The sequence below is a fragment of the Mauremys mutica genome, chromosome 13, assembly GCF_020497125.1.
Source record: "Mauremys mutica isolate MM-2020 ecotype Southern chromosome 13, ASM2049712v1, whole genome shotgun sequence".
NCBI classification, from domain to species: Eukaryota; Metazoa; Chordata; order Testudines; family Geoemydidae; genus Mauremys; species Mauremys mutica.
Genome location: NC_059084.1, coordinates 41,120,403 through 41,190,378, shown reverse-complemented (window position 1 = coordinate 41,190,378; position 69,976 = coordinate 41,120,403). Strand labels below are relative to the sequence as shown.

Below are 69,976 nucleotides of genomic sequence, written 5' to 3'. Positions count from 1 at the left end.
CCATCTCCAGGCCTTCTATCAACCAAGATTGGCTGCCTTCCTCCAAAGGTCTGTGGCTCTAGAGAAGCCCAGCAGCCACATAATCCTGAAAACAGCGTTCTATTCCTTTCCACAGAAAATGTTAAAAATGGTGGTTTCCATTTGGAATGAAACCCAATTTCAAAAGATTGAAATCTTTCATGAAAGAGAATCACTTTTCTCCCTCAACTCAACTCATACCTAGAGCTGGCCAATGTATTTATTCTGAATCACAGTCATTACGAGTGGGCTTGAATGAAGAGGAAATAAAGGATTATGCATCAGACTCTACCCCTTTGGCCAATAATACCTTAGTCGCCAATGCGTGCCCCTAATTTCAAAAAACAAATTCTCTTACCCTTTCTCTCAGGCTGGGATTTTCAAAGGAACCTAAACAATGTATGCTTCTTAATTTCAATGAGATTTGGGCACCTCATTCCTTTGTGCATTTGAAAATTCCAGTCTCACTGCTGATTTCAATGCAACCATTCAAGCAGTGAGGTACTAACTCAACATATATAAGAATGTTGACCTGTGCAATCAAGATTACTTGAGATAAAAATCCCATTAAATTGGGATCATGATTTTCTTGAGTCTAATGCTGGAAAGTCATAAATGTTTCACACGGAATGTATTCACACTCCATTTCTCAGGTCCTGATTTTATAATCAGATTCATGTGGATTAACCTGTAGCCCATGTGTGAGAACTGAAATCAATGTTTTCTCCCTTTCCCCTATGTTTTAGCTGACTTCTCTGTTTAGAGTAAAAGTTCTTTGGAACAGAGACTTTCTTTTATTCTATGTTTATCCAGTACCTAGCCGTAGCAGGCCCATGCTTGGTTGGCCCCTAGGAGCAGCATAATAAACATGGTAACTACTACTAACAAGAATGTTACTCTGCATGGGCATAAAGGAATATCTGCATGAATCTTGTTTCAGAAGCAGGTTATAGCTTCAGTTAGATGCTTTGATTGATGGAAATCATCATGAAACAAATGACCAGTCAATAATGGTTGTCACAGTTCAGGGCCAGCAGCACCTCTGACCTCTCTCAGCGTCTCCCTGAGTGCAACCTGTTCTGGTGACAGGTCTCTTGCCTTCACCTCTCTGGGGTGGAATCCTACAGTTCTCCCACTATCAGACAAGGGTACAGCCCGTTGGGTACCAACTGTGTTTGCTCCAAAGGCCTAGCTGGATTTGGCTGCCTGCAAGGCTTCCCTTTGGGATCTGGGACTAGTGGTGAATCCAGTGACCACAAAACAGCCGTTTCAAAACAAAGTATCATTTAATCTCAACAGCAGGAATCAAAGCATAACAATTAAACAACAGAAGGCCTACATGTACCTGTCTTACTTAAAGTTTATCCAAACACCCATGCTTCTAGGATTGGAGTTCAGTCTACTTTCCCCTTCTTCCTCTGTCTGTCTCTGCCAAGCTCCGAGGCTCTGGTTTTCATTGACTGCAAAGTTGTTTGATTCAGTTTTTCCGCTTGAATCTCTCCCCCCACCCCCATATCGAGCTGGAGGTTCGGACTCAGTCACAGGTAAACATCAAAGGAATTGACACCTAAATTGTCCTGATAAGTATTGGTGAATGGTGCAATCTGAAAATTATACCTTTCTTCCTGCCTACCTGCAGTCCACTTGTGTGAGAGTTAACCTCTTTGTAACAATATAGCAACCAACACCAATACAAGCAAACAAATAGACCAGTGGTCCCCAACGTGGTGCCCGTGGGCACCATGGTGCCCGCCAGGGCATTTATGTGCGCCCGCCTAGTGCCAGCAAGGGAGAGAAGCCGCGGCCCTGCACCTGCCGGGGACAGAGAACTCAGGCTGCGGGCACAGTGTTCTCTGTTCCCAGCAGGTGCGGGGCCTGCCTAATGCCCCGCAGAGGAAAGAAGCTGCGGCCCCGTGTCTGCCAGAGACAGAGAGTTCCGGGGCTGCGGGTGCCGGTTCTTGGTCCCCAGCAGGCACGAGACCTGCCTAGTGCCCAGCAGGGGAGAGAATCCTGGCCCCCGCGCTTGCTGGGGACAGAGTACTCCGGGGCTGCGGGCACCGGTGTTCTCTGTCCTCGCAGCTTCTCTCCGGCTTCTCTCTGGATTCATATATTATGTAATATTAAATATGATTTTTTTTGTATTATTTAATGTACAAATACAAAATAAGCCTTGAAAAATTGTTGGCGCCCACCACACTCTTCCGAAAACATGAATGTGCTACTCGTCACAAAAAGGTTGGGGACCACTGAAATAGACGAATGAAGAATATTCATAAAATAATATAGACATCTCCCTTACATAGGGTGACCAGATATCCCAATTCTATAGGGACAGTCCCAATTTTGGGGTCTTTTTCTTGTATAAGTTGCTATTATTCCCACCCCCATCCCAATTTTTCACATTTGCTGTCTGGTCACCCTACCCTCACAACGATAATAACTTTATTTACCATTAAAAACTTTGACAAATATCAACAATGGAAAATCTTACCTTTATATATAAAAGAAATTTTAAAATAAATACCAAGATTTTATTGAATTGATAGTAAGAGATTAACAATTACAGCAATCAAACACAGAGAGCTTGCCCATTTGTTTAATTTAATGATTAATGATTAACTAGACAGCTAGATAATCATTATGTCTTAGGAAATTTTCTTTTTCATGCTTTTTCTCCTCATTTTTGTATTGATAATAAAAAACCCAACAAATATTATAATTTTCATCCTTTTAAATAATTTTACAGTAATTATCCAAAACACGGCAGCCTATAATAGGCATACTGCAATACTTTTGGCTACTGCTATTAACAAAGTATTTAACCCTAATTCCTAGTACTGTATCTTCAGCTTCCCAGGCCTCCTTTTCACCTTTGCCATGTTATTGATGTTTATATGTATCATGACCACAGCAGTCTCTGGAATCTCTCTAGTCTTTTGACTAGAGCTGGGTGAAAGTTTTCCAGAATAACAGGTTTCCATCAAAAAAAGGATGATTCAAGTAAATGAAAAAAGAGAATGTACCAATTTTGTATATAGAGGCCTCAATTACCAATCACTTCCCTGTTGTGCTGGGTGTTTCACACACATGTAGTAAAGAGACAGCACCTGCGCCAGAGAACTTATGGGCAGGATGAAACAGGTGGACAAGAAAAGTTCAGTAACAATGGGTAAAGACAGGAAGAGGTCTGCATCTCCCTCACCCTTTTCCTTTGCAACCCCCTCCCAGATACACCAAGTCTTTCACCAGCTAACACACACTAGCTTTATGGGAAAACATAAAATATTCCCAGCCTGTCAATCTCTCCTATTCCTTTCTTCCAGCTCCTGGATGGAGCCAGGTCTACACGGCCACACCACACAATCCTCGTCAGATCCCTACCCAATTAATTCCACTTCTTTCCAGACCCCCTTTATTCCCTTCTCTCACTAGCACCTTTGAACCTTCTCCGTGGCTGCCAGGCTGAGATTTTCAAAGTTGCCTGATAGTTTGGGCACCCCATTCCCATTACACTTCAGTGGAAATGGTACCCAAAGCCATGAACTGCCTTCCCTGAACCAGTTCTGCACAAACATCTCTCTCCTCCTTCATTTCAGTCTTCGGACCATCACCTCATTCTAGAATGCCTCCAATAATATTTCCAGTCCTGAAAGAAAGAAAGAAAGAAAGAAAGAAAGAAAGAAAGAAAGATGCCTGTGCTACTAGCCAAGCAATGCTCATTGCCCAGTTGTGTGTGTTCTGTCCCACTCCATCCAACCATTGCCTATTGTTATCTCCCCTAGCATTTTGTCTTGCCATGATCAGCTGAGTCAATAGGCTCTTAGGAACAAAGATCATGATCCCACCTAGCTCTCAATACACACTTAAAGAACAACGTGAGACAATATCATTATTAGTTCTCTAATAAAATCAAGAAAGTTTCTCACCTGCCTTGAGAACAAAGGGCCATTTCTTCTGTGGCTCAGCAGGCAGCTATAAGTGTGAGCCAAAGAACATGTCTAGGGATACAAGTCCCTATGGATGAGCTCACTGATCTCCACAAACAACTGCAGCCTCCCCAGAGCATTGTCCACCTTGAACACCAGTGTGAATAGCAAGGATTCATGAAGTTTAACATAACCAGCTAATGTTTCAGCACTCGAGTGAGTAACTCTTCCTCTAGCAGTTAGTCCCAGAGTTCTCCTGCCCTCCTCAGCAATGATCACGCATTGCCCAAAAGAATAAGAGTTGCAGGATTGGGTCCTTAACGGAATGTCTATATCGTAGGTGGGAGCTAACTTGGTTCCAGCTAGGGCACTAAAACTGGCAGTGTGGACATTGCAGAGATGCAGAGTGTGAGCTGTGTTTGAGAGCCAGATCTGCTGCCTGAGACGTAATGTCTACACTGCTAGTTTTCGCTCACCTGTGGCTAGTGCAAATCTGTGTGCTCAGGCTGGGGGACTCACATCCACCTGCAGTGTAGACCTAGCCCTAAGGGTCTTCTTCAATCCACTGAGTCATCCATTGAGTTTTGCTTGCAAAAGTGGCCTCCTCCTGAAGCCCTTACTCACACAGCTAGTAGTTACTCATGCACGTGCTCATAGCAAAGCCAGCATGGTCACTAGAGTGAGTCACGGTTACTCATGTAAAGGTGGCAGGATCAGGCCCAAAGAGTGAAGAATTGGGCCCAGGTTAATTACATAGAATGAATTTGGAGCTGAACCCTGGTTGTGAAGCCAGTAAGAGCTGTCAAGTATCAGAGGGGTAGCCATGTTAGTCTGGATCTGTAAAAGCAGCAAAGAGTCTTGTGGCACCTAATAGACTAACAGACGTTTTGGAGCATGAGCTTTCGTGGGTGAATACCCACTTCGTCGGATGCATGAGTAAGAGCTATGTGTGCTCAGCACCTCTCAGGAATGGGCGAACAAAGCTTGTGTTGAGTCTATGCATAAACTACTCCCTGAATTAATGTAATCTGGAGCTCTGCACTGGGCCAATTTGCCACCCACAAAAGGCCACATTAAATAGTTTGAAAACTGTGTGATTCATGCATGACTTTTGTATCCAAGTGGTCAAGTTCCCATGGGCTGTGAGTGCCAGCACTTGGGAAACAGTGCATTCTCAGTCTTTTAAAATCTTCCAGTCCAGAATGGTTGCCTTTCAAACATAAGTTATTGGGATCAGTACAGGGGTAACCAGGTGAAATTATCCGTCCTTTGCTATTCAAGAGGTCAGGCTAGCTGATCTAATGGGTCTTTCTGGCCATCAAATCTATTAATCTATTAAAAAAACAGGAACAACTAAAATCTTTGGCGATTATTTCCAGAAGTGGTTTACAGCTTTGGGCCTAAATTCCAGCATTGCTGACCACCTCCAGATCATACTAAAGCCAATGGGAGCTGAAGCTTCTCAGAAGTTCCAAAAATAATTCAAGCCCGATGGCCAAAATTGTGCAGCCTGTCCACTAAGCAGGGTGCCTCCACTTTTTGGTGCCCAGTTTGTGAGAATGGAGACCTGGGTTTTCCAATTTGCTGAGCTCTCTAAGCTTGCATGGATTTCTGTTGGGGTTGTAGGTGCGCAGCAATTTTGGAGAGAAAGCACAGATTGGTTGATGTTAAATTGAGGCACCCAAAGTTAGTGGCTATTTTGCAAAATTTGGCTTGCAAAGACCCATCACCTGCAGGGTCCAACTTTTGGTAGACCTTTAGCACAATGTTCTTGTGTTGTTACTTAAGACCCTAGTACTTTCTTCATCCTTACTTTTTTCATGTGAGTTGTACCATTGGAGCCAATCATAGAACCATAGGGTTAGAAGGGACCACAACCCCTTCCAAGATGCAGGATTTGTTGTGTCTAAACCATCCAAGACAGATGGCTATCCAGCCTCCTTTTGAAAACATCCAGTGAAAGAGCTTTCACAACTTCCCAAGGCAGTCTGTTCTTTTGTCCTATGAATAGTGATCTGCAAAATCCATAGATTAATAGATTTCAAAGGCAGGAGGGACCACTGTGATCATCTGGTCTGAACTCCCACATAACACATTGCAGAGAATCCACCAAGTGTTTCCTGCATCTAGCAAATTATGGTTGAATTTGAATGCATCATTCAGAAAGGCATCTGTTCTTTGGATAGGCTGGGATTTTCAAAAGATCCTGAGGGACTGGGTTGCTTAACTAATTTAGATTCCAAGACTCCAAGATACAAAGAATGCAGCACTTCTCTTGTTGAGTCCTTGCTCAGGAAAAGGTCCCACAATAGTTCTATTGCATATGGTTCTGTAACCAGGACTGAATTAAGGCAGGATCCAGGGAGCAGCCCTTAGGCTGGAAGGTTGCCCCTGGACCCACAGAGCTACGGAGGTTGCCTACTTCCAGAGAGTATTGGAATCTGCTGTGGGGCAACATTGGCAGACCACTGAGCCAATGGTATCATAATACTTTGCTGAGTTGGTGGCCCTATGGCTGGATTGAATCCAGGCCTTACTCCACCTCACACTGTTGGTGTCACTAGGCATAACCCTAGGTAACTCGGGGGGATGGAAGACCATGAGTGTCGATGAAGCCCTCCTGCTCTAGGCCTAAGTGAACCAAAGCTCCTCCATGTTGAACTTTAACCGACCTAAAATGCCAGCAGCTGAAAAACAAAATGTGTAACAGCCAGCTATCAGTTGCAACATGGCTCAAACCGGTCTAAAGCGGTAGTGATAAGGGGGGCCTACATGCCTCTAGCTGAAGGACAAGATAACTTGAAAAAGGAAAAATTACTAACAAGCTACAATGGCAGCAGCCAAGATTGCTTAGCGTAACTGCTACAGAGGAAAGAAGGGAGGAAGGGGGGGGGGAAAGGGGAAAATTAAGCTGAAGTAAACAACTTGGGTATAAAAAGGAAAAATTGCTTGTATCAGCGCGCTTGATTTGAGACATGCTGGTCTCCTACTGCCTTTTCGGAGATCTCGAATAAACTATATCTGCTTCTCCACCCTGGTGTGTTCATTGGCGCGACGCACACCGGGCAACGAACCCCGCTGTTGCCCCATCGGGTCCTCTGTGCCGGCAACAACACCATCAGTGAATTTACTTTCTGAGGCTTGTTCTTTACTGCCCCAATTCAGCAAGGTATCTAAACATGTGCCTAGTTTTTAAGGATGTTTGTTGTCCCATGGAACTCTGGGAAGTCTCTTGTGCTTAAAGTTAAGCATGTTCTCAAGTACTTTGTGGAATTGGGGTATAAACTGTTTAGACGCTGAGGGAACTTTTATCCTGAACACTTAGGCACCTACAGGATGAGGCAGCAGCCAAGCAGGGGTTTTGTGGATCACGGTGGAGCCTAAAACTGGGCCTTAAGTGCTGAAAGCTGGAGTTTAGGTGCCTAAATACCTTTGTGGCTCTGTGCCCCAGGCCTCACTTACTACTGCGTTGTCACTCAGTGAGCACTGTGGTGGGTTCCTTAGATTGTCAGCCATGGGCGGTGGGTATAATAGGCCAGAGGAGGCTCTGCCACCCTCAGGGCTGCCACAGCCACACCTACCGGACCCTAGTTCCTGGGTTTGGTGGCAAAGTTTTTGTTTTATTATGCCCCATGCAGGTTCTGGCGTGGCTGAGGTGGCACATACCATGTCCTCATCTGCCCCAAAACCTGCATAGGGAATATCAAAAGCATCTTCTAACAGATCCTTTGGCTTTTCCCCTGGGAGGGTTGGGTCCCGGGAGGGGAGGAATGGCACGGCTTCTGACAGTCCAGGGCTCCTGGGGGGAGGGGGGTGCTCAGGGCTTCGCCCAGCCCGGGGCTCCTCCAGCCAAGTTGGGGGGTACTCAGGGCTTCGGCCAGCCTAGTGCCCCTGCGGCTGGGGGAGGGGAAGTGCTTGTGGCTCCGGCCATAGGGGGGCAAGGGGTCTCAGGGCTCAGGCCATGGGCAGAAGGGGCGGTGCCAGGGACTAGCCTCCCCAAAGGGGGGCTCCCCCCACCACCCATGTTGTCAGCACTTTGTGGCGTAACTGTCCTTTTGTTCTGCCTTTTGCAGTGCCTAGTCCATGACAGGGCCTCTGTGCACTATGGCAACAATAATACTGTTGCCTCTTTCCGACCAAGCAGCTAGTCATAGTTCGGGACCCTGGCGGAGTTCCCAGCTGGAAGCAGAAGCCAGTAGAGGATGGTGTTCGCTCAGATGCAGTCTTGTTTATTTACAAGGGATGTACCAAGTCCTGCTTCTCCAAACACACAAAGAGCTAGGAACAAAAGGAGCAATTCCTAAGCTCATGGCCCCAAGCCTCTCTATCCAACAGATCCATAAGATCTCTTCAGATTTTGTCAGAATTAAAAAAATGCTTATAATGCACAACATTGTAATGATTCCCTTTGGAAGAGATTTTCACAAGATCACTCAGGGGAGGTTCCTGTCTCTTATAAAAAGGATAGGAAAAGGGTAACACCATTTCTGGTGCTGCTTTTCCAGAATGACAAAGGTTCTGGCCAGTGGGCTGGTCTCCTTCCAACCAAACTCTGGACCACTTGAAAAAAGACTTGATGAACTGAAGAAAGAGATGAATTGACACGATCCCATCAGCTGCTGTCTGCTTCATGACCCAAACAAGGATGATAATCCTACATTCCTGGTACAGGAGAAAGGTAATATTTATGGTATATGAAACTACGATCATTTCCTTTGCCCTTCAGGCTTCTACAGTGCACTGCAAATGCCTAGTGAGACAGAGGGCAAAATGTTCAAAAGTGCCTAAGTCCCTTCATCAGGGGGTTCCTAAGTGAATAAGGTGCTTTTGAAAATGGGAGTTAGGAGCTTTAAAACATTTTAACCAGAAATTCTATAGGTGACGGGATGGATCATGTGATGATTGCCTTTCTGTTCATCCCCTCCGAAGCACCTGGCATTGGCCACTGTCGGCAGACAGGATACTGGGCTAGATGAACCTTTGGTCTGACCCAGTATGGCGGTTCTTATGTTCTTATCTGTATATGCTTGTTACGGCCCCAAAAGGCCCGAGGTACTCTGCAAGAACGAGACCGACTCCACGCTGAGAGTAATTGGTTTTAATGAAGGTAACGTGACACATCTGCAACGGGGACCCCAAGCGTTGCTGTCACTGAGACGGGGACCCAGTGCCCTGTAGCTCGGCCTGGGGTGAAGTCCGAAAACAAACACAAAGCATGCTCATTTTATACAAACAGCAGCAAACCAGCTCATACATAATGCAATAGAAACTCTCCACCCTCCGGGGCTGCCCCCCTGGCCAACAGCCAGGGGCTTGCCACGCAGCAGTCCCAGCCGGTCACAGCAGGTTAAAACTAGCATGCCGTGTCATACAGTAACCGGAGGCTGAGAAAGCGGAACTGCCTAAGCTAAGCCGTAACAGAATCTTCCGTGGTTCCCTAGCCTCCTACAATGCTAAAAAAAAAATTGGATAAGGCCAAGATTTTCAGACTTGACTCATGATTTTGTAAGTCTCCATTTTTCAGTGCCCAACAGGAGACATTTTAAATGGCCTTGAAAGTGCTGTGTGCCCACCCTCTGAAAATCACTTGTCACTTGCTAGGTGGTGTAAATTATTCAGTGAAGAACAGAAACATTTGCTGAAGAATTTTTGTGATCAAAGAGCATCCAACCAGCTCTGTTTGTAACTGTGTGTAGCAGGGTGGTCACTCACTCCTGCCCTGAAGTCCAACCCCCCTGCTCAAAGCAGGACCAATTCCCAATTACGTCATCCCAGCCAGGGCTTTGTCAAGCCTGACCTTAAAAACCTCTAAGGAAGGAGATTCCACTACCTCCCTAGGTAACCCATTCCAGTTCTTCACCACCCTACTAGTGAAAAAGTTTTTCCTAATGTCCAACCTAAACCTCCCCCTCTGCAACTTGAGACCATTACTCCTTGTTCTGTCATCTTCTACCACTGAGAACAGTATAGATCCATCCTCTTTGGAACCCCCTTTCAGGTAGTTGAAAGCAGCTATCAAATCCCCCCTCATTCTTCTCTTCTGCAGACTAAACAATCCCAGTTCCCTCAGCCTCTCCTCATAAGTCATGTGCTCCAGCCCCCTAATCATTTTTGTTGCCCACCGCTGGACTCTCTCCAATTTATCCACATCCTTCTTGTAGTGTGGGGCCCAAAACTGGACACAGTACTCCAAATGAGGCCTCACCAGTGCTGAGTAGAGGGGAATGATCACATCCCTCGATCTGATGGAAATGCCCCTACTTATACAACCCAAAATGCCATTAGCCTTCTTGGCAACAAGGGCACACTGTTGACTCATATTCAGCTTTTCGTCCACCATAACCCCTAGGTCCTTTTCGGCAGAACTGCTGCCCAGCCATTCGGTCCCTAGTCTGTAGCAGTGCATGGGATTCTTCCGTCCTAAGTGCAGGACTCTGCACTTGTCCTTGTTGAACCTCATCATATTTCTTTTGGCCCAATCCTCTAATTTGTCTAGGTCCCTCTGTATCCTATCCCTACCCTCCAGTGTATCAACCACTCCTCCCAGTTTAGTGTCATCTGCAAACTTGCTAAGGGTGCAGTCCACACCATCCTCCAGATCGTTAATGAAGATATTGAACAAAACCGGCCCCAGCACCGACCCTTGGGGCCCTCCACTTGATACCGGCTGCCAACTAGACATGGAACCATTGATCACTACCCGTTGAGCCTGACCATTTAGCCAGTTTTCTATCCACCTTACCGTCCATTCATCCAGCCCAGACTTCTTTAACTTGCTGGCACGAATACTGTGGGTGACTGTATCAAAAGCTTTGCTAAAGTCCAGAAATAGCACATCCACTGTTTTCCCCTCATCCACAGAGCCGGTTATCTCATCATAGAAGGCAATTAGGTTAGTCGGGCATGACTTGCCCTTGGTGAATCCATGCTGACTGTTCCTGATCACTTCCCCCTCCTTTAAGTGGTTCAGGATTGATTCCTTGAGGACCTGTTCCATGATTTTTCCAGGGACTGAGATGCCACCACCTCCCTAGGTAACCCATTCCAGTGCTTCACCACCCTCCTAGTGAAAAAATTTTTCCTAATAGCCAACCTAAACCTAAACCTCCCCCACTGAGAACAGTCTAGATCCATCCTCTTTGGAACCCCCTTTCAGATAGTTGAAAGCAGCTATCAAATCCCCCCTCATTCTTCTCTTCTGCAGACTAAACAATCCCAGTTCCCTCAGCCTTTCCTCATAAGTCATGTGCTCCAGCACAATCATTTTTGTTGCCCTCCACTGGACTCTTTCCAATTTTTCCACATCCTTTTTGTAGTGTGGGGCCCGAACCTGGACACAGTACTCCAGATGAGGCCTCACCAATGTCGAATAGAGGGGAATGATCACGTGTCTCAGTCTGCTGGCAATGCCCCTACTTATACAGCCCAAAATGCCCCTACTTATACAGCCTTCTTGGCAACAAGGGCACACTGTTGACTCATATCCAGCTTCTCGTCCACTGTAACCCCTAGGTCCTTTTCTGTAGAACTGCTTCCTAGCCATTCGGTCCCTAGTTTGTAATAGTCAATGGGATTCTTCCGTCCTAAGTGCAGGACGCTGCACTTGTCCTTGTATACACAGAGTCCTTGTTATCTGTGTATATATATATCTTCTTACTGTATTTTCCACTGCATGCATCCGATGAAGTGGGTTTTAGCCCACGAAAGCTTATGCCCAAATAAATTTGTTAGTCTCTAAGGTGCCACAAGTACTCCTCATTCTTTTTGCTGATACAGACTAACATGGCTAACACTCTAAAATATGTTGCCCCAGTGCACGCTCCATTAGAGTCCGATCGGGATAGTGACTGAAAGTGACGTCACCCAATAATCTCTCTAAAGGATTCCGACCGGGAACAATGGGTGGAGGTTGCCCCGCTTCCATAACAAGGGTTTGGGAGCTAGTGGAGAAGGGTGGGGGCTGGCTGGGATTGAAGCATTGAGACTGGGGACACTTGGCAGGTATTGGGGAGTTGGGGGGGTAAGGAGGGGCAGGGCTGTGGGGGTCCCTGCTGCAGTGCAGCAAGCTGGAGCCTGCATCCCCCGCAGTGCATTGGGGCTGGTGCAGAGCAGCCCATGGGGCGTGGCGGGTAGACAGCATCTCCCATGGGGGGTGGGGCCCTTCCCAGCAAGGTCGGCACCTCCCGGAGCAGCGCAGACCCCTCCCCAGCCTCACGACAGCTTCCGCTTTCAGTCTCACACTGCTGGCCCCTCGCCCTAGAAATAAGATGGCCAGGCCGGCCTGGCAGCAGCTGATGGGAAATGGAGGCAGGGAATACACTACATCTCCCATGGTGCCCCATGTCTAGGATTGCCAACCATCTATTCACACAAAACTGAACACCCTTGCCACACCCCCTGCCTGCACCTTCCATTAGCCTGGTCAATTCGTAACTCTGGGGTTCATAACTCTGAGGTTCTAATGTATCCCCATATTGACTGGGTACATGTCAGGACAGGATGCTGAGATAAAGTTTCTAGACACCATGAATATCTGCTTCTTGGAGTAGCTAGTCCTGGAGCCGACAAGTGGAGAGGCCACCCTTGATTTAGTCTAAAGTGAAGCAAAAGATGTGGTCCAGATGGTGAATATAGCTGAAATACACAGTATTAGTGACCATGATATAATTAAATGTAAAATCCTTGGCGGAGGGAGAAAGGGGGAACGACACCAAAGAAACCCTCCACAGTAGCATTTAATTTCCGAAAGGGAAACTACACAAAAATGAGAAAGTAGTTAAATGGAAATTAAAAGGTACAGTCACAAAAATGAAATCCCTACAAGCTGCATGGAAACTTTTTAAAAGCATCATAACAGAGTTTCAAATTAAATGTATACCCCAAATTAAAAAAAAACCATAGTAAGAGGACTACTAAAGTACCACCCTGGAACTACACAAAAGAATAAATGGACACAAATCAGACATCAAGAATTACAACATTCAAAAACCAGTCGGCGAACACTTCAACCTCCCTGGTCACTCAATTACAGACCTAAATAAAAAAACTTCAAAAACAGACTCCAACGAGAAACTACAGAACTGGAATTAATTTGCAAACCGGACACCATCAAATAAGGCCTGAATAAAGACTGGGAGTGGATGGGTCATTACACAAAGTAAAAACTATTTTCCCATGCTATTTTTCCTCCTACTGTTACTCGCACCTTTTTGTCAGCTGTTTGAAATGGGCCATCCTGATTACCATTTTAAAAGTGATTTTTTCCTCCAGCTGCTAATAGCCCACTTTAATTGATTTGTCTCATTAGAGTTGGTAAGGCAACCCCAATCTTATCATGTTCTCTGTGTGTGTGTGTATATATATATATATATATATATATATATATATATCTCTTCCTACTATATTTTCCACTCAATGCATCTGATGAATTGGGTTTTAGCCCACGTAAACTTATGCCCAAATAAATGTTAGTCCCTAAGGTGCCACAAGTACTTCTCTTTCTTTTTTAAAAATAAATTAAAGAGGTGGTTAGAGGCATTAAGGCATCTTTTAAAAATTGGAAGTTAAATCCTACTGAGGAAAATAGAAAGAAACAAACTCTGGCAGGTCAAGTATAATAATTAGGCAGGTCGAAAAAGAATTTGAAGAGCAACTAGCCAAAGTCTCAAAAATCAACAGCAAAAAAATGTTTAAGTACATCTGAAGCAGGAAGCCTGCCAAACAATCAGTGGAGTCACTGGACAATCAAAATGGTAAAGGAGCACTCCAGGAAGACCAGGCCATTGCAGAAAAGCTAAATGAATTCTTTGCATCTGGCTTCGCTGCTGAGGATGAGAGGGAGGTTGAAAATCCAGACTCCTAGGTTTTATTCCCAATTTTGGGAGGAGAATGAATCAGGACACCTGGTTTCTATTCTCAGCTGGGCCAGTGACTCAGACAAGTAACTTGGGCCCAGATCTCACAGATATTTAGGCACTTAATTCCCAGTGAGAGTTATACACCTCAATACCTTTGAGGAGCTGCAACTTCACCTATTTCAGAGCCTGTTTCTCCACCTATAAAATGGCAACAATAATGCCTACCTTTGGGCTACGCACGGAAAGGAAAATTCTGCTGTGAAATACACCAGTTTAAACCTGGAGCAACTCCACTGAAGTTAACGGGGTTATGTCAGTGTAACTGAGAGAATAGTCTGGTAGGAAGCATGGTACACAAGGGATTTTATTATTTTCCTTTGCAGATTTTGCCAAGATTTTCCACATTTATGTTACCCACAAATGTTATTGAAGTCCTGCATTGCAGATGCCTCCCCCCAACCATTGTTTACTCTGAATCTGGATATATATTAGGATTGTCAAAGGCTTGTGAGGGTATTAGGTGCCTATGGAAGTTAGGGTGCCTAGGTACTTTTGAAATCCCACTAGGTACTTTTCAGCATCTTTAGGTGCCTAAACGACCTGGCTGTCTACTGCCAGTATCTTTCCGTATTTTCCAGTCCTGGGACTTCAGAATGAGGAAAATCCAAAGTGATATATAAAGTGAAATATGTTTATTGATATTACACTATTTGTAAGGGGTTTGGAGATCAAAATGACCCCAACATTTCAGGGCTAAATTTTTTTAAAACTAGGAGCCTAAATTCAGATTCCTAAACTCTGATTTGGCCTCCTCAATAAGTGACTTTCAGAAATGTTGAGCAGGGTTGCTCAGTACTTTTGAATATCAGCCCAATTTACAGCCCACATACGGATTTCTGGACAGTGCCTCTGAAAACTCCAGCCTAGCTTTTCAAATGTTGGCTCAAGATTGTATTCCCTAATACAGACCGAAAAATCTTTGAGATTTCACAGAAAACCACGGGTTTCTGTCACGCACATTTTCCTAAAACCAGCTCTGTAAAGGTCTTTCGACACAGTTTGAAGTCACGGATTAATGTTTCTGCCTCTGGTTCACTTCATTCCGAGAAATAACACTGATTAGTTCCTGTTCTCAGCCAATTGCAAAGCTGCTCTCTTCCCTGTCCCACCTACCACTTCCTCTTCTCTGTCTCTTTCACCCTCACGGTACTTCCTGTATCTGTACTCCCAGACCTAGGCTAACGTGGTGGGTAAGTTGCACGATCTCTAATGCGGTTTGAATCGTTTGCCGGCCACCCACGTGTTCAGACTGTACGTGGCGGAGAGCGGTGTTCCCGGGATGGACTCGGGCCGTGGGGCTGTTGAATTCGGAACGCGGGGGTCACCCCGTTAGGTGGGGCCGAAGGTTAGTGGGAAAATGGTCTGTTAAAACGGTGAGATTGTGCTGTGTTATCTTCAGCGACCCCCCTGAAATTCCCATTGAATTCCCAGTATCAGGGCGAAACAGCGGGCCTGCTTTGTCCCTGGGTTTTAGTAAATGACCGTGTGGCTGGCCGCGGTGTTCCTCCCCAGGCCCGCAGGAAGCGACACGTGCTGTGGGAAGCGTTTGTTACCTCTCCCTACTCATCCCTTCTCCCCCGCCTGGCCGCCCGCCCCGATGTGCTTTGGGGGCTTGTTTCAGGGCAGGCGGGGAGTGCGCTGCGGAGCTCGGGCGCGAACCCAGGCGCTGCATTCCGCCCTTTACTCCAGTGAATTCTCCTCGCAGCTCCGGAGGGGAGAGCGGAGCCCTGGGGCCGGCTCCTCCCGCTGTAACCAAACCCTAATCAACAGCAGGAGTTTTGTGTACCGGTGTATGTCCCTTTAAGAGGAAAAAGCACGTGTGGGGGTCGGGGAGGGAGGCGGTGAAGGCCGAACAAAGGACGCCCTTGCCGCGGGGGGAGCGGGGTTAGGCAGGTGCCTCCCACTTCCGCCACGTGTTCTAGGACGAGCAGCCTCCCTCGGGGTGTGGGACGAGCTGGGAGCGGGTTTGACTCGGGGTTCAGAAGCGCTGCTAGCAATGGGGAGATGGCTCGTGCGGTGTGGGGCGGATGTGTTTGGGGGAAGCATGGGAGTGGAAGGTCCCTCCAGACCTCCATTTTGCTCCTGTCTCTCATGTAATCTTTAAAAACTTCTTTTCTGACAGAGCTGCGGTGGTGTTGGATGTGGTCTGGTTGCCAGGTTTTGCTCTGTGTATCCTAAAGCACTGTCTGTATCCCTTCATTTTAGGCTGAAAATGGAATTGATTTGCTGGGAGGAAACAATTGCCTTGGACCAATGCCATGTTCCAAATACGCGGAGCAATGAGCTGGTATGAGATTGACTTCTTACAGAGGAAGGGGAATCCCATGCCCAGGGAACTAAACTCTATATAACAGCAAAACTGTTGAAATCTAGGAGCAACTGTAGTGGGTTAGAAGAGGGGGACTGGGAGTCGGGACCCCTGAGTTTTATTCCCAACTCTGGGGGAGTGTGAACCAGTGGTTAGAGCAAGGGAGTCCAACCTAGTTGTAGAGAAGGGGGACTGGGAGTCAGGACTCCTCGGTTTTATTTGCCTATCTCTCTTTAAGGACTTAACCAAGACCTGTAATTTCAAACCTGGAGTGAGGACGCCAGAGTATTCATGTTAGGTGGTCTGGCAGGCAGGACCATGATCTATCTCCCTTCCCCCAGGTAATGCAGGCTGATGTTTTTCGGCTCTGACTTTATCAAAGTGTCTGTTGCCACTTGTGTTGACCGATCCAGCATTCAGCTACGATCATGGAGCGTAGTAGGAGTGACTTGTGGCTTTTGGGCCTTGCTAACCTACTAGCTTGTCTATGTGTTGAGGCCTTCAGGCTGGTGTTGCCTTACCAGATTTTAAATCCTCATTGTCCAGGATTGGTTCATCTCTTCCTCCTTCCTCTGCAGAGAAATTAACGCTATTGGTCTGAAGCTGTTCAGGTCTCTTGCTTGGGGCCTTAACAAAATTTGAGATCCTGCAGCTCACGAAAGCTCATGCTAAAATAAATTTGTTAGTCTTTCAGGTGCCACAAGTACTCCTGTTCTTTTTGTCTGCTCACTGTGGACTTAAAAGGGCCATACCCACGTGGTGCTCAGCAATATTCAGAGCCAGGGGCCCAGCTCTTCCAACATTTGGGGCCGGGGCGCGCCCCCCCCCACCCCAGGCCCCACGTGTGGCCCCGCCAGAGAGTCCCGTGGTCCCTATTTGCTGCCCCCGCTTGCCTTTCCGGGGCCCCAGAGCACAGCATCTCTGTCTTCCTCTCCTCCATGCTGCTTCCCTGCAGCAACTGCTGCCACAGGGTCCTAGTGTCCCCCTTTCCCCACTGCCAGGGCACACTGACTCTGAGCCTGCCCTTCCCCCTCAGACCCTTCCCTTTTCCAGCAGGACCCTCCACCAGCACAGGCTCTCCCCCCCCCCCCCCCCCCCGCCTCCAGTCACTGCTCCTGCCCCATGCTGGACAAGGAGGCAGTCCCATCCCTCACCTCCAGTGAGGCTACAGTCGGGGCAACAACAGAGGAGGAGGCGCATGCAGCACCCCCCCGACACCCTCCACGGGGGAGGCGAGGGAGAGTGACAGTGATGGGGGTGAGTGTGCTGCTGAGGGGCTCCTCCCCCAGAGCTCGCTGCTTCTAGCAGGGAAAGGGTTGGGAGGAGTCCTCCTCTCTGGCCCCTGTCCTGGAGCAGCCTGCCTGCACCTCAAACTCATTCCCAGCCCTGCCTCACCCCAGAGCCCGCACCCTCTACCCTAGCCCTGAGCCCCTCCAGCACCCCAAACATCTTATCCTGTCTCAGCCAGAGCCCTCATCCCCCCTGCACCCTGACCCTCTGCCCGAGCCCCTCCAGCACCCCAAGCACCTTATCCCCAGTCCCAGCCAGAGTTCTCACCCCCCACACACACTCCTACTCTCACCCTAAGCCCCTCCCACACTCCAAACCTTTAGCCCTGCACCCCATCCCTCTGCACCCCTCCCATCCCCAAACTCCCTCCCAGAGCCTGCACCCCAATCCCCTGCCCCAGCCTAAGGCCTGCACCCCAGACCACCTCCCTCACCCAAACTCCCTCCCAAAGCCTTGGGCAGGTGGGGGAGTGGAGTTTGGGCAGGGACGGGTTCTGGGCACCGCCAAAATTTCTACAAACATGCCACCCCTGTTTGTAAGCAAAGTAGGGAGCTTAGCCAATTGTCTGCTAAAACAAGGCAATTGTTTTTCTCTGAGGTCCCCACAATATGCCATTAAAAACTCCAGGGTCCAACAGGGGTGTGTGTGGATGTGGGGGTGTCTGGACTTCAGGGGAGCATGAGGGGCATCTGCCCGGCAGAGCTTGGGGCTTTAGCTCTGCGGGGCTTGAGGCTCTGCCTTTTCTGTCCTAGGCCCCTTTCAAGGCTGATTCCCCACTCTGGCACTTTGAGTGCAGAAGGTGGGGAGCCCACAAGGATTCTAAAAACTAATACGTGTCACTCCAGGCTGGTATTAAAGTCCCAAGGTTTCAGTTTCTCTCCGACCTTGGATTGGTAGATTCTACCACCTCCCAAATACAGAACCCCTTTGAGGCCCAGGAAGGTGCACTTGGGGATTCCTTCCTGTGGGTACCCTCAAGCGCTTTAACCCTCCTCCCCACTTTCGGGGAAGAGCTGAGAAAGAAGGAAAAAAAATAGGGAAATCAGTTCTTGCCACCAGGTAGTTAAACAACATGTGCACAAACCTCTTAAGACACACACATCCAATTCTACTCCTTAAAGGTATTTTTCTTTTTTTAATTAATATTTACATCTGGGAATTTAGGCTTTCGCTAGATTTTATAAAAACAATTACAAGGATTAAGCATCAAGAATAGCTTTCTTGAGGTACAGTTTAAAGGTTACAAGTAAAACAAAAGCACCTGGGGTTAGCACAGAGGAGTCCACAAGCCATAAAGAAATAAAAAAAAGAGAAACCTAAATACATCTTCCTAAACATTTCCTAATCTACTTACGTACCCGGGGTACCAAATGAATAGTTTCTAGGTATGATACTGAGGATTTTTCATACCTGGCCCCAGGCTTCTTACACTACAGCTCTGCCCTGTCCCCTCTCTCCGGGAGAACAACCACAGACAGACAAAAAGGGAATCTTTGTTTCAATATTAAAAAGTTCTAGCCTTCTCCTTGGCTCTTTTGGCCAGGTGCCCACTCACTTCCTTTCCCCTATGCATAGCAGTGAGACTTTAACTCTGTACAGCAGAGGTGGGCAAACTACAGCCTGAGCTCCTGCCCCTGGAGGCTCTCCCCCCCCCCCCGGCCACTCCCCTACTGTGGCCCCTTCCTCTACTGTTTCCCCTCCCCTGCAGCCTCAGCTTGCCCCAGTGCAGTGCTCTGGCTGTAGGGCTCTGAGCTCCTGGGGAAGCGCAGCTGCAGAGCCCGGCCTGACCAGGTGCTCTGTTCTGCACGGTGGCGTGGCTGGCTCCAGCCAGGTGGTGCGGCTGCCTGTCCTGCTGCTCTGGGTGGCACCGCTATAGCACTGCCAGCCACTGGTGCTCCAGGCAGCATGGTAATGGGCAGCGGTGGGTTGGATAGAGGGCAGGGGAGTTTGGGGTGGTCGTCAGGGGGCGAGGGTGTGGATAGGGCTTGGGGCGGTCAGAGTGCAGGGAACAGGGGGGTTGAATGGGGGTGGGGGTCCCCCAGGGCAGGGGTCGGGGGGGGACAGGGAGAAGAGGTGGTTGAATGGGGCAGAGGTTCCAGGGGGGCTGTCGGGGGGGGGGGGTGTTGGTGTGGCAGGGGATTCAGGGGCTGTCAGGGAACAAGGGGAGTTGGATGAGGCAGGAGTCCCAGGGGGCCGTCAGGGGATGGGGGGTGGTAGATGGGGCAGGAGTTCCGGGGTGGGGGGGTGTTAGAGGGCGAGAAACAGGGTGGGGGGGGTGTCGTATGGAGGGGCAGGCCATGCCTGGCTGTTTGGGAAGCACAGCCCGCCCCCCCCCCCCCCCCCTTACCAGCCCTCCATACAATTTTGGAAACCGGATGCGGCCCTCAGGCGTAAAAGTTTGCCCACCCCTGCTTTACAGGTAGCGCAATTAGAGAACAGCAACTAAGAGGGATTTTATAGTGGCTGGCTGGCTGTACATAAAAGGGAGCTCCCGCCCAACTTCTTTTATCACAGCGCCAGCCAGCCCAATGCCAGCCCTGCTTCATGGACCAGCCACGGGCCCCCAGTTGAGAACCGTTGTGCTAAAATATCCCCTTCCTCCCCTTCGCTCTGGCTGTCTCTCTCCACCCTAGAAGTGACTTCATTTTAGTCCTGCTGTCTTCCCCTCCATGTATAGTGTTAGCTCTTCCTGCCTAGCTATGCCCAGGTAGAACTAGCCTGTGGTGTGCTGGGGAATTTGGGTTTAGATGGGTCCAGAAGCAACTCTGATCTCTGGTATAGCTGCAGCAGCAGGGCAGAGGAAGAGGGTTTGTGGGTCATGGTCTTATGAATGTTTCTTTTCCTGTTTCAGATGGTGGAGAGGCTGGAGACAGACTCCCCAACCCCACAAAACGATTGGGGCTGAAGTGGAGAAATGAAGTAATTGAATCTTGAAAATGGGCTGAAATGAAACATCCCGGACCTGAGCACACAGGACAGTAGGGGGTAAGAGTCTCCTGCTGAGTAGGGCCTTAAAGAAAAGGGACTGAGTGGTTTTACAGCCTACATGAGCTGAATTAAGGATAATCAGCTCCTGTGCTTTCAGGGCTTGCTCTGATCTATGTGAGGGGTAGTGGGGAGTAGCCAGAGGTGTGTTGCTGGAGGTATAGGGTGACCAGATGTCCCAATTTTATAGGGACAGTCACGATTTTTGGGTCTTTTTCTTATATAGGCTCCTGTTACCTTCCCCCCCCCCCCCGGTTTTTCACACTTGCTGTCTGGTCACCCTATGGAGGCAGGATGCTTGACTTGATGGGCCCATCCACTGTTTTATTAGTAGTTATATTACACTGTTGCCTAGAGGCCCTACTGTGCTGGAGGTTGGAGAGTCACTTAAAGAGACCATCCTTGTCCCAAAGATTTTTTGTTGGCTTTGTCTGCATAGGTTATAAAGGATGGAAGACAGGAAATATCAGTATTACAGATGAGGAGAGCTGAAGGCTGAGATTTTTCAAAGGAGCCCAGTGGAGTTAGGCACCCAAACCAGAGATTTAAAAGGACTTATTTGAGGTCACCCAGGGAGCCTGTGGCAGAGCTGAAAACTGAACCCAGATGTCCCAGTCCAGAGCCTTAACCACACAACTATCTTGAGGGTGGGTGTTGATTGGAGACCCAGCCCACAAGACATTTCTTCTCAGACCCATGAGACCCTTCTGTGCTTTGCCACTGGTAGTGTCACAGCTGGGTTTGAGGGCGTGGGTGGAGTCTGCCATGAGTATATTCAATCCATCTTTCACCTGATGACACGTGCCGTGAGCAGACCCCGCTTCATTGCGGATGGAGAGACGCATTAACTCCCTCTCCCATTTTGGGCCTGCAATGGGATCTAGAAGATGTGGTTAAGGTTTAAGGCTAGGAGGAACCATTATGACTAGACAGACTGACTCCCTGCATCATAAGAAGCATAGAAAGTCACCTAGTAATCCCCATTATGACTCCCTGACTCCTTCCCATTTCTAAAACTCAACCATTATCCCCCCTATCCCTGCATGCTGCTTTTAAATAGTTCCCTGCATTAGCCCTTCTCACCTGCGTCTCCAGGTAACTTCACTGTGCCATTTCCCTGGCTGGAACTGCTGTGCCCTTAGAAGCTGCTCGTATGGCCTTATTGAAAAGCTAGATCTTTGTAGGCCAGACGGAACTGTTAGATTGCCTAGTCTGAGCTCCAGTTTAATACCAGCCGGAGAACTTCACCTAGCGATCCCACTGATTGTATTTGAGTAACACATCCCTCCTAGAAAGGCATCTGTCTCTAATTTTTCAGCGTCCTTATTAAAATTTGGACACCAGAACTGGATGCGATAATCCAGTATCAGACTCACTAGTGCCATATACAGGGGTGAAATAATCTCCCTGCTTCTACAGGCTAGTACCTGTTTATGCATGTGGGGATTTTATCTGTCGTCTTCTTGCAGGTGGAGTTGGGAAGCTCGGGAGCCCATGTTGGAACACGAGGCAGTTGGGTGAGGAAGCAGCTAAAATTCTCAACCACTTGAGGTTTCGGAGTCCTGGGTGGTGGTTTGTGTGTGGGAGGGGTCTGCTGTGATGAACTGCATGTTCAGTCCGTGTTTCACCTGAATACCCTGATTACACACATGCCCTGAGCAGACTAATGAAACAAACACCTGCAGCTGAGGTCTGATTTGGGGTAAAACTGATGTTCTAATGGTCTCCAATGCAACCATAAGTCCCAGATAGTGAGGAGAATAAGTAGCAGATCCATGCAAACTCTTCAGAAACTTGGTTCTGGTTTTTGTGCAAATGAAAGAGTATAGATGCAAGGAAAAGTTTTCCATGTAGTTGATAGCTTTTTTTTGTTTTGTTTTCTCTCTCTCTCTCTCTCCATTCACTTGGAAATATTTCCTCCTTGTATTTATAGGGGCAGGAACTCTAAAAACAAAACTGGATGGTTTCTCCTCTCCCTCCTCACCCTGGATCCCTTATAGGAATCACAGATGTAAGTACTGCTAGAAGTTCATATCCATCCAGTTGCTTAGCATGGCCTCATATTGGTACCCCTGGCCAATGTCACCACGGGGGCAGGTATGGGACGAGAAAGAGGTACTATGGCAGACCTAGCAGTTAACAAATGTCTGGCATAGCGTATACCATGCATTCCTCATTCAGTGACAAACAGTCTCTGAATTGTTCTTCCAAACATTGCCAGGCTGTCTTTCATTACCTGAAGCTGCAGATGCCTTCAGAAAGCCATATCTTTCTGCACACATGACTAGGAACTCCTTTCTGCAGGATTTTAGTAAGGAAACGGCTTAGTAAAGGTTTGCTCGTTAGGGAAATTTATGGTGTATCTCTTTAGGGAATCCTGTTGCTTTCAGAGCTGCTCATTTAAGGGAGAGTGGCCGTGATGACCGTTCCTCTTACTGCTATGAGCCATGGGCAGTGGGATTTTGTGTCATCGCAGATTAAACTTGGCCTTTCTTCACTCAGAGTGCTCTTGGATGGGTTTGGCCGTCCGTTGGCACTTCTGAATTTTGCGGGGTCAGACACTCAAAGAGGCAGAGGGGACTGGACTTTTGGGGAAAGAAATGGGGTTGATAAACCAGCTGTTCTGTACATATTTCTCTGTAAACTTTGGGCAGTGGGCTATGGTAACCAGATAGTAACTTTACAATGTGAGCTGAAAGATTACCTGAGCTGAAGCAGTAGGAGCTATGCTGGCCTCAGCTGGGAGGAGTTAGTGCAGTTAAGCTATCTAGTTTTCCAAGAGGCAACTTGTGTGCTGCATCTTTAATACTGAGATTCCTTATCTTTACAGGGATGATTTGAGATAAGCCTTCAAGGAAAATGTATCTTTCTCTCCACCGACATCAACTGTAAGAGAGAATTTGGGCCCTAAAGATTAAAAGTTTTGGCCCGTCTCTGATCTGTATTACAAGGACTCTTCGAAGTTATGTCCAGGAAAGTCTGTGTACTAAAAATAGGATTAAACTAGAATGGATGTGTAAGAGTTGAGTTTTTTTTTTTTTTTGTACAAACGTTCAGTAGTAGAACTGAGGGGGGGAAATGGAGCTTTCAACTGTAATCCACTGGTCTGAATTCAGTGCAGGTCAGTAGTGGTTGGGATTTTCACAGGAGACTTAAGGGCGTTAGATGGCATGCTGCTTTAGGCTCTTTTTAAAAATCCCAGATATTTTTAAAGCTCCTAGTCACTGTAATATCTGTGGACTTGTACAAAATTGAGGCTACGGATGGTTAATCAACATTGGTCTATTTATTGCTGGATCCAAAATTACTTTCCACTCTTCTGTGAATTTACTCTCCCATGTCCACTGTCTGTCTTCTACTACCAACACCATTTAGGTTAGGCTGAGATTTTCAAATGCATGCAGGATTTGGACACTCAGTTCCCATTTTAAAAAAATTAATGGGAATTTAACAGGCATATGCCATAATTTGAAAATCCTTAACCTAAATGTATTTAAACGTCTCCCTCACTCGTCTGACACCAGCGCAGACCCTTATTTCGTGCTCCCAATGTTGTCATCCTCTCTTATCCTTTTTTCTCTCTACCCCAAATAAACAGATGTAGATCCTTTCCCACTGAGTGGGCAGCCACCACTGCACACCACCTACATATTACAGCTCTTGGGCTGAACAGCTGGGAGGCAGTGGGACAGATGGAGCTGCGCACTAGGGCTGTGTGAACTGATTTCAGCAACATGTGGTTTTGAGTTTAGACGGTCCTGGGTTATATGGAAGTCAGGACAAATTCTCAATGTCATGAGCAGAGATGCCAAGCTGGACCCTCAAAACCAGGGCCATCTCAGAAAACATGGGCCATTTTGTCATCAAGAGTTTTAACGAGTTTGTGGGGATTCAGCTTTACACAAAAAACAAGCATTTCCCCAAAACCATGTTTTTAAACCAGGATGAATCTAAAATTTTTGTAATTCTCCTATATCTATATATATTTTGTGGCAGAGCTCTGACCTTGCCCCTGTGGGTCCTGCGCTTCTAGGCAGTTTGTTAGCCTCAGTGGCTCACTGTGACCCTCCACGTAGCCCTTCTCTCTCTAGGGCCAGGGTTACAGTCTACTGAGCCCTTTTCATCATAGGCCAGCAAGGAGGTTGGTGAGAGAACTCCCACAGTCTCTGTTGTCCCTGGGGGCTTGTTTCAGAACAGTTTAGCCTCCTGTCCTGACAGGGGCCTGACTTCCCTTCCCAGGAGATGTTCCTGTAATGGTGGGTTGGGGGGAACCCGGGCCCGCCCTCTACTCCGGGTTCCAGCCCAGGGACCCTAATGGCAGCAGCTGTTGGCAGCCAATCTTTCACTGCCAGAGTTGCTACATTTCCCTGGGCCACTTCCCCACAGCTCTCCTGCTTCTCCCTTCTTCACCCTTACCTTAGGGCTCCCTTACTGATGGCTTGAGGGTGTCTTCAGTAACCAGCCCTTCAGCAGCACTTCCTCTCCCCTGGCTCTCTTCTGCCTGACTAGAGTGAGCCCTTTTTATAGTATCAGCAGGGCCTTAATTAGAGTCAGGTGGTCACATTAACTAAATGGCCTCACCTGACTCTTTGCAGGTTAATTAGTCAGGTATTCTCATTAGCCTGGAGCAGCCCCTTGCTCTGGTCAGTCAGGGAACAGAAAACTTAATCCAGTGGCCAGTATATCTGCCTTCTGCTGTACCCAACTGGCCTGGGTCTATCACATATCCCTCCCCCCTGCTCAACACCAAGGGGTTGGGCAGCTTGGAACACCAGACAATTTACATGTGATAAGCCATCCGCATTGCCATGGCTACTCCCTGCTCTATGCGGAACTGGAAAGGTTGGTGGGATAAGAACCACCTGGTTACCCACCCTTGTGTTCTTTTCCTTGTTCCGCTATATCCATTTAAGAGGGGCATGGTCAGTCACAAGGATAAATCTGTGCCCCAGCAGGTAATAACGCAACGTTTCCATGGCCCATTTTATGTCGAGGCATTCTCTACTACTGCATATATTTGTTCCCTCAGAAGGAGTTTCCTACTGAGGTAGAGAACTGGGTGTTCCTCCTCCCCAACCATCTGCGACAGGACGGCCCCTAACCCTACCTTGGATGCATCTGTCTGTAGGATGAAAGCCCCAGATTTCACCAAGGACATCAGTATGGGGTTACTGCAGAGGGCAGTCTGTAGGTGTGCGAATGCCCTCTCTGCTGCATCGGACCATCTGACTGGATCAGGAGCGTGGGCCTTCACTAAGTCTGTTAGGGGACTTGCCCTTGTAGCAAAATGGGGGATGAAATGCCAGTAATACCCCACCACTCCTAGGAATGCTCGGATCTGCTTCTTACGACTTGACCAAGGCCAATTTTGGATGGCCTCTAACTTACTCAGTTGAGGTTTTACCAGACCTTTTCCTACCATGTAGCCAAGATATTTGGCCTCAGTGAACCCTACAGCGCACTTAACAGGGTTCACTGTAAGGCCAGCTCGATGGAAGATATCAAGGACCGCCCCCACTTTTTCCAAATGGGTCTCCCAGTCTGGAGTATGAATCACCACATCATCCAAGTAGGCCGCAGCATAACTGGTATGGGGGTGTAATAACTTGTCCATGAGATGCTGAAAGGTAGCTGGAGCCCCATGTAGTCCAAAGGGAAGGATCGTATATTGGAAGAGACCCTCTGGTGTAGAAAACACAGTCTTTTCCTTTGCACCTTCGGCTAGGGGAATCTGCCCGTACCCCTTTGTCAAATCTAAGGTTGTCAAGTACCGGGCATTCCCCAGACGATCCACTAGTTTGTCTATGTGGGGTATAGGGTAGGCATCTGTCAAGGTTCCTCCCCCACTCTGAACTTTAGGGTACAGATGTGGGGACCTGCATAAACACCTCTAAACTTAACTACCAGCTCAGATCTGGTCCTGCTGCCACCACTCTCAAGTACTAGCTCCCTTTTCTGGATAGTCTTGAGAGACTTTTTCACCGAGTCCCTAGTGAACACCGACTCAACCACTTGGATCTTAACACAAGGAGAATTTAACTGTCCCCGTTTCTTTCCCACACCAATTCCTGGTGAGTCCAGATTCAATCCCCTTGGATCTTAAAACGGAAAAATCAATCAGGTTCTTAAAAAGAAGGCTTTTAATTAAAGAAAGAAAGGTAAAAATCATCTCTGTAAAATCAGGATGGAAAATAAGTTTACAGGGTAATCAGATTCAAAGAGCCCAGAGAAACCCCCTCTGGCCTTAGGTTCAAAGTTACAGCAAACAGAGTTAAAATCCTCTCAGCAAAAAGGAACATGCATACCAATCCCTCTGTTACACAGGGTTCTTTGGAAGATCATAGAGGACAAGGCCCGGGTCATCCTTATTGCCCCAGCTTGGCCAAGACAGATGTGGTATCCTTACCTACTCAGCATGTCCTCCCATCACCCATGGGCTCTCCCCAACAGGCCAGATCTCCTTCCCCAGGCCAACGGACGGGTTCTTCACCCCCAGCTCCAAAAGCTCCACCTGACAGCCTGGTTCCTTCATGGTTCCAAACGCATGAACTAGCCTGTTCCAAGCAAGTCCGATACGTCCTCCTGCACAGTAGAAAAGACTCCACTCGTAAAACCTACCTGCAGAAGTGGAAGCGTTTTGCCCTCTAGTGCTCACATAATCACTTAACGCCCAATACAGCATTAAGTACTTACATGTAGGTACTGCATGTATCATTTTTGTGTGTAAAGTTATGAATATTGACTATGTATCTGTATTTCAAATGTAGTTACACCTGGGGAGTGAAGAACACTCGGGAAGATGCTTCCAGTCTAGGTAGCTGGTTGGGAAGGGCCTATTCAGGGTAATGGGTCATTAGGAAAAACGACAGGCCTTAGGAGAAGCTTATTTCCCACCTGGTGAGCCTTTCTGAGAACACTCCAGACAGCCCATAAGTAATGGCTGCTATCACTCTGCAAGGGTATGTGACCAGGGCAGATGACTCTGATCTCCATTTTGGGTATTTGTATTTTTCCACAAACTGGTCTGCGACCCAAGTTTGAAACAAATGGTTTCCGCTATACGGAAAAGCTATATAAGGCAGGGAGTGATATCATCGATTGTTCTTCACTCCCACACAACTCAGCACCTGAGAGAAGCTCTGGAAGAAAAGGACTTGGAATGGGGGTGGGGAGTCCAAGGTGCAAAGCAAGTGCAGCTTGTGCCTTGACAACCTGTAAGTCTGCTTGTATCATCAGTCAGAGTGAGAAATAGCTAATTCATATCCAGGCTTTCTAGTATCTTAGGCTCAGTTTACATTTTTGTTTATTTACTAGGTAATCTGCTTTAATCTGTTTGCTGTCCCTTATAATCACTTAAAATCTATCTTTTTGTAGTTAATAAACTTGTTTTATGTTTTAATTTAAACCAGTGTGTCTTTAAGTGAAGTGTCGGGGGAAAAATCTCATCTTGGTTAACACAAGTTTGTTGCATATTCCTCTCCAGGTAATAAATTTATACTGATTGGAGTTTCGGGCAGGGCAGGGCAGTACAGCTCTGGGATCCTAGGCTGGGAAGCTGGGGGTATCTTGGCTATAGCCTCTCTATTGCTGTTGGTTCATGCAGTGTTTGGTCAGCCTGCATGTAACTCAGCTGGGTGTGTCCCTGCCTGTGCAAATGCTGGTGAGAGTGTAAGTCTGGGAGTGGTCTACAGCTTGTCACAGCAGCACAGTGTGAGAGGGAGGCCGGGCTGGTGTGTCAGAGGGCTCAGTGGAACCCAGTTCCAGGTGGCACCCCAGGGGGAACCCGTCACAGCTTCCACCCCATGTACCAGGAGTCAGGGCACAACGCCTGGAGCAGGGAACCAAGCCCAGCCAGCCCCAGAGGATAGGAGCTGCTTCAAGCAGGCCATGGCGGTTGGCATCAAAGAATCAAAGCAGGGCAGTCCCACAAAACCCAAGACTATTGGAAGGTCTGTAGGGCTGCCACCTCTGAGATGCAAAAATACAGGACAGCTGCGATGGTCCTGAGCCCATCACACTGGACAGCTGGTAGCTCCCAGACCAACTTCCCAGGACAGCTACGAAGGGACAATCCTGGAGAAACATAGACATTGGCAACTCTAGCAGGGCATTAAAAAGGGATCCTAGGAGTGGGCGAGGTTGGCAGTGTGGGGACCACAGGCTAGGCCAGGGGTGGGCAAATCACAGCCCACGGGCCGGATCCGGCCCCTCAGGGCTTTGGATCCGGCCCGTGGGATTGTCCCCCATGGTGCTGCAGGCCCCACACCGGTCTCAGAAGGGGCCGGCACCACTTCTCTGCAGCCCCCCAGGGGCGGGGGGGCAGAGGGCTCCATGTGTTGCCCTTGCCGCCAGGCACTGCCTCCCGCAGCTCCCATTGGTTGGGAACGGGGAACCATGGCCAATGGGAGCTTTGGAGGAGGTACCTGGAGGCGCAGCAAGGGCAGCGCATGCGGAGCCCTCCACCCCCCTTCCCCCAGGGGCCACAGCGCTTTCCGGAACGGTGCAGCGTGGGGCCAGAGCAGGCGTGCAGGGAGCTTACCCTGGCCCCGGTTCGCACCGCTGCCACCCCAGAGCCGCTTTAGGTAAGTGGCACGGGCCGGAGCCCGAACCCCTCCTGCACCCCGCCCCCCAACTCCCTGTCCTAAGCCCTCTGCCTGCACCTCCCACCCCTCCTGCACCCCAACCCCCTGCCCTGAGCCCCCTCTCGCACTCGGCACACCTCCTGCACGCCAACCCCCTTCCGAGCTCCCTCATATGCCCTGCACCCCTCCTCTGCCCCAATCCCTTGCCCTGAGCCCCTTCCTGCACACCACACCCCCTCCCACATCCCATACTCCCTCTTGCACCCCAACCCCCGCCCCGGCCCTGCATACAATTTCCCCACCCAGATGTGGCCCTCGGCCAAAAAAGTTTGCCCACCCCTGGGCTAGGCTGTAGAGGGGTGGTAAATGGGGGGAGGTGTGGGGACCAATGCCAGCAGTGTGTGTGTGTGTAGGAATGTAGGGATTTTGTACGTAGGGGGGAAAGGAATGCAGGGGCTGTGTAGGATGTTGCAATACAGGAGCTGTGGGGGGAGGCAGCAATCAGGGCTGTGTGTGTGTGTGTGCAGAGCAATGCACGGGCTGTGGGGGTGCAGTGCAGGGGCTGTGTGTGTGCAGAGCAATGCAGGAGCTGTGGGGGTGCAGTGCAGGGGCTGTGTGTGTGCAGAGCAATGCAGGACCTGTGGGGGTGCAGTGCAGGAGCTGCGGGGGTGCAGAGCAATGCAGGACCTGTGGGGGTGCAGTGCAGGAGCTGTGTGTGTGCAGAGCAATGCACGGGCTGTGGGGGTGTAGTGCAGGAGCTGCGGGGGTGCAGAGCAATGCAGGACCTGTGGGGGTGCAGTGCAGGGGCTGTGTGTGTGCAGAGCAATGCAGGACCTGTGGGGGTGCAGTGCAGGACCTGCGGGGGTGCAGAGCAATGCAGGAGCTGGGGGGGGGGGTTGTAAGAAGGGGGGGTGTGAGCGCTGAGTGCCGCATTCCCCCGCCCGCCCCATAGAGGTCCCTGCTCTCCCCGCAGCCCGGCCAGGCTCGCCTGGAGCGCGCGCTCACGCCGAGGCGGAGGAAGGGGCGGAGCTCGGCGAACATGGCCGAGGAGGGAGGAGAAGGAAACCACCAGGCCTTGCAAAGGCTGCAGGTACCGGCGGGGCTGCTGCGGCCGGGGGGCGAACTCTGCGTCTGCCGGCTCCTGCGGGCTGTGAGCGAGAGCGACACACACACACAGAGCATTGCACAGATACACCGACCCCCCCCCGACACACACACACACACACACACAGAGCATTGCACAGATACACCGACCCCCCCCGACAAACACACACACACACACAGAGCATTGCACAGTACACACACACACCGATCCCCAACCCCTGATACACATACACACAGAGCATTGCACAGATACACCGACCCCCCGATACACACAGAGCATTGCACAATACACACACACACCGATCCCCACCCCCCGATACACACACACAGAGCAATGAGCAGACACACCGATCCCCACCCCCGATACACACACACTCAAAGCAGTGCGCACATATGCACACCAATCCATATAATTACACATGAGAAAAGCACAGATACACACCAATGCCTGCACACATAGTGATACATACACTGATCCCTGTGTGTACACGCACCCTCTCTTATCCCTGCACACACACCAGTGTACACTGATCCCTGCACGCACACGATGCATCCACACAATGATACACACACACACACTAATCACTGTGCATCCACACCAATACACACACTGATCTGTGCACAAACACACACACAGAGCCTTGCCCTATATCTCCCTTACACTGCCGTCTACCTTTGAAATCCCTGTGTCTGAATTAACCTCTCCCTTTTGCCATATGTTTTTCCCTGCACCCTCTCTCTGAGCATCTGGGTGGGTTTAGCCATTTTCCTTTTGCTATTTAAAGCCCCCAGCCCAAGATGGGTGCAAATAACAGGCCTGTAATGGGAAATAGCCTGTAAAATGCCCTGGGATGTAACATTTGTATACTGCCTTGATTAGCTGTGCACTGGGTTTGTAATTAAAATCATTAGCAGAGGGAGGGGGCTGACTGTGTTGGGGTTACTGAGATTTGGGGCATTAAGAGGCTGTCTGGGGCACTAGACTTGGGTCCCATTTCCATTTCCACTTCCACCATTGAGCTTGGGGAAGTCACTTCCCCTCTGTGCCTCACTTTCCCTGTCTATAAAATGGGGATAGTGGTCATTCCTTTGCCTGTTTAGACAGGGGAGCTTTTTGGAGCAGGGTCTGTCTCCCACTGTGTCTGTGCAGAGCACAATAGGGGGTCTCTGTCGGGGTCTGTGCAGTGCCCGGCACAAAAGGGGGTCTCTGTCGGGGTCTGTGAAGCACCCGGCACAATGGGGGCCCTGATCTCAGTCGAGGTCTGTGCAGTGCCAGGCACAATGTGCGCTCTGACTTTGGACAAGCGCTACCATAAGACAGATTATTAATAATAATAACAGTGGTGAAAGCCATGAGGGGCTGCAGTGTGCGAGGTCTGTACATCAGCTGGTAGGGCTCATATCTACAGCTGGATCCTCTGGGCACTTAGAATGATCACGATCAGTGTGATCACGGCCTCACTGGGTACCACATAGACCCCTAATAAGATCGAGGTCCTGTTGTGCCAAATGTTGCCAAGACCCTGACTGAAGTGAGGGCCCTTGTGGCGGGTGCTGCACAGACCCACAGTGCTTCCCTGAAGAGCTTGTCATCTAAAATCGATGAGATCAGAACTGCGTGTTGGATTTGGAAGCCCAGTTCCCATTAATTAGCTCGCTGGAACTGGGATGTTGTTTTGTTCTGTGCTTGTACAGCATCTAGCGCAGAGGAGCCCTGGGCCATGACTGGGGCTCCTAGGCACTATGGTAATACATCTAATAATGGGAACTGATTTCCACATTCCTCAGCCAGCTTTGAAAATCCCAACCTAGGCAGGAAACTGAGGCACAGAGAGATTCAGTTACATGGATTTGCAAATGAGACCTAAGGAGTTAAGAGCCCAAGTGGTTTTCAGTGTCATTTGGGGGCCTAATTTCTTTAAAATCCCTAGCCTAGTGACTTACCCAAGGTTACTGGTATAGTCTCTGGTAAAGCTGGGCTTTGAACCCAGGTTTCTTGAGTGTTAGGCCAGTGCCTTAACCGCCACGCTACATGCCTCCTTAGGTAGCTGCGGCTGCTAAGGTCACTGATGTGATCGTTCCCACCCCTGCCCCTCTCACCCACCTGTCCCTCATCCTCACAGGAATTGGTCAATGGCCTGTACTATTTCCGGGATCACTACTTCGAAAGCCACGGCGTGGAGGATGCGGGGAGAAAGCAGCAGGACGTGCTGGAGGAAATGGAGAAAACGCTACAGCAGATCAGCGAGATAGATGGTAACCGGGTATAAGAGGGGAATGCACCCCCTGCCCTAGAGGGGAAAACCTGGTATCCCATTCCCCACCCCCCTGAGCTTGCCAGACCTAGGGCCCCCTGGGGCTGGATTGGAGCTGGCACCCCCTAGAGGGGAAAAGCCCCATGCCCCATTCCTCACCCCCCTGAGCCAACTAGTCCCCCGCCCAGAGGCTGGATTGGAGCTGGTGACCCTAGAGGGGAAATGACCAGTGTCCCATTCCTCACCTCCTAAGCCATCCTGCCCCCTGCCCGGGGACTGGAGGCGAGCTGATGTCCCCAAGAGGGGAAAGGCCCTTGCCCCATTCCTCACCCCCTGACCCAGCCAGCCCACTGCCCTGGGGCCGGAGGGGATTTGTGCCACAGGCTATGCCCTCCCTTTGCGGCTCTGTCTCTCCAGGCTGTTCCCAAGGCCGGGCTTGGGCGCTGATGCTGAAGGGGAAGGCTCTGAACGTTACACCCGACTACAACCCAAAGGCTGAGGAGCTGCTTGCCAAGGCTGTGAAGCTGGACCCGGAGCTGGTGGAGGCCTGGAACCAGCTGGGCGAGGCCTACTGGAAAAAGGGCGACATCACAGCAGCCCACACCTGCTTCTCTGGGGCCCTGGGGCATGTGAGTCCCACCCCCAGGCATCCCGGTGGGCTGGTGTGGCCGATCCCAGGGGGTAGAGAGGGGAGAGACCCGGGTGTCCGATGGGGGGCTGGGTAGCTGGGGCCAAGGGGCCGATCTGGGGGAGAAGTGGGAGGCTGATTCCGGGAAGGGGAGCCAGGGCTGGCTGGGCCGAGGGGCCAATTCAGGAGAGGGGAGGGAAGGGGAGCCAGGGCTGGCCAATCTGAGGGCAGAGAGTGCGTTGGTGGGGAGGCGGGAGGCCGGGCTGAGGCGCTGACACTGGCTCCATGTCTCCCCCACAGCGGAAGAACAAGGTCTCGCTGCAGAATCTGTCCATGGTGCTGCGGCAGCTGCGAGCCGAGAGCACAGAGCAGCACGCCCAGAATGTCATGGACAGTGTCCGGCAGGCCAAGTTGGCTGTCCAGATGGACGTGCGGGATGGCCGCTCGTGGTGTGAGTGACAGCCCGTTTCCCTCCTCCAGGCACTGCTCCTGCTCACTCCCTGCTTCAAGGGACACTGGGACCCCCCATGGCACCAGCTGGGAGGAGCTCAGGCTTCTCAGTATGCTCTGCAACTTCCTGCCCGTCACCTGACTCGAGGGAGAATAGTATACCCCAGCGATATCCCTACAGTCAACCCTCCATTCTCAGCTGTAGCCATCCATTCCCCTCAGCTATATCCCTCCACCCATCCTCAGCTGGAGTCATCCATCAGTCCTCTAGTCTCAGCTACATGCCTCCAACCAGCCAGCTGTTCATCTTCTTTGACATCTTCTGTCCATTTGTTCTCTGTGCTAACCTCTGTGTCTCTCTGCCGCAGACATCCTGGGAAATGCCTACCTCTCGCTGTTCTTCAACACAGGCCAGAACCCCAGTATCTCCCAGCAGGCCCTAAGTGCCTATACCCAGGCGGTAGGTACTGCCCTGTCTTCTGCTGGTTGCAAGGGGGCCTTGTGCTGCAGGGAGCAGGGCAGAAGGCTCAATGGGGGCGCTCTGATGTTGATTTCCTCTCCACCCTAGGAAAAGGTGGATCCTACAGCATCCTGTAACCCGGACCTGCACCTCAACAGAGCTACGGTGAGAAAGTGGGAGGAAGGGGAGTGGAAGGTGTGACTGAAAGGTGACAGGGGCTCAGGAGGGGCACTCTCCCCTTGGAGGCAGTGCCAGCATCAGTTCCCCAGTGTGTTTTTAGGGGGCTCTGTGTCCCTGTGTCTGCTGCCTCCTGCTGGACGGCATGAGCCCTGTACTTTCTGGTCTAACCATTAGATCCCACTCCCCTCCCAGAGCCAGGAATTAAACCCAGGAATCCCAATTCCCTGCACACGCTGCTCTAACCTAGTGGGCTTCCTCCTATCCCCCTCACACCTTGAGCCAGGAATGGAAACCAGGAGTCCTGGTTCCCAGCCTCCTCACTCTAACCCACTAGAGTCCTGGTGCCAAGTGCCACTGCTGTAACTCTAGCACTGTGCTGTGTTTCTCTTGGGTCAGCTGCATAAATATGAGGAGAATTACATGGAGGCCCTGGAGGGGTTTTCCCGTGCGGCAACCCTTGACCCAGCCTGGCCCGAACCCCAGCAGCGCCAGCAGCAGCTTCTGGATTTCCTGGAGCGACTCACCAGCCTCCTGGAGAACAAGGTAGAGCATCTCCCCTCCTCCCTGCCGTCCCCAGCCTGGCCTACAGGGAGACATGTCTCAGTCAGTGACCCTGCCCTCCTTCCCCCCCTGCAGGGCAAAGTGAAGGTTAAGAAGCTGCAGAGCATGCTGGGAAGCCTGCGCCCATCCCACCTGGGCCCCTGTGGGGATGGGCGGTACCAGGGGTCCTCAGGCCAGAAGGTGGCACTGGAGCATCGGCTCCTGAGCACCTTGCAGCCGGGTGTGAACACGGGGGCTGTAGTGCTGGGCAGGGTGGTCTTCAGCCTCACCACGGACGAGAAGGTGCCCTTGTGAGTACCACCTGTCCATCCATCCATCTGTAGTGCTTTCTGTTGATGTTGCCTATCCTCCTGTCAGTCCTGAGCTATGTTCATCTGTCCGTCCTGCTACCCATCTGTCAGTCCTGAGCCCTGTTCATCCTGTTGTCCATCTGTCAGTCCTGAGCTCCATTCATCCATCCGTGTTTCCTCAGTTCTGTACACCCATCCAACTATTCTCATGGCCATCCACGTGGCCTTCCATCCATCCATCTATGCATCCTCAGCACCATTCATCTGTCCCCTCACCTCCTGTCCCATCACCTTACTCACACTCTCGCCTGGTTTTCTGACAGCACGTTCGGCCTGGTTGACTCCAAGGGCCCCTGTTTTGCGGTCACTGTCTATAACATGGTCCAGAGCTGGGGTGTGCTCATCGGCGACTCAGTGGCCATCCCTGAACCTAACCTCCGGCATCACCACGTCCAGCACCAGGGCAAGGTGTGTGTGGCCTGGTCCTCTCTGTCCCAGGCTTAGTGCTGGAGGGATTCCTAGGCCTGGCCCTGCGGGAGGAGGGATATGGGAAGTCACCAGAGACAGGTTGATACAGAACTGTAGCCCTTCTTCAGTTTAAGGGTTAATCCTCACCCTTTCCTCATGCCCCTCCCTCCACCTGTTGTTTCTTCCCACCCCCACTGCGGTGGCGGGAGGCATGAATGAACTCCACACTTCCTGTCTGTTGAGTGCATCACTTCCTATGTGAGCTGTTAGACCTCAATTACAGGGCCACAGATGCCAGAGTGATGGGGCCTTTCTCACAGCACGGTGGGGGCGATGTGTCTTTCCCAGCCCCCTTTATATGGGGTAGAGGAAATGCCTTTAAATTGGGGGAGAGGGGTTGCAATTCCCTACCCCAATATCCACCCCCACGTCCAGGAAAGCAGAAGCCCACTAGCTGCCCAGCAGGGAAAGAGTTAATTTTGACTCTATTGCTGGGGGACTGGCACCTGCTCCCTCACTAGAGCACATCTCAGTCTTCTGCAGGAAGGTGGGAGGACACACTGGCTCTTCAGGTTTTTTACAGCTGCTTAGGGGATTTGGGCTCCTGACATCTGTTAAATTTGGGCACCCAGATCCCCTAAGCAGGTTTGGAAACCCCAGCACATGAAATTAAAATCACCATCGGTAGGAGTTAACAGTGGAATTTGCCCTGCCTCATAGATGGGTGGGGAAATTTCAGTCCATGATGTGCAAACATTCATCAGTAGGATTCCAGAGCTAACCACCCTTCTGACTGACTTCTCTGTCTCCACGGTACCTCCAGAGCTTCTCCTTCCCTGGGATCCGTGTGGAGACCCCACTCTTGCTGGTGGTGAACGGCAAGACGCAGGGACCTGGCACCCAGGCGGCAGCTACTGTGGCATACCGAGTGCAGAGCGAATGATGCCCTGGGGAGGGAATGTGCAAAGATAGCTCCTTGCCCTCCGATGCTGCTGCTGGAGGGGTCGGACTTGTCCTGCTGTCCGCTGCCCCCTGGTGGATCCCATGAGTATAATGGCTTAGAGAGGCTTGTGGGGCTGGCAGAGGATTTACAACTGGGTATTGGGGCAAAGGATGGGGACTGAGAATGGGATGATTCCCCTCCTCCCCCCACAAAGAGGGACAGAGGTTCCTCTTTTCCCATTCTCTCTCCACTCAACATGGTCATCTCTCCCATGGCAATGAGCTCTACCCAGGCTCTGCCCCTGGTACCCCAACAAACCACTCCAATGGGCTGATCCCAGGTGTGAAGAAATTGCACTGGGACTAGGAGACCCCTACCAAGCCCACCAATGCCTCCTTCATCAGCACCCGTGCCCTGCCCTTTCTCCTCCTCTCCTTTTCCACACTCCCCCTTCCTGTCTCCTTCCCATGGGCTGGAATCACTGGCCCCGACCCCCCTCGGTTTGTCTGGCTTATGACGTGGGGACAGTCAGAGGTGATTAAGGGGTGTTGTAGGTGCCTAGTCCCCTAGTTTGAGGGTCAGACTTTCTTAGGGCCCTTTCACAGCTGGTCTGGCCCGAGGCCCTGCTCTCTCTGTGTGTACAGAGCGGGTCTGGCCCGGGGCCCTGCTCTCTCTGTGTGTACAGAGCGGGTCTGGCCTGGGGCCCTGCTCTCTCTGTGTGTACAGAGCGGGTCTGGCCCGGGGCCCTGCTCTCTCTGTGTGTACAGAGCGGGTCTGGCCTGGGGCCCTGCTCTCTGTGTGTGTACAGAGCGGGTCTGGCCCGGGGCCCTGCTCTGTGTGTGTGTACAGAGCGGGTCTGGCCCGGGGCCCTGCTCTCTCTGTGTGTGTACAGAGCTAGTGTGGACTGAGGCCCTGCTCTCTGTGTACACAGAGCAGGTCTAGCCCGGGACCCTGCTCTGTGTGTGTACAGAGCGGTGGTATATTTATTTTGGAAGGTTTGTTTTGTTTTATAATTTTATACGTTTAAAGGTTTGGGTTTTTTTCTTTTGTAATGAATAAAACCTGTTATCGATGAGGTTCATGATCAGTGAGTCGTGTCAGTGCATCTATCCCCCTACACAACCACCTGTCAGTCTGTCTCTTTAACTACTGTTCGATGTTCCCAATGTTTCGATTATTTCTCTCGGGAAGGCAAATGGAGATGCAGCCCTGATTAGCTCTGACTCTGAGCAGCCGGTCAGGCCCCCGGGACTAAGGCAGCCCCATAGTGCAGAGGGAAAACTACTCGGCTAGAAGAGGTGACTCGGGCAGATGCACAGAGAGTTTACGTAGCGAGTAGACACGAGCGGCTGGCCCATGTCAGTCGACTCAGGCTCCTGGGGCTCAGGCTGCGGGGCTGTTTCACTGCTGTGTAGATATCAGGGCTCTAGGACCCTGTGAGATTGGAGGGTCCCAGCTATCTGGTTGCTGTGTAGACCTACCCTTATATCCTCCAAACCCCCTCAGCCGCTGCCTAACCTGGTGGGTCCCTAAACTGCGGTCAGTGGGCCTGCGCCAGTCCCCTCAGTCCTGACCCCTTGCTCAGTCTAAGCCCCGGAGGAGGAGACGCTCCTGCGTACTCTAGAGCAGCATTTCTCAACCTTTTTTCGTTGGCGGGCTCCTAAAAAGTTTCAAATGGCGATGTAGACCCCTTTGGAAATTTCGAGTGGCGGCATGGAGTCCATTGGCAATCTATCGTCTGTCCATATAGCTGGATTCTGGTCAGTCTGTTTTCAGTCTAAGTCTTTCGCGGACCCCGGAGATATAGTCCGTAGCCCCCCCCCAGCCCCCGCACTGGTTGGAGCACTTACCTGGGATGAGTGAGACCCCAGTTGAGATCCTCACTCTAGGGCCCTGCCTGCTGGGCGATTGTGGGGTGTCGAATACATTCTGATCCGGGTCTTTTCTCAGCCTCCTGTGGGTGTCGAATAACCAAACAGACGTGAGCTGGTGGGACTGACTCTATAGGCCAGTGGTCAGGGCATCCAGCCAGGAGGGGGAAAGTCAGGCTCAAGTCCCCGAGCCAAGGACTGCATCATACAATGCGGAACAGCAGAGACCAAGAGCCAGCCCCGCTGCACAGCCCAGCACCCCTGCACCGTAGGAGACCTGCAGACAAAAATCCTGGAAGTTCCCCTGAGTGGGACAGCCCCAAGGATCCACCCAGCTCCACAGGGCCAGGCGTCCCCGTCTCGGCTTGGGAGCACCAGCGATTCCTGTCTTCGGTTCCCTGGCTGGGCCAAACTCCTGGAGGAGGCTTGTTCCATCCCTGCAGGGCGCAGTGCCCTCCGGCCGGATCTGCAGCAATACCAGGCAGCCTTTCCAACCCAAGGGGGCCCTTTATCAGTCCTCTGGCTGCATGCCACCAGGCTTTGGGTTAGTAGGAGGGAGGCAGGCTTGGGTTACAGTTCCTGTTAGTAAGAGCCGGGGCCTGCCCATGCCCTGCTCCCCGCATCCCATTCTGCTCTCTTTGGCCCTCACCCACCCGCCTTGTGTTGGACCCTGATGAACTAGGCCCCCTATCAGTAGTGATGCCCACCTGCTCTGTGCAGTGGGGCCATGTGTAATGAGTGAGCTCGTTCCCAGCAGAGCAGGGGTCCAAAAGCTGAATGCACCCTGCAGACACAGCTCCCGTCTCCGCCTGGGAATCCCAGTCCTGACCCACCCTGTCCTGACCTACAGCCCCCACCCCTCCCACGCTGCAGAAGAAGGAGCAAAACCCCCAAGGTCACTGCCAATCTGATCTGGGGGAAAATTTCTTCCCCACCCCACACAGAGCGATCAGTTAGACCCAGAGCATGTGAGCAAGAACCAGCCAGCCAAGCACCTGAGACAGAGAATGTTGGGTGCCACCTCAAAGCCCTGGTCCACCCGACCCCATGTCCCATCTCTAGCACTGGCCATCCCTGATGCCTTGAGAAAGAAACACCACCACAAACAACTCCTCCCATACAAAAACCCAAACTCAAACCAAGCCAAAATTGGGGGGGGGGTGTTCCTTCCTGACTCCCACAGGTGACTAGCTGAAACCTGGAAGCATAAGCTTCTAGGAACATCAGACATGAACCAGAAAGGAGCTTCAGGGCTGCCAAACCCTGCCCTCCTCTGCTGTGAAGGGAGCTGGGCAAGAGGGGGTTGATATCTGCTCTCTGAGCTCCTGGGTCCCTCTTGGCACTTGGTCTCGGGTGTGTAAGAGCAGCCAGACCTGGATTTGATCCCTGGATGAACTGTGGGCACCCAGGGAAATGCTGGGGAGAGTCACCCCAGTGCCTTCCACACAGCCCCAACACAAACACCCCACACCAGATAGCCCCTCACACATACTCCCTGCCCCCACATTACACACTCATACAGACCTCCTCACCACATACACAGCCCCCCACCCCCACAAACAGGACTTGGTAGGTGTCAATATGAGGCCACATTGAAAGCCCCCAGTGCCAGCCCCTTGGGCACATGGCGAATAGTGATCAGGGGTTGGCAGTACTAAGGCAGTGCTCTGTCTTCTAGGAGGTGCTGGGTTCTCTACTCTCTCCACACACAGTGCAGGGTTCATTCCCTCCAGCAGGCAGCATCAGGGCCACACCCCACCCCTCAGTGACAAGCGAGCCATCCCCTTGCGATGTTCTTTACTGGCTGCTCCCCTGCCAGCCTTCCCCAGAGCTGGCTGCATCTCAGCAAAAGACAAACCATCTCCGTGCAGTGTCACTGCGTGGCTGTAACTGAGCTCCCCTGCACCAGAGCTGGTTGCATCTCACCTGTGCTGTGTACATGGTCAAAGGGGGAAGGTGCTTTATGAGCCCAGGCCAAGTGTAGCCCTCACACTGCGGGGGGATGATGTGTTTCTCCTTTGCCAAGCCAAGGAAAGAGCAAAACTCTTTATGGGATCTTCATGATGTGGGTCCTATACTCAGCCAGCAGCTCGTTACTCATTATTATTAACTAGCTGGGAGGTTACACACTTCCCTGTTTCTCTAGGCTAAGCTGTTCACCCAGCTGTGCCCTGTCCCCACTCTGGTCAACCTCCAGCCCCCACTCTGGTCGGGACCCAATGGACGAGGGTGAAAATTGGAAAACTGGAAAAATTCACAATTTAAAATCAGGTTTTTCAAGTTTCTGCCAAAATAAATAGGGTAATCTCCTGGGGGCTGGCTGGAGTGGTGGGCGGGGCCTGGTGGGGGCAGGGCCTGAATGGAATGGGGGTAACAGGCCAGGCTTGGGGGCTGGATGAAGGTGGGGTGATGGGCTGGCGGGAGTGGAGTTGACGGGGACTGGACTGGGTGGGGTGAGGAGTCTGGTTGGAGAGGTTGGGCAGATTCGGGGTGAGGGTTGTGGCTGGTGGGGTGATGGATGGAGTGGGGGATAAGGGTGTGGCTTGTGTAGCCGTGCTGGGGGATATAGACTGGGGAGCTCAGAATATGTCGACCCCGCCACAGAGAGGGACTTGGGCACCTGGGGGGGCATATATGGGGAGCTCAGAACGGAGCTGTTCCCCCTACAGAGAGGGACTGGTGTGGCTGGGTTGTGAGGCATAGACAGGGGACCTTAGAATGGGACGATCTCCCTTGTCCCATGCTCTGTCTGATTAGGGTGGTCCCAACTCCCCTTCCACTCAGCTAGACCCAGATTCTTCCCCCGGCACCCCGATAAACTACCCCAATGGGCTGACCTATTTGGTAAGAAACCTCACTGGGATTAAGAGACCCCTACCGAACCCATCAAGGTCCCCTTCACCTGCACCTCTTCCCTGTCCTGTCACCCCAGGGTGGTAGTGACACCTCCTGCTCTGTGCAGTAGGTCCCATGTGTAATGAGTGGGTTGATTCCCAGCTGAGCAGGGGTCCACATGAACCTGAGACTGAATAGCTCTGCTCATCACCAGAGACCAAGAGCTGAATGGATCCGGGAGACTCAGCTCCCTTCTCTGCCCAGGGCCTCCCAGTCCTGACCCACAGCCCCCACCCCTGGCATCTGTCCTCAGCTCTCAGGAGATGAGATAACTTTTCTTTTTAATTGCCTGGCTCCAACTTTTCAAGCAGGAGCCAGTGGTAACTTCAGCTCAGCTCTTTAATTGGCTTCACCAGCAGCCCCGGTCATCAATGCCCAGAGCGAGAAGCATTCAGACATCAGAACAAGCTAATTCCACCAAGGGATTTGCAGTCTGGTCTCTGTGATTTATTAAGTGCTTCTAACGCCCAAGAAAGATACTGGGCAGAGACCTCTCAGAGATGGACAGCCTCTGTTAATGCCAAGAGTTGACACAGCACAGGCAGTGGGCAAGGCCAGCTCCAGGCACCAGCGGAGGAAGCACATGCCTGGGGCGGCACATGCTAAGGGGCCGCATTCCCTCCATTCTTGGGGCGGCACAGTCCGAGGGTGGTTGTGGGTTTTTTTTGCTTTAGCAGTTTGGGCTTTTTTGTTTGTTTGTTTTTACTTGGGGTGGCAAAAATGGTAGAGCCGGCCCTGGCAGTGGGTGTGAGCTTTAGTGGTCAGAGAGCTGGACTGGGAGCCAGGACTCCTGGGTTCTTTTTCCAGCTCTCAGAGGGCACTTGGGTCTAGTGCAGTGGTTCTCAAACTTTCATACTGGTGACCCCTTTCACATAGCAAGCCTCTGAATGTGACCCCCCCTTATAAATTAAAAACACTTTAAAATATGTTTGACACCATTATAAATGTAGGAGGCAAAGTGGGGTTTGGAGTGGAGGCTGGTAGCTCACAACCTCCCATGTGATAAACTTGTGACCCCCTGAGGGGTCCCCACCCCTGTTTGAGAACCCCTGGTCTGGTGGGTCGAGCAATGTGGGAAGTGGGTACTATCCATACCAAACCAGGTAGTATCCTGGGTTGTATCCATAGCTCTGGTAGGGGACTGGGACCTAGTGGGTTAGACTGGTGTGGTTGGGTGTCTGGACACCTGGGTTAGAGTTTAAAGCCAGAAAGGACCAGCAGATCACCTAGTCTCAACATCTGTAGATCTCAGGCCACCAACACTGCTTAGCAACTGAAACTAGACCAAGATATTACAAATCTCAGGAGGCTAAACTGTGAGGTGTCACTGACGGAGAATGGCAGGGACTGACATGCACCAATCCCCAGGGCCCCCACAATAGCAGGGAAATGATTAAAGGAGATACACCCAGGTTATCTTGGCAACTGTCCTGTACCCACATTCAGCAAATGAATAAGGTGACCAGATGTCCCGATTTTATAGGGACAATCCTGATTTTTGGGGCTTTTTCTTATATAGGCACCTATTACCCCTCACCCCCATCCCGATTTTTCACACTTGCTATCTGGTCACCCTACAGAGGAAGGTGGAAAAACCCAAGGTTACCGCCAATCTGAGCTGGGGAAAAATACTTGCCCCACCCCACATACAGTGACCAATTTGTAGCCCATGGGACTGGCTTGCCTTCATTATATTCAGCTGTAACAGCAAGGAACCTACAGGCTTGTATCCTATAAGACAATAGGTTCCCCAAATTATCAGAAGTATAGTCCAGAGTAGTTGGCCTGTGACATTTGGCGTGGATAAATGGCCTGACAGTTACCCTTAGATTTTGGGGAACTAGGGACAGCTTGTTCAGCAGGTAAACAGCAACCGCAGGAACATGGACGTGATAACTGCCAATCTGTCTGAGGAAGAGGTGATGCATAGGATCAGGAGTTAAATGGCATGAATATGTTAATCTATAGGATCAGTTCACCCTGATATTAAGAGGGCGAGGAAGTTTGATTTGGGCATAGAAGGCTGAGCATTAGCATGAATATTCAGAATGGCGCTCAGGCCCTATAATAGGGCAACCCACCATGCGGATGGGGAGCTTTTCCATCATTGGACCCTTCAGCTCTATTGTTATCTACCATCAATCTTGGGCATTGAGGAACCTGGATCATCCGCATGCCAGGGACAGGGATGGTTCTTTGTCTCTTACCGCCAGGTCCGCAAAGAAAGGTGGAGGTATGCAAATCTAAGAGCATATGCAAAGAATGATACACAGATACCCCCGATACTGTATTATTCCTATCTGTTTAAGTGGCTCAGAACTTTTCTGGCTTTATTACTGATTTTGATAAAAACCGCTAAGTTTTTGCTTTGACCTACACCTCGATGACATTGAATTAGCTGATTTTAGTTCTGTGTAGCCTGATTCTGGAACAAGAACCCGCTGATCCTCAGTTTATTAATCAGGTCAACTGGCAACCAGAACAAGTGTTATTGACCATTGAAAGGATCAGGCAACAAATTAAACCTTGAGCATGTGAAACAGAACTGCCAACCAAGCGCTTGAGAGAAAGTCTGGCATCCACCCTATCCAGTGTCCCATCTCCAGCTGTGGCCATACCAATGCTTCGGAGCAAGAAGACAACAATACGAACAATCCCGCTCCCAAATAGATTTTTTTGGGTGGGTGGGAGTCTCTTCCTCACCCCTGCAGGTGAGCAGCTGAAACCCCGAAGTTTTTAGAAACATTAGATGTGAACCACCAGGGACCTTCAGGGCAGCCAAACCTTTCCTCTCATCTAACTAAAGAGTGGTACAGAATTGAATCGAGAGGACTTTGAGTTTGGGGAGATCCGAAGACGACATCAGTTGTGGATTAACCCTAAAGGCTCTGCAGAAGGAAAACCTAGATCAAATATAGAAACATTTGTATTAAAATAGCAATATGATTAAACTCTACAAACAATCCTTACATGTGAAAAGAATGTTTAGAGTTGTCAGGGACTCTAACCCTGACAGCGAAGTTCGTTGTCTGACCGCAGAGAGACAGGCAACACCAGCAAGGTCCGATCAAAAGCTCTTTATTGACAAATGCACGCATCAATAGAGAGCAGCTCATCTCCAAAGAGAACCAGCCCCCTCTTTACAGCTTAGTATTAGCCTATATAGACAATTTTATTACGTCATAGATCATTCACTTGAGCAACCCACCCCCCCTTTGTCTAACAACTAGAAATTAGACACCTTTTAATATATACGCATGCCTAGTCTCTACAGCATTAAATTGTTAATAATATCTTAACAAGCACCAAAAGTTAGGAATGTAAGGGAGTTAAAAACACACCGAAAACTAAACCAGGGAGTTAGAGTCAGAACTGTGGTGTCGGAGAAAAACTCAGTTCTCGCTTTTTGTTTGGGTGCAGCAAAATCAAATACTTTATTATTTCTCCAGTAATTACAATGGAGGGAGAGAGTGCCATAGGACACAGGGTTGCCCCAGTCCTGGACAGGTCTCTCAACTGGTAAACAATTACAGCAAGCCTTTATAACTTTGTTACAGACAATTTCTAGCAATAATACAGACAGTAAAAAGCAACAAATACATTTTGTTTATACATAAGCCTTTCTGCTATCTTATTTGTCTCACTCCTAAGAAAAGCAAGCCTGCATATTTGGTTAGACTGTTGCAAGGTCGTAATAACCTTGTCCTCTCGCCTCGCACTATCCTTGCTTCTACAAGTCTCACGTCATTAGGGTTACAGTATGGCCTGACTCTTGCTAACTGACTGACATGCATTAAAATGCCCTTCAAATCCTTATTAATTCTTTCCCTGCTTCCCCACTCCCCCCTTTTGTACTTCTAGTACAACAAATATTTTCAATCTCTATTTGCATTAATTCGTGGATTTCAGATTCTACATCAGATGTTTCAACCTTAGGGGTTTTGATTGGATGTAATGACAATGCATGATTAGCATGAACATGAAAGGTATTGCTATTATTACGTTTTTTTCAGCAACAACAATAATATAATCCTAAGCTAACTAACAACACTACAAACAATAACATTCCCATAGGAATAATATAATGGGGCTGTTGTACAATTTTGGTTACAAAGCACAAGACATCATACATAGTACATAAGGTAGACACTCTATAAGCTGTATGAAAGGCATTCTTTTCAGCTTGATATATATTCTGAAGTATGTGAATTTGCCCTTGCAATTCAGAGATTCTTTGAACCTTTGGTAACAATGAAAGCAAATATTGAAACCGATCAGGCACTACTCTAGTCCAATTAAAATATACCTGAAATCTAAGAGCTACTTGCAACATTCGATCTGCAGGCCAGAAAATGATATGATTGCCTGCAGCAGTGATAAGATTAATATGTATATGTTGCAATGTGGTGGCTTTAACGTACACACAGCTATCATTAGCTTGAAAAAGTGGGTGTCCCATCAGGGTAGTTCCTTGACCACCACCCTCTCAGCAAATATTGTCATAAACAGTGACAACTTCCCCTGGCTTCAGTTTATAGATACACTGAGCTGTGGTGGTTCTAACGGCCAAAATGTCCATTGACTCTCTATTCTTATCCAAAATGTCAGGTGTTATTCTAGGGGTACTGTCTAGAAATCAGTTAGGTATACCAGGTGGTCTAATTTCCCAGATGTCTCGGTAAATAATTACAGTCCCACATGCATCCTCCCCATGGACCCAGCAGGATTCGGTATGTGGGAGCCCACACCCCCCTAACCGGTCCAAATACTTGGAAGGAGCACTGTAAATGTTCACACTGCCATCCAGAAAGTGTCCAAGTATGTTTCCATGACCATAAATCAGATGGTACTCCTGATGTGTCTGTAAGGGCAGTGGGCCAAGTCTGATCTAGATCCCACTGCAATGCCTTCCCAGCCTCAGTGATATTTAATACCATCTCTGTCAGTAACTTCTGGGTCATAGAACTAAGGGTGGAAATGACATGTAACTCACCAACTCCAGCCTGTACTTAAGATAGCTGAGCTTCAAAAATAAGGCTAGTGGCCTTTTCTAGTTGGCCCAATTTTTTATCATGTTCTTGGCCTTTAAGAATATTCCAAATGGCTACTACATTATTGGCCCCAGCCAACAGGGATCTGGTCAATTCCCTTTTTGTCCAGAGGAAATAACCCAGGCTTTTTTTTTTTTGTGCTAATCTAATGGCAGCCCCTTGTGAGCAATCTGGGTATGTAGAAGTGATTTGAAAACTGGATAAGCGCAATGTCATTTAAAATCCAATTAGGGAGGGCAATACATACTGAAGGATTTATCCAGAACACAGGGCGCAGCCTGTGTTACCTTATGCATTACCTTGTTGGCCAACTCAGCAGTTCCCAATACTGCTATAAACTAACCTTGTTGGGGCCTTTCCCCAATACCACTCTGCATCTGATCTTGCTGCACAGTCAATAAGTTCAGATGGCGTGAGCCCAACAGAGACAGACGTCCCCACGGACAGTCCTCCTCCGATACCCCAATAGAGATTTCAAAAAGTCTCATACCTCTCATGTGGCGCCATGGGGTTCGAAGGGGAATGATCCGTAGTAGCCGTCTGTGGGTCCGTGGGCGTTGCCATCCCAGACGAGCCCCCAAATTGTGGGAGAAAAACTCAGTTCTCGCTTTTTGTTTGGGTGCAGCAAAATCAAATACTTTATTATTTCTCCAGTAATTACAATGGAGGGAGAGAGTGCCATAGGACACAGGGTCGCCCCAGTCCTGGACAGGTCTCTCAACTGGTAAACAATTACAGCAAGCCTTTATAACTTTGTTACAGACAATTTCTAGCAATAATACAGACGGTAAAAAGCAACAAATACATTTTGTTTATACATAAGCCTTTCTGCTATCTTATTTGTCTCACTCCTAAGAAAAGCAAGCCTGCATATTTGGTTAGACTGTTGCAAGGTCGTAATAACTCTTGTCCTCTCGCCTCGCACTATCCTTGCTTCTACAAGTCTCACGTCATTAGGGTTACAGTATGGCCTGACTCTTGCTAACTGACTGACATGCATTAAAATCCCCTTCAAATCCTTATTAATTCTTTCCCTGCTTCCACAGTGGGATGCTAGGGTTTCTTATCAGTTCTTCAAACACTGTTCCTAATACAGCACAGCTGGTACTAACCCCTCACTTATCTCACTCTTTCCTAGGGCTTTGTGAGACAATGCTGCTTCTCAGTATTTTTCCACTCTGGGATTACCCAGAAACCTCTGTTAGCCTGACTTCAATCAGGTTGGCATACCTGTTTTGTCTGCTATATCTTTATTCAGGCCTAACAGAGTCAATTGATAATCATACTATTTATTGATTATTGAATTGTTTATTTATGATTGAGGTAACCCATAGGAGCCCTAGTCACAGACCAGGGACTCATTGTGCTAGGAGTTGCACAAACACAGAAGCAAAAAAGAGTCCCAAACAATTTACACATTATATTTTCCAGATTAGATTAAAATGGCGGATTAAGAGTTACAGTTTATATTTATGTTGAGACTCGGAATGCAAAATTAATAATTGTGTGCTATGTTAATTCCTAGATTTGATTAAAATGTAAAATTAACAACTATATTATAATTTTGATTAAAATAAAAAACTACCGAAGATATCAATTCCTATATTTAATTAAAATAAACTAATACCTTCAACTTAAATAATAAACGAATAATTATATACTAGAATCAGAGAATCATAGAAGATTAGGGTTGGAAGAGACCTCAGGAGGTCATCTAGTCCTCTTTTGATTAAAATAATAAATTAAAAATTAGACATTTTATTCATTCCTACATGCAGTGAAAATATATACTTATTAATATTGATGAGTTAGTCATTAATATTAAGTGCATGCTTTATTGATTTCTATATTCACTTCATATGTTAAATTAATATTTACATAGCATGTTAACTTCTAGATTTGATTAAAACCTTGGATTAATAAGTAAACATTGTGATGATTTCCAGATTTGTTAAACATGTTACATTAATAAGTATATAGGATATGAATTCCAATTATGCTCAAAATAATGATACAGTCTCATTTTTCATTACTATAGTAAATTAGGAATTATATATTACTTTTTTACATATTTGCTTAAAATATTAAATTAATAAATACATTTTGTCTCCATTTTGCTGATTTGATTAAAATACTAACTTAATAATGATACATTGTGTTTTCCAGATGTGGTTAAAATATTAAGCTAACATTTCTAGATTTTATTAAAATATTCAGTTAACAATTACATATATTTTTAGATTTGGTTTAAATATGACATTTGTAGTTGTATTTTTTTAACCTCCGGAGCCAATTAAAATATTGAGCTAATAATTCTATATCAGACAAATTTCCAGAATCAATTGAATATTGGATTAAGAACAATATGTTACACATTTTTCAGGTTAAAATCAAATATTAAAGTAGTAAATATATTACATTAATTCATTGATTAGATTGGTAAGATTCAAATAGAGAGAATAAAGATGTTAAATCAATAAAGATATATTTCTGTGTATTTCTAGATTTGATTAAAATAGTCCAACATAAATTCCAGGTCCAGACAAACGTAGAGAAGTATCTGCTCTGATTATCTGACTGCAGAGAATATACAACAGATCAGAATCTCTTTTTACAGGTGTTCTATCTGAAGAAGTGAGCTGTAGCCCACAAAAACTTATGTTGAAATAAATTTGTCAGTCTCTAAGGTACCACAAATACTCCTGTTCTTTTTGCAGATACTGACTAACATGGCTACTACTCTGAAACCTACTAAGGAATTGTAATTTTTCTTTTCTTTTCTTTCTTCTTTATGAAAGGTGGTGGGGGGAAGGTCCATCCAAAATGTTTTAAATAATTTTTCTTTCTTTTAAATTTAGATTTTGTCTATGTGTCTAACTATCTATCCTCACAGTTACTTTTTAAAATATGTCTGTCTGTCTGCCTGTCAGTCTGAAATGTAAATCTGCTTTTTGCTGAAGAACGATCAGGCATATAAGAATGTGACCAATTAACAATTTAGGCATCAGCAACTAATATACCGGCAATTTGAATTGGCTTTTAAACTGGTATAATTAAACCGGTGTGTGGACACACTTATTTTGGTCTCAAAGAAGCTGATTTCAGATTAGCTTAAACCTATTCCTAACTGATTTCAACTAAACCAGAATAATCAGGTTTAAACTGAATTAAGAACATCCACATCACCTATTGCATCCATTTAACTATACTACAACTACGCTGGTTGAGGCTGAAATGAGTGAGGCTGTAAAGTATGGTCTTCCCTGTTTTTATTGGATCATTACTGGGCAGACTGGGAGATGTTTAAGAGCACTAACCAGCACCAAGGAGGTTATGGGGTTCTCATTTTAAAACAGAGTATCTTTCTCCACCATGTTAATTAGGCATTTTAATTAAATGGATGTAGGAATTATTATTATTTATGCCCGGTATTATCAAAACACTACCTTAGCCATAAAATTGCTCTCAACATGCCTATAAAGCTTAAATGATAAGCAAGTTACTACATCCAAACAATAACAAAACATTTATAAGTGTTTGATCAAGATCCTTACAAAGAGGCTAATACCTGCTGACCACACTGGAGGTGACCAATATGGTCTAAGCACCCCTTGTGTACCTTGCTATGGGCAAACTATGGGCACAAGTGCCATCAATGGCTCGGGCACCACCGGTCCCTCAAAATGGGCAATTACTTCCAGGACACTGTTTATGCCCACCACACCTGGTAAATCACGCGCCTGATCACCTCACTGCCCCCACAGTCAACTTGCCAGCACCAAACTGGTTGGCAGCAGACCATGTAGCAGTCAGGAGTCGCCATGTTCCAGATGGTTATAGCAACCCACTTCTGGACCAGTATGGTCACCCTTACGTTTTCAAAGATTCACAGATTCCAAGGCCAGAAGGGACCATTGTGATAATCTACTCACACCTCCTGTGTAACACAGGCCACAGAACTCCCCCAAAATAATTCCTGGAGAAGATCTATTAGAAATACATCCAATCTTGATTTAAAATTTTTCAGTGATGGAGAAGCCACCATGACCTTGGTAAATTGTTCCATTGGTTAATTACTATCACCGTTATAAATGTATGATTTATTTCCAGTCTGGATTGGTCTGCCATCAACTTCCAGCAATTGGCTTGAGTAAAAGTAAATCTTTGCTAGATTGAAAAGCCCATTATTAAATATTTGTTTGCCATATGGGTACTCCTAGACTGTAATCAAGTCACGCCTTAACCTTCTCTCTATTAAATTGAGCTGCTTGAGTCTATCACTATAAGGTATGTTTTCTAATCCTTTAATCATTCTCGTGACTCTTCTCTGAGCCCTCTCTGATTTAGCAACCTCCTTCTTGAACAGTGGGCACTAGAACTGAACACAGGATTCCAGAAATGGTTGCGCCAGTGTCAAAAACAGAGGTCGAGTAACTCCTGGAGATTCCCCTTCTTATGCATCCCAGGATCAGATTAGTCCTTTTGGCCACAGCAACACACTGGGAACTCATGTTCTGCTGATCATCCACAATGACCCCGACATTTTTTTCAGAGTCCCTGCTTCCCTGCGTTGAGCTCCTATCCTGACCGAAATTCTTTGTTCCTAGATATATACTAGATGTGTGTATCCTGGCATGGGAGGGGCAGGGAAAGCTGCTCAATAAACACCAGAAAGGTCACTATCTCTGTGCAAAAGCTCTAGACCCACTGCTGATCATCCCAGGTCCTCATGATGATGTGATCCCACCAGTCTGCACTTGTGGCCCCTCTCCAGAAAGGCCGATCTACTTAGAAGGCATCAGTGGTTATCCCGAGAATTGTGAGTAGCCTCAGCCAGTTGGAGTCTGACATGTCTGTGTCATCCTTCGCCCCCAGCAGGTGCCTTCAGTTGGTTAGAAAACACTGCTCAAATGTCTCATGGAGGCTCGGCCTGTTTCCTGAAACAGCAGTGAAGGTTTAAGCAGGACAAGCTTTTCAAATGGTGCCTCCTCCGTGTCGCTGGCTCTGGCTGTCGGGAGTGTGCAGACCCAAAAGATGGCTCAAAAAGACGTGTTGAGGAGCTGAGACAATTTCCAGTAATGTAGTGCAGGATGGACAGTCATGTTTTCCCACAGGGTGCCACAAACAAAGGGGTTGAGTGGCTACAGCTGTGGAGGGCACTAGGAAGCCTGGGGTAAGCTGGTTTGACTCAGGTCTGTTTAATGCAGACACGTGAGCATGGTTGTGAGATCTGGGTCTAATAAATGTAAACTCAGGGTGACTACTCAGTTTGGACGCTCAAGCCCAGGCTTAGAAACACTCAGCCTGCGGACTCGAGTCCCAGACCCAGGCTTGCTGTCTAGACACACCTATTGGGGTTTGTACGTGTACAGACTGTCTGCTGCCTATTGCTGTTGGACTGAAACCTGGCCATTACACAAGTGTTATTCTCCTGAATCGGGGGACTGGCTGGCTCAGGGCTGTTGGGAATAGGGCATGAGGTCTCTCTCTCCTAGGTGGCACAGCTCCAATCCAGCCCCAGGGCAGGGACTGGCTGGCTCAGGGGTATGAGGAATGGGATATGAGGCCTCTCCTGTAGGAGGAGCTGGCTCCCATATGGCCCCAGGGTAGGGGGCACTGGCTGGCTCAGAGGGACAAAGAATGGGATATGGGGCCTTTCCCCTCTGGGGGATTTCAGGCAGGTGACTGGCTGGCACAGAGTGGTAGGAGAAAGAAATAAGGGGCCATTTTTCTAACTATGACTCTGTCATAAGCCTATAATTATCATTGTACCATGTTTGGTCCCTGCATGAGCGAGACAGCTGACCCTGTGGAAGAAAACTCAATCCCAGCTGCACTAAGCAGTTCCCTGGCCAGCAGCCTCAGCAGAGAGGCCAAAGACTGAACGGACCATGGACACAACACCTCTAACCACTAGCCTTCCCTGAACTGGGGCTGGAACCCAGGTGTCCTGTCTCCCAGCCCCCACCCTGCTCTGACATCAGAGTCTCTGATTAGCTCTTCTGTGGGGACCGCCATTGACTAAAGAGATGTGTTTCCCCAGGGTGCCGTCTCCATGGGGGTCTGTGGCTTGGCAGATATTTCTGCTGTGTCTTGGTGCTTTGGAGACAGACTGTTCTGTATAGTTGGTCTGGGCTGTAGCTGCCATAGGGTAAAGGATGAGGGCTGCCTCTTTATGTTGGCCTCAGGACTCCTGGGTTCTATCCCCATCACTGGGAGGGGAGTGGGGTCTAGTGGGTTAGAGCAGGGAGAGCTGGGAGCCAGGACTCCTGGGTTCTAGCCTTATCTCTGCACTCACCCTGAGCATTCTCCCTCTCTGCCTATTGCTTCTTCTTGGGCAAACAAGTTGGACTCCATCCAGCCTAGGATCAGAGCTTTGCTCCCTGCTGCTGGTCACTGTGGGGACCATCTGTGCCCTGAGAAGGTCTCCAGCCCTGGAGGATGCCGAGCTGCCCCTGGAGGGAGTGAAAGCAGCTGAGATCAGAGGTACTGATCCTTGGGCTGGGGTGCGAAGGGGCAGAGCTCTCTGCAGGGCCATTGGGGTGTAATGCTCACCCCCTCCCTGGCTGCGAGCTGAGGCTGGGTTGTATGCCTCATTGCAGGGCACTTGTCCATTGCCCATGGGGGTGGGTATGGGGAGGTGACCCAGGCAGACAGCTCGGCATGGGGCTGGTGGGAGAGGGGCTAGTCAGCATGGCAGTGACTGTATTGTGTGTGTGACTGTGGTTGTGTGTGAATGGGGGCTAGATTCCCCAAGGGATTTTGGCCCCCGACTGTCACTTTAGGCACCTAAATACAAGAATCTGGCCTTACTGGGATTTCTGCCCTCCTCCCAAATGCTTTAGGTGCCTTAACTCAGTGCCTCAGTTTCCCAATAACAGTTCCTTCCATGCCTGTGTTTCTGCCTCTGAGCATGTGTGCTGCAGCCACGCCAAACTCACCTGCAGGACCCAATCTGCTAGGTGTGCTCTGGGCTTGCCTACCAGATCCGGCCCTGCAGGGGAGCCCACACACAGCTGCTGGGAACAGGGGGCGGGAGAAAGAAGGAGCTCCCTCATTTCAGTCCAGACATTACAATATGCACCTGGGGTGTGGGAAGCCATGCATTCAAGTTCCCCTTCCAAGTGAGGGGCAGATGGGGTTTGAACAGGGCTCTGATTCCTCTTAAGCACGGGCTGTAGCCACTGGGCTATTGGGGGAGGGAGGTCTGCTCAGTCTCTCCTGTTGAAGTTGTTCCACTCTGGCTAAATAATTACAGAGTTATTGGGCCAAAGACCAAGCTTGGGAATGACTCTATATTCTAGTGATTAGAGCACTCAGGCTGCCTTGGAGAAACCCAGGAGGCAGCCCCCCTGCCCCAATGACCTTTTAACAGTGGCGAGGCTCCAGACTGGAAGACAGGTAACGTTGTGACAATATTTAAAAAGAGTAAATGGGACAGCCAGGGGAAACCTAGGCCTATCAATCTGGACATCAATCCCAGGCAAAATAGTGGACCAGCTGATATGGGCCTTGATTAATAAAGAATTAAAGGAGGGTAATATAATTAAAGCCAATCAACATTGGCTTATAGAAAGTAGATCCTGTCAAGCTAACTTAATATATTTTTGATGAGATTACAAGTTTGGTTGATATAGGTAATAGTGCTGATGTAATAGACATGGACTTCTGGAAGGCATTTGATTTGCTACTGTACAATGTTTTGATTAAGAAACCAGAAGAATACAAATGAACCTGACACACATGAAACGGATTCAAAACTGGCTCAAAAATGTAATTGTAAGCAGAGAATCATCATAGTGAGGGTGTATTTCCAGGAGGGGTCGCTCAGAGGTCAGTCTTGGCCTTACACTTTTAACATTTTCATCAATGACCTGGAAAAGAACATAAAATCATCATTGATAAAGATTGGGGGAGTGATAAATACTGAAGGGGACAGGTCACAAATTCAGAGCGATCTGGATCGTTTAGTAAACTGGGCACAAACAAACACAACGTGTTTTAATTCAGCTAATGTAAATGTATACATCTAGGAACAAAGAAGGTAGGCCATATTTACAGGGTGGGGGACTCCATCCCGGGAAGTAGTGACTCTCAAAAATATTTGGGAGCCATGGTGGATAATCAGCCGAATATGGGCTTCCAGTGCGATACTGTGGCCAAAAGGACTAACCAGGGGACTCTCAAGTAGGAATAGGGTGATTATTTTACTTCTGTATTTGGTAGGGATGGAATATTGTGTCCAGCTCTGGTGCCCACAATTCAAGGAGGATGTTGTCAAGTTAGAGAAGGGTCAGAGAAGAGCCACAAGAATGATTAAAGGATTGGAAAACCTGTCTTAGAGTGAGAGAATCAAGGAGCTCATTCTATTTAGCTTAACAAAGAGAAAGTTATGAGGTGACTTGATCATAGTCTATAAGAACTGACCTGAGGAACAAATATTTGAGCTTTTCAATCGATCAGAGAAAAGTGTAACATGACCCAATGGCTGGAAGTTGATGCTAGACACATTTAAAGTGGAAATAAAGTGCAAAATTTTAAAAGCAAGAGCAATTAACCATTGAACCAAGGGCTGTGGTGGAATCAGACCATTTTTTAAATAAAGATCGGGGGGGGGATCAGGACTCCTGGGTTCTATCACAGTTCTGGGTGGGGGGGGGGGGGTTTGGTGGGTAAGAGCAGGGGCAAGAATGAAAGCCAGAGCTCCTGGATTCCCTCCAATGTGCTGCCTCCCAATCTCATTATTTCCTCTCTTTTCCAGACGTTGAGCTGATGAACGGTTCAGTGGTCTCACAGTTCACCCTCCTGGGCCTGTCCCACTCCCACCCTCTCCAGCTTCTCCTCTTTGGCCTGGTCTCAGCCTGCTACACCGCCAGCCTGCTGGGCAACCTCCTCATTGTGGTGACCGTGCGGGTGGACCCCGACCTCCTCCAGTCCCCCATGTACTTCTTCCTGGCCAACCTCTCACTCATCGACATGGCCCTCGGCTCAGTGGCTGCTCCCAAGATGCTCAGCGACTTGCTGAGCCAGGGCAGCACCATCTCCTATGGGGGCTGCATGGCCCAGCTTTTCTTCCTTCATTTCCTTGGCGGCTCTGAGATGTTCCTCCTCACACTCATGGCCTACGACCGCTACGTGGCCATCTGCCACCCACTGAGCTACGCTGAGACCATGCACCGCCACCGCTGCCTGGGCCTCTTGGCAACCTGCTGGGCTGGAGGCTTGCTCCACTCTTCCACCCAGCTGGTGTTGGTGGCATGGCTGCCATTTTGTGGGCCCAGCAAGCTGGACAATTTCTACTGCGATGTACCCCAGGTGGTCAAGCTAGCCTGCAGTGACACCTACGTGATGGAGATACTCATGGTGTCCAACAGTGGTCTGATCTCGCTGGTCTGCTTCCTGGTCTTGCTGGGTTCATACGGTGTCATCTTAGTGACCCTCAGAGGACGCTTTGGTGATGGAGGTGGCAGGAAGGCTTTGTCCACCTGTAGTGCCCACCTGATGGTGGTGAGCCTCATCTTTGTGCCCTGCATTTTCGTCTACCTCCGGCCTTTCTCCAGCTCGCAGATGGACAAGATGGCCTCCATCTTCTACACCATCATCACGCCAGTGCTGAACCCCATTATCTACACCCTGAGGAACCGGGAGATCAAGGAAGCCATGAAGCGACTGAGGACTAGGCTTTGGTTCCCTTGTTGGACATAGAAGTCAAGTGGGAGCAGAGAGAAAGAGTTATTTATTTATCCATTTATTTATTTATTTTACAAGGATCAGTGTAAAATTTTGCATGTGGCATAGGGACTCGTGAAAGAAATCATGCGGTTTTATGAATGTGTTTGGTTTCTTCTTAGGCAGGTGTCAGGGGGAACGGTGACATATTTTTAATGAGGATTTCTGACAAATTTGTCATGTGACACTGGGATACTTGCACATTTTGGTTTGAGCATTGGCCTGCTAAACCCAGGGTTGTGAGTTCAACTCTTGAGGGGGCCACTTAGGGATCTGGGGCAAAAATCAGTACTTGGTCCTGCTAGTGAAGGCAGGGGGCTGGACTCGATGACCCTCCAGGGTCTCTTCCAGTTCTATGAGATAGGTATAGCTCCATATATATATATATATATTTCACCCTTTGTGTTTCAGTGTCTTCTCAGTGAGTCTCAAAGGTGAGTGGGTGGGAGATTATCTCTTTTTCAGCAGGATTTGTGAAAAAATTTTCATGTGACATCTGAAGCAATGGAAAAAAATGTATGTGGCTTTTGGACTCTCTCGGTGTTTTTGGTATTGTGCTAAGGTTGGTGGCAGAAGGAAATGGTGGGAATGATTTTCACGAGGGTTGGTGCAAAATGTCACATGTAATAATGGGATCAGTGAGGAATTTTTCATGTGGGCTCAGTGCCCTAATTGGTTTTGGTTTGTTGTTAGGAAGGAGATGGAGGGTCACAGAGTAATGGTGAGAAAGATTTGCACAAGGTTAGAATCATAGAGTCATACATGATCCCTTAATGCTTCGAGTTTATTTCATAAAGTAGGTTTGGGCAGTTGGGTTTAAGTTGTTGGTGGTGGACAGGGGAATCTGTGAAAAAAAATTTCACGATGATCCATGCACATCCTTTCATGCAGCATTCATCTCCGTTTGCTGGTTTCCACAAATCTGCAGGTTCCCTTCAGCTGGGACCCAGTTGCAGTGCATTGTTGGAAAATGGTGGGAAAGATTTCCCTGGAGTTGTGTGTGAAATTTCTCACGTGGATTCAAAACTCCAGGGCTCTCAAAGGAAAAGAAAGCTTTTGGGAAGAACTGGGGAACATATTCTTCAGGAAGATAAATACAACATTTTTCATATGGCTTCAGAAGTTATTATTTCGGTTTCTCCTTATGAAGGATGTGGGTGTTAGGGGGAAAGGGTGATTTTTCCCCCACAGGTATCCATGCAAATGTTTCACATGAGCTGGGTGAATAATGGCAGTTCCAAATATGAGAGCCAGGACAATTTTTTTAAACCAAAAAAACTTAGTTCAAGTAGAACCAGATTTGAAAATTCAAAAACAAATTTTGGCAAACTGAAATTTTTTTAGTTTGGGTTGAACAAAATGTTTAATTCAATCTGAAACATGTTGTCTCCAGGTGTTTTTAAAGGGCCTGATATGTAAAGTAGCTGTTGGGGACAACGGTTACTGCCTTTATATGGGTTAGGGGGGTGGTTAGGCCACTGATGTGGGAGACATGAGTTCAATTTCTCTCTCTGCCTGATGTGGAGAAAGGATTTAAATTTGGGTCTCCCATCATACCCTAGTCTATGGGATTTTCGGATGTGATGCTTTCTCTAGGTATGTGATTTGATAGCAGCCTTCAACTACCTGAAGGGAGGTTCCAAAGAGGATGGAGCTCGGCTGTTCTCAGTGGTGGCAGATGACAGAACATGAATCAATGGTCTCAAGTTGCGGTGAGGGAGATCTAGATTGGATATTAGGAAACACTATTTCATTAGGAGGGTGGTGAAGCACTGGAATGGGTTACTTAGGGAGGTGGTGGAATCTCCATCCTTAGAGGTTTTTAAGGTCAGGCTTGACAAAGCCCTGGCTGGGATGATGTAGTTGGTGTTCGTCCTGCTTTGAGCAGGGGGTTGGACTAGATGACCTCCTGAGGTCTCTTCCAACCCTAATCTTCTATGATTTTACGTACACTGCAATAAAACACCATAGCTGGCCCATGTGAGCTGACTTGGGCAAGGCTATAATATTACTGTGTAGCAGGGGTGGGAAAACTATGGCCTGCGGGCTGGATCCGGCCCCTCAGGGCTTTGGATCCGGCTGGCGGGATTGCCCTCCGTGGCCCCAGCAGCCTGGTGCTGCTCTCAGAAGTGGCCCCTGGGCGGGGGCCAGACAGCTCCCCGTGCATTGCCCTTGCCTCCAGGCACTGCCCCCCGCAGTTCCCATAGGCCGGGAGCGGTGCGGGGCCGGGGACAGGGCAGGCGTGCAGGGAGCCTGCCCTGGCCCCGGGGCACGCTGCTGCCCCCCCAGAGCCGCCTTAGGTAAATGGTGCTGGGCCAGAGCCGAACCTCTTGTGCACCTTGCACCCCTCCTGCACTCCAACTCCCTTCCCTGACCCCCTCATACATCCCGCATCCCTGTGCACCCCAACCCCTGCCCTGAGCCCTCTCCCACAGTCCACACCCCTGCCCTGATCCCCTTCCTGCACTTCACACTCCTCCTGCACCCCAACCCCTTTCCCTGAGCCCCCTCATACACTCCAGACCCCTCCTGTGCCCCAATCCCTTGCCCTGAGCCCGTTCCTGCACACCACACCCCCTCCCACACCCCACACTCCCTGCCCTGGCCCTGCATACAATTTCCCCACCCAGATGTGGTGCTTGGCCCAAAAAGTTTGCCCACCCCTGGTGTAGATGTTTTAACTTGGGCTCTGGGACCATCCCCTATCTTCATATCCTTTCTCCTCCTGAAAAATGCACGATATGTGAATTTGACACAAATCGGTGAATAGTTTTGGACAATTTCTGCCCCGCCCCACCAACCCTCCAGAACTTAGACAATATTCACAAAATAGCCAGAAAAGGAGCTGAGTATCCTACCACTTAGAAAGGAGATGTCTCCTTCTCTGGCTGTATAGTTTTGGTGCCCCGAAAAGTGCATTTTTCAGTGAATTCACCAGTTGCCAAAATTCTTTTGCCCAGCTCTGTTCAGGACCCATCAGTGTTTTGGGTTTTTCATGATGGAAGAGTTGGGAGCTGGTTTGAGGGTGTTGGGTAGGACGGGGCAAGTTAAAAACAATTTAATGGGAATGGTGCAAAAATGTTAATGACTTATGTGTATCCATCCCTGCCTCTATCCACCTTCCAGTCCCCTGTCTCGTTTATCTCTGTACAGCCTTTTGGAGGGTGGGTTTTAGCAGGGCTTTATTTGAAACATGCCAGTGTATAAAGTAAGACATACTGTAAATAGTTTATTTCAATACTTTTAAAGAGTAATAAACGGATACACACACACAGACACACACATCTGAGTGTGGAAATTTGCACACTCATATTACTGAGCATGGCTAGAGTATCTGCACTTGCAAATCAGGTTACAGAAAGTGTATCTCCTTAGCCAGCTGTGTAGCTTGTCCCTTTCCAATGGCTGGTGCATGTGTGGAGGATAAAAGCCTACGACTACTATTTCCTGAGGGAATTGCTCCTTTAGCTGAAGTGGGAGTGGGTCATGCAAAGGTGTTGCAGGCCCAAGCTCAAGCTCAGATGATGTCCCTGTTATGGATGCATATGCTGGCAGCCAGCGTAATGCTATCATTCTACATTCATAGCTAAAATCTTCAAAGCTACTTAGAGATATAAACATCCAATTTCCATTAATTTGAAGGGGCATCCAAAGCTTTGAAAATCTACAACAACACTGCACCTTCTACCTATGGCAAGATGGGTATTCCCAGAGCTGTTTTAAAGGTGGGGAAACTGAGGCACAAGCAGAGAAATGGCATTGTCACTCAATGAGAGACCCAGGAATAGAACCCTGGAGGAGTTCTGACTCCCAGCCCTGCCCACTCTGACCTGTCAGACCTCACAGACCTGGGGATAGAACCCAGGAGTCCTGGCTCCCCTTCCTCCCACCCCTGCTGTAACCACTAGTTCCTACTCCCTTTCCAGAGCCAGGGATAGAACCCAGGAGTCCTGACTCCTGGCCGCTGCCACTCTAACCCACTCTGATGTACTTCTCTCCCAGAGCTAGGGACAGAACCCAGCAGTCCTAAACTCAGGGACACCTTCTATTTAATGAGGTCACCTGGGATCACCATGGTTTTGTCCCAGTTCTAAGCCATTTAGCCAGTTGGTCAGCTCCTCCTTGTCATGTACATAGTACCTGGGCCCCAGCTGCCCCTGTGCTGGGATCCAGAGTGGTGTCTCTGTTGGGTTGGGCAGTTATTGCTTTATATCCCAGCCTGCCACCCCACTCCCTGCAGCACAGCGCCCCCTTCCCCTCCCCCCCCACCCCGAGCACCATGCTGGGGTATTGGGGCAGTATGGGCAGAGTGCCCCCCACTGACCCCCCCATCCTGCTTCCTGCAGCATAGCGCCCCCTAGCACTGTAATGGGGCAATGCAGCTCTGCCAGGATCTAGGGGGTGCTGTGCTGCAGGGAGCAGGGCAGAGGGCTCAGTAGGGGCGGTCTCTCCTCAGAATGAGCACTGACTCCAGAGTCACCTCGGGGTGCTAAAGGGAGCTGTGCTGGAGTCATTAGAGACCTTCTGGTGATTGCTTTGGAGGGGCATTAAGTTAGATCCAGTGTCCTCGTTAAAGTCTGTTTTCTTTGTGGTCAGCAGCAGGAGGAGAAAATGCAGAAAACACAATTCTTGTTATCATTTATTAATTCACAAAGCTCCACAGAGTGCCAGTTGGTAACTAAGGCCATACCCTCAAAGGTACTTAAGTACCTAACTGAAACCAATGGGAATTAGACACCTCCATGCCTCTGAGAAGATGGGCCTAAGTCTAGCTGCATTTCCCATCTTAAATTGCTGCATAGCCACTTTCCACACAGTCATTGTTGTCCAGTTGCCCCACCCCAGAGCTGGCTGCATTGCAGCTTCAGGTGAGCCATCCCCATGTGGTGTTCTGTGGGGATGTTACCCAGCTGCTTTGCTCCAGAGCTAGCTGCATCTCAGATTTGGGTGAGCCATCCCCAAGTGGCGTTGCTGTGTGAATGTTACCCAGCTGCCCCACCCCAGAGTTAGCTGCATCTCAGCTTCAGGCGAGCCATCGACATGTGATGTTGCTGTGTGGCTGTTAACCAGCTTCCCAGCCCCAGAGCTGTCTGCATCCCAGCACTGAGTGAGCCAACCCTGTGCAGCATTGTTGCACAGCTCTTACTCGGTTGCTCCACCCCAGAGCTGGCTTTACCCCCAGCAGGTGCATGAAGCTTTAAGGCCAAGGCACTAAACTGCAGAACAACAGCAAAGTGGCAAGCCACCCATAGAGGCCCTTGAGTCACTTCTCTGCTCTCACCTGCCTGCCCCACAGCCGCCTCATGGCTCCCTTCATCTCTGTGTTCCTCAGGGTGTAGATCAGTGGGTTGAGCACGGGTGTCACCACAGTGGCCAGCAGCGACACCACCTTGTCAGCCGGGATGGTGGAGAAGGGCCGAGTGTAGATGAAGATGCAGGGTCCGAAAAAGATGGCCACCACCATCAGATGGGCCGTGCAGGTAGACAGGGCCTTGCGCCGGCCCTCAGCAGAGCGGCGCCGCAAGGTGGCCAGGATGACCCCGTAGGAGACCAGCAACACCAGGAAGCAGCCCAGGGAGATGGCCCCGGTGTTGGACACAACCAGGATCTCCATCAGGGATGTGTCAGTGCAGGCCACGCCTAGCAGTGGGGCCACATCACAGAAATAGTGGTCGATGTGGTTGGGGCCACAGTAGGGCAATGTGGCGGCCAGTAGGGTCTGTACCAAAGAGTGGGCCAGGGCCCCCATCCAGGAGCCGGCCACCAGCCCGGCGCAGGTGTGGCAGCCCATGATGGTCGTGTAGTGCAGGGGCTGGCAGATGGCCACGTAGCGGTCGTAGGCCATGGCGGTGAGGAGGAAGATCTCGGTGCAGCCCAAGAAGTGCAGGAAGAAGAGTTGGCCCAGACACTCACCCAAGGGGATAGTGGCATGGCCAGAGAGCAGCCCCAGTGCCATCCCGGGGGTGGTGACTGAGGAGTAGCACAGGTCCACCAGGGAGAGGTTGCCCAGGAGGTAGTACATGGGGGAGGCGGCCAGGCGTGGCTCAGCGCGGATGGTCAGGATGATGGACAGGTTCCCCAGGAGCACGGCTGCGTAGGAGAGGAGGAGCAGGATGGCCAAAGCCAGGCTAAGGACCCGGGGCTGTGAGAGGCCCAGCAAGACCATCTCATGCACTGCACATGTGTTGCTGGGTCTCAGTGGGTCATTGGATCTGCACAGAGAAAAGAGCAAAATGCCGTGGCTATTGGGTGTTGGCCGGTCTCCCTGTTGGCCCAGCCATGACGTCTACAGAGCCTGGCAGGACAGACAGCTCCTATGGCCTTTGCTAGGGAATCAACTGGGCAGACTTTGGTAAGAGCCACAGACACCTCAGGGGTGCGACAGTGTGACAACCTAGAGACAAAGAGAGCTAGACACTGGCAGAAGGTCAGAGCTTAGACAGAGAGATAGAGCTTAGAGAGATAGAGGATAGATAAAGGAATTAATTGATGGGTAGAGAGATCCTTCATTCATCTATCCATCTGCATCCTTCCATCATTCCATCCATCCACACACATCTACCCAGTTATCCATCCATTCATCCAGCTACATATATCCATTCGTTCATCCGTCTATATCTATCCATCCATCTGCAACCATCCATTCATTCATACACTATTTTCCTTACTTACTGCGTTTAAACTTCACCCTCACCCTTTTAATACAAATATATACACACACACAGATAAGTTGGGTATCTTACAGAGTGGAATTTGCTGAATCCATGGTTCTGAGATGGCAATTTCTTTCCTCTGCAGAACTCTGCAATACAGATAAAGATTTTGCTTTTTGGGTATGAATGCTTTAGTAATTAAAGCATTTACTATCCTACATTAATTAATACCAGGGCTTAGTCAACCCTGAAGTTGCAGAAGAGCAAATAGCCACCAACACTGACAGATAGATCGATCGATAGATGAACAGCTCCTTAATGCTATCATTGTAGCTATCAATGATGAACAACTATCAATGATGTGTAGCAAAAAAAAAACCCTGCGTAATCACTGAAGATTCCAATTGGAGTAACATAAGCTATGGTCTAAATGATAAGATGGGTGAACAAGAGTGCCTTGTGATAAAGGAGGATATTGATATAATAGGCATCACAGAAACCTGGTGGACTGAGAGCAATCAATGGGACCCAATCATTCCGGGGTACAAAATATATCGGAAGGACAGAACAGGTCGAGCGGGGCCAGGGAGAGTGGCACTATATGTGAAAGAAAATGTAGATTCAAATGAAGTAAAAATCTTAAGCGAATCCACATGTTCCATAGAATCTCTATGGATAGAAATTTCACGCTCTAATAAAAATATAACATTAGGGATCTATTATTAACCACCTGACCAGGACAATAATAGTGACGATGAAATGCTAAGGGAAATTAGAGAGGCTATCAAAATTAAGAACCCAATAATAGTGGGGGATTTCAATTATCCCCATATTGACTGGGAACATTTCACTTCAGGACGAAATACAGAGATAAAATTTCTCGATACTTTAAATGACTGCTTCATGGAGCAGCTGGTACAGGAACCCACAAAGGGAGAGGCAATTCTAGATTTAATCCTGAGTGGAGCGCAGGAGCTGGTCCAAGAGGTAACTATAGCAGGACCGCTTGGAAATAGTGGCCATAATACAATAGCATTCAACATCCCTGTGGTGGGAAGAACATCTCAACGGCCCAACACTGTGGCATTTAATTTCAAAAGGGGGAACTATGCAAAAATGAGGGGGTTAGTTAAACAGAAGTTAAAAGGTACAGTGACTAAAGTGAAATCCTTGCAAGCTGCATGGGCGCTTTTTAAAGACACCATAATAGAGGCCCAACTTCAATGTATACCCCAAATTAAGTAACACAGTAAAAGAACTAAAAAAGAGCCACCGTGGCTTAACCACCACGTAAAAGAAGCAGTGAGAGATAAAAAGACTTCCTTTAAAAAGTGGAAGTCAAATCCTAGTGAGGCAAATAGAAAGGAGCATAAACACTGCCAAATTAAGTGCAAGAGTGTAATAAGAAAAGCCAAAGAGGAGTTTGAAGAACAGCTAGCCAAAAACTCCAAAGGTAATAACAAAATGTTTTTTAAGTACATCAGAAGCAGGAAGCCTGCTAAACAACCAGTGGCACCCCTTGATGATCGAGATACAAAAGGAGGGCTTAAAGACGATAAAGTCATTGCGGAGAAACTAAATGGATTCTTTGCTTCAGTCTTCACGGCTGAGGATGTTAGGGAGATTCCCAAACCTGAGCCGGCTTTTGTAGGTGACAAATCTGAGGAACTGTCACAGATTGAAGTGTCACTAGAGGTGATTTTGTAATTAATTGATAAACTCAACATTAACAAGTCACCAGGACCAGATGGCATTCACCCAAGAGTTCTGAAAGAACTCAAATGTGAAGTTGCAGAACTATTAACTAAGATTCGTAACCTGTCTTTAAATCGGCTTCTGTACCCAATGACTGGAAGTTAGCTAATGTAACGCCAATTTTAAAAAAGGGCTCTAGAGGTGATCCCGGCAATTACAGACTGGTAAGTCTAATGTCAGTACCAGGCAAATTAGTTAAAACAATAGTTAAGAATAAAATTTTCAGACACAAGGAAAAACATAAACTGTTGAGCAATAGTCAACATGGTTTCTGTAAAGGGAAATCATGTCTTACTAATATATTAGAGTTCTTTGAAGGGGTCAACAAACATGTGGACAAAGGGGATCCAGTGTACTTAGATTTCCAGAAAGCCTTTGACAAGGTCTCTCACCAAAGGCTCTTACGTAAATTAAGGTGTCATGGGATAAAAGGGAAGGTCCTTTCATGGATTGAGAACTGGTTAAAAGACAGGGAACAAAGGGTAGAAATTAACGGTAACTTCTCCAAGTGGAGAGGGGTAACTAGTGGTGTTCCCCAATGGTCAGTCCTAGGACCAATCCTATTCAATTTATTCCTAAATGATCTGGAGAAAGGGGTAAACAGTGAGGTGGCAAAGTTTGCAGATGATACTAAACTGCTCAAGATAGTTAAGGCCAAAGCACTCTGTGAAGAACTTCAAAAAGATCTCACAAAACTAAGTGATTGGGCAACAAAATGGCAAATGAAGTTCAATGTGGATAAATGTAAAGTAATGCACATTGGAAAAAATAATCCCAACAATACATACAATATGATGGGGGCTAATTTAGCTACAACGAGTCAGGAAAAAGATCTTGGAGTCATCGTGGATAGTTCTCTGAAGAAGTCCATGCAATGTGCAGAGGCGGTCAAAAAAGCAAACAGGATGTTAGGAATCATTAAAAAGGGGATAGAGAATAAGACTGAGAATATATTATTGCCCTTATATAAATCAATGGTATGTCCACATCTCAAATACTGTGGGTCTCCTCACCTCAAAAAAGATATACTGGCACTAGAAAAGGTTCAGAAAAGGGCAACTAAAATAATTAGTGGTTTGGAGAGGGTCCCATATGAGGAAAGATTAAAGAGGCTAGGACTCTTCAGCTTGGAAAAGAGGAGACTAAGGGGGGATATGATAGAGGTATATAAAATCATGGGTGATGTGGAGAAAGTGGATAAGGAAAAGTTATTTACTTGTTCCCATAATACAAGAACTAGGGGTCACCAAATGAAATTAATAGGCAGCAAGTTGAAAACAACTAAAAGGAAGTTCTTCTTCATGCAGCACACAGTCAACTTGTGGAACTCCTTACCTGAGGAGGTTGTGAAAGCTAGGACTATAACAGCGTTTAAAAGAGAACTGGATGAATTCATGGTGGTTAAGTCCATAAATGGCGATTAGCCAGGATGGGTAAGGAATGGTGTCCCTAGGCTCTGTTTTTCAGAGGGTGGAGATGGATGGCAGGAGAGAGATCACTTGATCATTGCCTGTTAGGTTCACTCCCTCTTGGGCACCTGGCATTGGCCACTGTCGGTAGACAGATACTGGGCTAGATGGACCTTTGGTCTGACCCGGTACGGCCGTTCTTATGTTCTTATGTTCTTATGGGGTAGAGGTGTCTCCTTTTGTCAGTACTAAAGTATCCTTGAAATTTCTAAATATTACAGATGACAATTTTCTAACTTAAAAAGTGTTGCATCTAATGCAGGGAAATTCTGTATTGAACCTCACCTTGACAGATAAGTAAGAACTGATCACGGAACTAAAATTTAGTGGTAGCTTAGGAACAAGTGATTATGGCATGATCACATTTACAGTGTGCAAACAGAATAAAATCCAGACCAGTGATCTATCTATCTATCTATCTATCTATCTATCTATCTATCTATCTATCTATCTATCTATCTATCTATCTATCTATCATGCTTTAAAAGGGCCAATTTCACAATGTTGAAAATAATCATAAGTCAAATCAGCTGGGAGAAAGAATGAACAGAAAAAAATGTGACTGATCACAGGGTATTGTTTAAGAATATTTTACTAAATGCCCAAAAGACCACAAGCTCTCAATTGAAACAGAAGCCCACAGTCATGATAAAATAAGAGCCTGGCTTACAGAGGAAGCACAAGCAACTTTAAAAAAAATAATAACTCCCTCACTGAAAAGCAACTATATATGACAAAAAATTTACCTGTGTATTTGGCACAGGTGTGGCCGCTGCTGGAATATGGTGTCCAGTTCTGGTGCCAACAAGTTGAGAAAATTGGAGAGGGTTCAGAGAAGAGCCATGAGAATGATCAATGTTTGGAAAACATGCCTGAGATACAAGGAGAGAGAGTGAGCGAGCGCGAGAGAGGGGTATGGCGAGACATAGATGGATTTGTATGAGGGTCTACCCTGCAATCTAGTTGCTCTTAGCTTCTCCAGAAGTAAGCAGGCTGGGTGAAGAGAGGGGGGGATTTAAACCATTGTATGCCGGTGGATCTGGTAATATCCTGATTGGAAGAAGCAGCCATGGGCTCTTTCCACTGATGTGCAGGCAGAAGATCTTCAGAACAGCACAAGTCAAATTCTCTCTCTCCCAAGGCTGATGTGCTGGCTGAGCTATTTCACGTGGGTGAGATTGGCCCGCAGGGCTGGACTCCCCGGAAGGTTTGCACATCAGCACTGAGTTTAGAAATGCTGATCACAAACAATAACACACCCCACAGTTCACTAGGGTTTTTAAGCTGGATTCTATTATGCTTAATAGAGGGCAGAGTGGGGATGGAGCACCCACCAGGAAACATAAAAATCAGCGCCTTGTGGTCCCACCAATCTACACAATGGCATCAGGACATTATTTAACACTTGCTTTTCATACTGCTGTATTTTCCAAGGGGCCCAAGGGAACTGAGAGTGGCCAGTGCTAATTTTGGCTGGGAATTTCAAGGAATCATAAGGGATTATATTGAATTTGGACACCTAATTTCCTTTGGCTCCTTGAAAACCCCAGGCATGTGTGAGTTGTTCCAGTCATCCCCTCTGATGGGTCCGGGCTTGCAATGGCCATCACTGGATGCCATCAGCCATTGTGTTGCTGTGACAGACCGACACTATCTCACAATGTGCTAGACAAACCCTATGGAATTAAGAAAAACGCTTACCGACTTAGCTTTAATATCTTCCATTGTATTAAAATACAGTTGTGTGTATTTTGTGGTGGAATTGGGTGTAACTCTTCTAGGATGTCATATAATTCCTCTGTTCTCAGCCCTTGGACGCCATCCCTGGAGAGGTTCACATACACTAGTTCAAATTGGATTCTCCAGGGACAGACAAAGAGGATTTTTGGATAAATAGCCTGGTTTTAAACTGGCTCAGGGCCTTCTTCCTGATCCAGCAAATGGACAGGACCCATGGTCCATGGAGGGCCCCAGTCCTTAGGGTAAGGTTGGAAGGACTGGGCCTACTGATGCTTCATATGCCTGGGAGCTTGTTCTGAGCTGAAGCTGTGATGAACTTGAATCCACAAGGAAACCCCTTGGATGGAGTTTGGAAGGATTGCTCCAGCCAGAGCCCCTGACGGCGTCGGGGTGATCCTTATTACCATCAGCTTGGGTTCTTTTATTGTTTTTAATATACACACCTCTACCCCGATATAATGAGACCCAATATAACACACATTCGGATATAACATGGTAAAGCAGAGCTCGGGGGGGGAGAGGGGAAGAGGACGCTGTACACTCCAGTGGATCAAAACTAGGAGTTGTTAAAAAGGGTTACTCGGTTGCCAAAAAAGCCACCATTTCCCATTTTTGAAAGAAGAAAACATTGGTCAAAATTCATCTTGGCTAAGAGGGGAAGTGAAAGTAGCTGTTAAAACAGAAACAAAAATATAAGCATAACAAATGAAAACAGGGCAGTAGATAATGAATACATATTAGAATTGTCATTACAGTCATCCAGGAGACTCCATTTGCCCTAGAAATCTTTTCCTTCAGGATTGCCTCATCGAAAGCTACCGGTTGGTGCCTTCTGTTCACCATACACAGCACCTTTTTCTCCACCTTCACAATGAACATGAGTCTGGCTCTCGGTAGGCGATGATCGCTACCGATATTGAATGATGGCACTACTGAAATATCCTGCATGATGCGTCATCTATCAATCAGAAAGTAATCGATTTCAAGGAATGGTCTTCGAAAATTGTCTCATGCCATTGGAAGTCATTGTGTATTGGGTGCTTTACCACCGATTGAACAGAAGCAGCACCCTCAAAATCATCCAGATCAACGCTTCCACAAGTGCATGCGAAAATGATGATGTGAATCAAGCAGTGTCTCACCCTGTTAGATAGTACAACAGTCCATCAAGCTTCCATACACAGGCTAGAAAAAGCCTTTAGCGTGGCATCAGTACTTCCCCAAGTCCAGTCTTCATTCCTCAGGTGTTTCCAATGTTCTCTTTTGTGGGGAGTGGGCTGCTGTGGTGATGTCACTTCCCCCCTTTATAGTTTATTCCATTTGGAAGAAATCCCTTGGTTTCAAGCCAATTTCCCAGCCCAGTTTATGGAAAAATACAGATACCAAAATGGAGTTCAGCATCATATGATCTCGTCACATGCCCTTGCCTGCTGCCAATGAGTCATGGCAGCCATTGTCAATAGCCTGACTGAAGCATCCACAGGTGAGGATAAGCTCTTCCATGGTCCATTGTCTTTGTTGCTGGTTCATTAGCACTGTTGTATCTGAAAGGCTAGTGGTGGGTGTTTCCAATTCCACAACATCTTTCAGTAACACACAAAACTTCATAACTTCACACAGAATGACAGTACATACAATCCAACAGGATATTAATGTTCAACAGATCAAGACTTTTAGAATGATACCTCACAAGGCATCTTTTGTACAAAACATATCATAATTATATGACAATGGTGAATGTGGGGGTGCCAGGGTGTTGCTTTGGTGCACAGAGTGTCACAGTCCCCCTATACCTGAGGGGAGAAAGGATTTATACAGGGGTGTTCCAACTCTTGGAAGTGTGGCCAAACCACTGACCTGTGTAATATTCTGATGAAGCCCTCTCTCAGTCTCTACGGTTGAAGCTGCTCCACTGTCACTGAAGCAGGAAAACTAGACTAGACTCCAGGTCTCCCACCTCAGAGATGAAGGCGCAAACCACCAAGCTATCAAATCATCCATATTGACAGTTTCTTTCTGGCCCAGTGACTCTTCAATTATTTAGCGCACAGTGGAACAGCTTCAACAGGAGAGCTGTCCATTGGAATAGCCATATCTCAGTGGTTAGCACACTGTCCTGAAAGGTGTGAGAGACCCTGGCTCAGATCTTTGTTTTTCCTTTCAGGGAGAGCAGAGAGTTGAACCTTGTTATGAAAACTGGGGCTAAAAATTTACCCTAACTTTGACCATAACTGTAAAAATTATGTGAAAGTTCATAAGATGTCACAATAACCTATAACAACAAATTCTGATGGGAGAAGGTTTGAAAGGGAGACAGAAAGACTGAATTAGTCTAAACAAAAAGCTCTTGTTGATATAATTCACGGACTGCTGAAATCATGCTTGCTAAAAACAAGAGATGTGGAGCCATAAATTAGTGAACCAAAATTGGTGTGTTGTATATTAGGC

General features: G+C 48.4%; 3 protein-coding genes, 1 long non-coding RNA gene and 2 other non-coding genes across 9 annotated transcripts; 5 read left to right on the top strand and 1 right to left on the bottom strand.

Annotated features, from left to right (window-relative positions):
• Positions 1–14,864: 14,864 nt before the first annotated feature.
• LOC123347303 lies at positions 14,865–23,464 on the top strand. 3 transcript variants are annotated; one of them, XR_006573100.1, is made up of 7 exons: positions 14,865–15,051; positions 16,067–16,148; positions 16,408–16,510; positions 20,311–20,444; positions 21,914–21,961; positions 22,378–22,455; positions 23,275–23,464. It is a non-coding gene; the product is annotated as an uncharacterized LOC123347303 (long non-coding RNA). The 3 variants fall into 3 exon arrangements; XR_006573099.1 differs by having other exon boundaries at positions 14,867–15,206; XR_006573101.1 differs by lacking the exon at positions 16,408–16,510 and having other exon boundaries at positions 14,885–15,206.
• LOC123348983 lies at positions 22,033–22,109 on the top strand. Its single transcript, XR_006573298.1, has one exon. It is a non-coding gene; the product is annotated as a small nucleolar RNA SNORD126 (small nucleolar RNA).
• LOC123348982 lies at positions 22,862–23,008 on the top strand. The gene has a single exon (XR_006573297.1). It is a non-coding gene; the product is annotated as a small nucleolar RNA SNORA79 (small nucleolar RNA).
• A 6,500-nt stretch (positions 23,465–29,964) lies between the features above and the next one.
• On the top strand, positions 29,965–37,450 carry TTC5 (tetratricopeptide repeat domain 5). Of its 2 annotated transcripts, XM_044986654.1 has the most exons (10): positions 29,965–30,116; positions 32,254–32,386; positions 32,803–33,014; positions 33,314–33,464; positions 33,832–33,923; positions 34,032–34,088; positions 34,500–34,646; positions 34,740–34,954; positions 35,278–35,422; positions 36,246–37,450. In XM_044986654.1, the coding sequence occupies exons 1-10, from the start codon at positions 30,066–30,068 to the stop codon at positions 36,363–36,365; spliced, it is 1,323 nt and encodes a 440-aa protein (XP_044842589.1). In that variant the 5' UTR covers positions 29,965–30,065; the 3' UTR covers positions 36,366–37,450. The 2 variants fall into 2 exon arrangements, with proteins under 2 accessions (XP_044842589.1, XP_044842590.1); XM_044986655.1 differs by lacking the exon at positions 29,965–30,116 and having other exon boundaries at positions 32,257–32,685; positions 32,743–33,014.
• A 12,553-nt stretch (positions 37,451–50,003) lies between these two features.
• Positions 50,004–55,887, top strand: LOC123347332 (olfactory receptor 4Q3-like). Its single transcript, XM_044984747.1, has 3 exons — positions 50,004–50,040; positions 50,906–51,001; positions 54,944–55,887. The coding sequence occupies exons 1-3, from the start codon at positions 50,004–50,006 to the stop codon at positions 55,885–55,887; spliced, it is 1,077 nt and encodes a 358-aa protein (XP_044840682.1).
• Positions 55,888–61,174: 5,287 nt separating this feature from the next.
• LOC123347331 (olfactory receptor 1509-like) lies at positions 61,175–62,077 on the bottom strand. The gene has a single exon (XM_044984746.1). It carries the CDS (start codon positions 62,075–62,077, stop codon positions 61,175–61,177), a length of 903 nt encoding a protein of 300 aa, XP_044840681.1.
• Between the last annotated feature and the right edge of the window lie 7,899 nt (positions 62,078–69,976).

Excerpts from the sequence above, each read along its gene's own strand:
- LOC123347332 (XM_044984747.1), top strand. The coding sequence starts at position 50,004 with ATGTTCCAGATGGTTATAGCAACCCACTTCTGGACCA. Across the intron at positions 50,041-50,905 it reads AGCAACCCACTTCTGGACCA|GTCCTCATGATGATGTGATC; the intron begins GTATGGTCACCC and ends TGATCATCCCAG. Across the intron at positions 51,002-54,943 it reads CAGTGGTTATCCCGAGAATT|ACGTTGAGCTGATGAACGGT; the intron begins GTGAGTAGCCTC and ends TCTCTTTTCCAG.
- LOC123347331 (XM_044984746.1), bottom strand. The coding sequence starts at position 62,077 with ATGGTCTTGCTGGGCCTCTCACAGCCCCGGGTCCTTAGCCTGGCTTTG.
- TTC5 (XM_044986654.1), top strand. The coding sequence starts at position 30,066 with ATGGCCGAGGAGGGAGGAGAAGGAAACCACCAGGCCTTGCAAAGGCTG. Across the intron at positions 33,015-33,313 it reads TCTCTGGGGCCCTGGGGCAT|CGGAAGAACAAGGTCTCGCT; the intron begins GTGAGTCCCACC and ends TCTCCCCCACAG. Across the intron at positions 33,465-33,831 it reads GCGGGATGGCCGCTCGTGGT|ACATCCTGGGAAATGCCTAC; the intron begins GTGAGTGACAGC and ends TCTCTGCCGCAG.